Here is a 72089-nt window from a genome sequence, read left to right as displayed (position 1 = left end):
AGCACCACAAGCATAAAGTCACAAATATGAAGCCAGAGTGATGAAAAAAAGGAGAAAAAACACAGTGTAAAACGATTGAGTCTGTAATGACACTGCACACATTTGCACTTTTCAAATCAGTCAAGACAGAAATCATTTACAATACGCATATGAAGATGTGACGGGACAGAACACATGCTTTCACTGTGGGAACTGATAAAAACTTTATAACGCTGAAATGAAAAGACCACAAAAGTCTGGATAATTATACGCTCTCTTAAAGGTTACAAGGTGAAAAAGCGAGAAAATGTACAGCATCTTATTAGACTTCCCATCTCCCTGTGGACAGGCCGCTCTCTATTGTAGCCAAATGTGCCAGTGATGAAGTAATAATTGCTCTTGCCAGAGTGCCACGGTTCACATCGTGTGTGTTCCTGTGTGCATGTGTGTGTGATTAGTGCCGACGTTCCTCTCCTGCAGATCGTCTTAGCACAGCTCCAATTACACCGCAGTCGATTAGATTTTCCCTGAAGCAAAGGCTGTGGGGAATACAGAAGACCCAGAGAAACAAAAAAAATTGTGTCTGAATATCATAACAGCAAATGTGTTAAAAGGTCTCTGTTCAAATCCTCAGACAGGTGCCAGCCACAACACGCTGTTTATAACTGACATTCAGACTTTGTTACATTAATGTACTGCACTATAATGCAAAACTCATCTAAAGTAGAAAAATACTCCTGCCAGCCACTTTATTAACTACACATCAACAAGGCAAATCTCTAATCAATCACATGGCAACATCTCAGTATATTTAGGCATGCAGACATGGTCAACACAACCTGGTCAAGTTAAAAGTTGGAAGGTGATTTAACTGACTTTGAATGTGCCGTCATGGATGTTGATGATGTGCCAGAGTCAAAGTCTTTCTGAAACTGCTGATGTACTGGGATTTTCCACACAACCATCTGTAGGATTTACAAAGAATGATCCAGAAAAGAGAAAATATCCAGCAAGCAGCAGTTTTCTTGGAGAAAACGGTCAGAGGTCAGAGGAGAATGGTCAGAATGCTCCAAGTTGGTAAGAAAGAAACAGTAACAGAAGAGCTGCAGAAGAGCATCTTTGAACATGCAACACATTCAACCTTGAAGCATATTGGCTACAGCAGCATAAAATGGTAAATGGCCTGTGTTTGTATAGGACTTTTACTAGTCCCGCCTAGGGACCCCAAAGCGCTTTACACACCCAGTCATCCACCCATTCACACACACATTCACACACTGGTGGAGGCAAGCTACAGTTGTAGCCACAGCTGCCCTGGGGCAGACTGACAGAAGCGAGGCTGCCATATCGCGCCCCTTCTGGCCAACACCAGTAGGCGGTAGGTGAAGTGTCTTGCCCAAGGACACAACGACCGAGACTGTCCGAGCCGGGGCTCAAACCGGCAACCTTCCGGTTACAAGGCGAACTCCCAACTCTTGAGCCGCGATCGCTCCATAAAACCATACCCAATGCCTCCCCTCTCAGCTAAGAACAGGAAATTGTATCAATATTTCACACAGGCTTACTAAATCTGGACAATGCTGTCTGACTTGACAAGTCTTGATTTCTCCTACAACATTTGGACAGTAGGGTCAGAATTAATGTAAACACATGTAATTATCCTGCCTTGAATCAACATCCAGGCTAATGGTGTAAGGCAGGGGTCGGCAACCCTAGGCCCGCGTACCACCCAGGGTTAACTGATGGCACGACCATAGCTGGACTGGCCATCGGGCATACCGAGCATTTGCTCAGTGGGCGGATGGTGATTTTCCGTTTTTATGGGCCGATGATTTATTTATTTTTTTTGTAACGGTATAAATAATGAAAGGTGGTGGATTGGCCAGATGCTGGCCGGTGTGTAAAAATAGCTCAGTTGTTTGGTGGTGGCTATAGATTCAGTGACATTAGCAAGTGGTGGAGGCCAGTAGGTGGATGAGGGAAAGGGGAGGCAGGAGGAGCATAGATAATAGTAGTTATTCAGTAATAGTAGTAAATCACACAGCAATAGTACATTCATGTAGTTGTAAAAAGCATGAGAATATATCGAGTAATCCAAAGTATTCAGAATACGTACTCACATTAAGTAACTTAAGGGAATACGTTAAAAACTACATTTTGGGCACGATGTATTCTGTAATCTGTAGTGGAATACATTTTAAAAGTAACCTTCCCAACACTGGGGATGCTATCATCTCAATATGGACCAAAATCGCTGAAGAATTTGGCCTTAATTCTTGCATGCCATGAAGAATTAAAAAAGATTTCAAACTGGAAATTCACAAATTAATGAAAGATTTTACAGATTTTTTTTTATATACATTCAATGAAAATATCTGAGGATCACTCAGATTTCTTTTAAGTGAAAACACCCCAACGTTACAGTCACACACCACTTCATCCACACAAACTGTGACACTTAAGGTAAGCGCTTCAGAATGAAGAGCAGTTTGCACCACCCATGAACAGGGAAATCCACCAGAAAAAGAAAACCTCAAGACACCATGATGCAAAGCAACAAAAAGGCATTTTGTGTTTGGAAAACGGGTGTTACTCTCAGCTCTTAACAACTGCAAAATTTCTCACTTTGGAACATTTAATTGCTCTCTCTGCCTGCAGTACACATGCTGACTGCAGCTGAATGAGGCGAGTTCACACCCAGTCACTGGGTGAAAGTGGGTCATAAACGCTAGGGCCTTATACACTTTGTCAAAACATGCATGACACTGTAATCTACTGCTCCATGCCCACTGTGAAGATGATGTAAAAAACAAGTTGATCAATAAGACGTAAACGACTTCTCCAGTGGAGAGAGCAGTCCAAGGGTGACTGTTGGGAAAAGGTTGCATGTCCTGGGATTGTCACCTCTCTGCTGGTGCTCTGCCTCGGAGACTCACTGTAGAGGCCCTGATAATAAGCTAGACTGACAGCAACGTACACTGTTGCTTCTCCTTTGCACCCCTCCTGCCTCTGTTACTTCAAAAAGTGCCTCGCCGTTAGCTCTAAGAGTCTGGAGAAATGTCTTGTTGTAAAAGACAATGGCCTCGAGTTTTTCTTTACACTTTCATTTTGGTGTCAGAAAGGGTCAGCGGTTCATCTGAATATCAAATCAGCTGAGATCAAATGGAAGTGAGAGTACTGTTATAGTTGGAGAAAAGGGGAGGCAGCTATAACAGTTTCTTTCTGCATTTATTGATCTCTGGATCTCTTCCACAGTCTATCTTTAGTCCTTTCTTTCTCCCCTAAAACCCAACAGCAGATGGCTGCCCCTTCATGAGCTTGGTTCTGCTGGAGGTTTCTTCCTGTTAAAAGGGAGTTTTTCCTTCACACTGTTACCAAGTGCTTGATTGTTGGGTTTTCTCTGTATTATTGAGGGGGTTTTACCTTATAATATAAAGTGCCTGGAGGCGACAGTTGTTGCATTTTGGTACACTTTTGGTTTCACTTTCAAATGCCACAACACATGAACAAAATCAGTTATCAGTCCATAAAATAATCAGGTCTGCTCATACAGAAACACTTTGCTATGGGGTTGTTGGGGGTTAAGGGGTGGATATGAAATGCAGACTGGTGAAACACAATCCGAGCGGATAGAGTGGTCCTGGGTGATGAGGCAGCTGAGGTGATGATGCTCAGAGGACAGTGAGAGGCCAGTGATCAGGGTGCCACCACACCCTTTTCCTCACCAACCAATTAAAGTAATTAGAGGACTGTTTCCAGTTACTGAAAGGTTAAATGGTCAATTTTCCAGCTGCCATCACAGTTATTTCTGTATGAGCACAGAGCACCAATATGCAAAAACGTAAACGCTCATACAAAATTTAATATGGAGAAATGACATTAACAAAATAAATAAATATTAAAAGAATAAATAGACATTTTGTGGAAACCAAATGGGGAAATGACATATTAAAAACACATAATTAATAGCATCGTGTTTGTTTTTTATTTCTGATTTGTATTGTTTTGTTTATCCTATGTCCATGTTGCATTGTTCTTCCATTTGACAATCCTATCCTAATAATAATCTATTTTTGTCTTTTGGGTATTTTTAAAGAAAATATTTCATCTAAAGCTCAGTCGCTACGAAATAGACCAGGATATTACTTAAATAGGTTATTATTGATTTAATGTGTCATTCTTTACACGAACCAATAATTTCAGGAAGCACAGGCAAGACGAGTGAGCTCCATCTGTCATGCCTTAATTGCCTAGACACTGAGGTCACTGTACAGAGCCACTTGAGGTATTTTGTGTGCCCAAAAATAAGAGAAGTCCATAAAAATGAAAGCATGAAGCATCATCACTTGTGATCTTCCTGTCCTCTACTTCTGTTGCCTGGTAAAGATGTGATGCAACACAGTGAATAACACTGCAGGTGTAGGACACTTGTGCTGCAGCCAGAGTGAGCGCCCTAACACAAAATTACATTTATTTGTAGGAGGCAGTGTTTGGGCAAAACAATCTCTGTGAGCCTGAATTATTGTCAGGAATAAGGCAGCCTGATCAGTGATTTCGACACTGAACAAGGATAAAGATTATTACATTAACTGGGACTGAATTCTGAAACACACATCTTGTGAAAACAAGTGTAAAGATCAGCGTGACACTTTTGTATCAGGCCAATAGGTCATAGAAACAGCTTTTACTGAATTATAGCAAAGTGTTAACTTTGGTGAAATGTTTAGTAGGAATGAGATGGGGTTACAGGTGTGACAAACCTCAGGGGGTACTCTCAGTCCTAATCTTACTGACATATGTGTTGTCAGGTTAATAAGAAGCTCTCCCCATCAGTGTAATAGAGAAGAGTGCTGAGTGGCAGTTTGCACCTTTTCTTTCACAGTGCTGTGGGTCTGAACCTCATGGTGACAGGAGGGCTCACTCAGGAGGCGTACTGCTGTAATGAGAGCATCCCCTCCCAGTGTCTCCTGAATTGGATAATATTATGAGTGGGCAGCTTTAGGTTTTTAAAGTCACGAGATTAGACGCACTAAAACTGCAAGTGATCTAAAGAAAGCCCAAAAGGTACAACTTTACACCTAAATCCATTTGAGGAATTGTTTATGGCTGTGTGAAATGCCATCCTCCAGGGCTAAATAATGACGCTGTCGTTTAGATTGTATTAGGGCTAAAAATTGGGCTCGATTACACCGCTTTGAGTGAAAAATGGATGCTGACACAAATGACTGCAGTTGGTAGATGTCTGCGAGCTTTCACGTTTGTTTAATCAAGCCACTGAACTCAAACCCTCAACTGTGATTGTGGTGTTTTTATATTTTGGAGCATTTTAATAAGATTACATCACAAATAACATGACCCTCTGTGCAGTTATGCATTGTACTAACAACCTGTCCAAGAGGTCTGTGCTCAGGTTTTGGTCATTAAAATTCTTGTAGCAATTTTTTTTTCACACCAAACGTGTTGCGAAAAAACATCATGAAATCCTGAATTTTCTGCATCCAAACTTATCAGGTAACGCTAAATTATTGCGTTTTCACAGACAATTCGCCCTTTAAAAACACACTGTCAAAAAAGATGAAGTCAATATTCAGCCATGATGAGCTGGTCCTGACTGTTAAGAAGAAAAGTAAGAAACTGAGATTCTGGGTCCATCCAACTGTCATGAGCAGCATGGAACATTTCATGGTTTGATCCAGGAGTTGAAGCTGTATCACGGCCACTTTCGTACATATTTCAAATTGTCAGTGGGACAGTTTGAGCTCTTGTTAGGAGAGTTGGGACCACATCTGAGCAGACAGGAAAATAATTTCAGATTGAGACTACTCAAATTGAGCAGTGCCTGAGGTAAAAGAGTAATATCTTACTATTTTCATATCATTGTGCATTCAGTCCCAGCGGGCGATTTGAGTCACTAGTGCACTTGTTGCCAAATGCAGTGATTTAATTGAACTAATTATATTTTTCTGTTGTGCAAAGGTCTTAAGTAGCAACTATTTAATAGCTCAATTACACTACTGTAAATAAACGGTGGCTGTTGCAGATCAACTGCAAGTAGCAACACAATAATCTCTGGACCACCACTTTTGATTGCAAGTTAACTTTACAGGTCAGTCCGGCTGGGTCAGTCTGCACTGGTGACTGGTTGTTGTATCCTGGTAATACTCCTTTTTAAAACCAAGGCTGTCGAGCAACAATGTAATTTTGCAGTTAAATCACTACTTTGCAGCAACTTTGTCATTATTGTGGAGAAATGTTTTGAATTTCTTTTTCAGATCTATGAGATTCTGGCAGGACTCTGAAACTGACTGGTTAATACAAATTTCTGTTTATGTAGGTGGCAAAAGATTTAGAACAGATTCACGATTTTTGACGATTTATTCCAGTCGATGGCCGTATAGATCGCAGATTGAAGGTAATTGCCAACTTAAACACATTCAAACACAAACTGATACCACAATGATAGCATTGACTCCATTTAATTGCCATCTTGATGCATTCAAGCCACTATGAAGGGCGTAGGGCGACCGTGGCTCAGGGGGTTGGGAATCGCATCTGTAACCGGAAGGTCGCCGGTTCGATCCCCGGGCTCTCTGTCCTGGTCGTTGTGTCCTTGGGCAAGACACTTTACCCTACTTGCCTACTGGTGTTGGCCAGAGGGGCCGATGGTGCAATATGGCAGCCTCGCTTCTGTCAGTCTGCCCCAGGGCAGCTGTGGCTACAACTGTAGCTGCCTCCACCAGTGTATGAATGTGAGAGTGAATGAATAGTGGTATTGTAAAGCGCTTTGGGTGCCTAGAAAAGCGCTATATCAATCCAATCCATTATTATGAAGATGGCAACTGGCTCCACAGATCTGGGCCTCGTTTTTGAAAGAACCATTTCAAAGATAGTAACTTGCACTTGCACATGGTTGCAATATATGTGTATATATGTGTATGTGTATTATTCAGCTCCAAATATTATTCAGCATGCTGTGATTTGCTGAACAACATTAATAATATTTCAAAATGCCAGTTTTGTTTTGTTTTGATTTTTTTGCTTAAGTGCCACATTGAATACTGAGTCAGAAAAATGACATATACTCAACACAGGAACAAAAGTTCCTAAACAGTGAGAATGTTTTCTTATGGGATCAATATTTCATGAGCATAAACCTAGTCTCTAGTAATGTGTGTGTTTGTAGTTCAAAACGAGTGATTGATATGAATCAGTGTACCTGATAAATCTGTATCTCAACATTACGTGATTCCCATAACTAAAATGAGGGCTGGCTTTCACACAGCCTCGGTCTATTTCTCACTTCGATCCACACGCCCACAGTGAGAGCTGTTAAAGAGGGATAGCAACTAAAAAAGACTAATCTCTCACCAAAGCCAAAGTGAATCCCTGTGTCTTATCCCAGGTCAGTGATACGCAAATACACATTCTTATTAGTTACGTACGCTACTCTACCAGATTGTCGCTAAAGATTTAAAAGTGGTGGTGAACTTCATTCACTTCAACAATAGCAATAGCAAAAAAAAAAAAAAAGAAAATTGCTGAATATCATTCCCTTCCCTTGCCAACCCTTTAAATCCAGCCTCTCTCGAGGGAACAAAGGGAGAAATGTTTGGCCTTTGGAGCCAGTGAGCGGGGCCATTGAGCGCCTTGCTGGAGGATCGGATGCAGTGAATTAGCGTAAAGCCTCAGTGGAGAATAAAGCTGACGCAACGACACTGCCGTGGCCTAGCGATCAGCTACTGCCATGCAACGCTGAACCTAACCTGAAAAGCTCCAAAGTTGAGAACAATTGGTATTACCACACCAACCCCAAGGGATATATGGGTGTGAATATTGTTGAACTGTACTCCTGTCCTTATCTACTCTAAAACGGACAATTAGAAAGAGCAAACATTGATTTGCAAAAACAATCTGAATTCACAGAGCTGAGATAATTAAATAGTTGGTGAAAAAGTGAAAGGTGTTAATCTGTTGACTTTTCAATTAACTGAAAAGACATCTTTTGCTTCTCCACACCTGTGCAAAAAACAGCTGACTGAAACACAGCTCTATTGCTATGAGGCAGGCTTGCTAACCACTTTACCAACATGCTGCCCTGGCATGTGGGAACAATAAGCAATGCTAGCATTTAGGATTATTGTTAAATTAATCTTTACTTCAGGAGCTTAGGCTCCAGAGTCACCTGAATTGGGTAAAAGATGAATGGAGGAAACTTTGCTATCACATAATCCTGACTGCCAAACAATTTGGGAAAATAAAAGAAACAAAAGTAAAATTCAATGATCTGCAATGATCTCATATCAAATGTTCAAACTCAGAAACATTCATTATTTCATTAAAATATTGGCTCATTTTGAATTTGATCACAGCAACTCGTCTCAGCAAAGTTGGGTGGAAAAGAGGCTGGGAAGAAAGCGGCAATAAAAAGAAGGAACATTTTTCAACTAATTCATTTAATTGGCAACAGGTCAGTAACAGAGTGGCTATAAAAATGTTTTGGTGACGGGTAGAGTTTCTCCGAAGCAAAGATGGAAAGAGGTTCACAAGAACTGCATCTATTAATTGTGAACCAACTCAGAATAATGTTCCTCAACATAAAATTGCAAAGACTTTGAATACCTCATCATCTACGGTACATAATATCATCAGAAGATTCAGAGAATCCGGAGAAATTTCTGTGAGGGACTACACTAAAAACAGACATGAAAATCACCCCACGTTGTCAGGAAAACATCCGGAAATTACTATTTTTTTTACCGTACCAGTTCACCATGCCATCCACAAATGCAGGTTAAAAATTTGTCGCACAAATAGGAAGCCAGATGTTAAGATTATTTGGAAAACATGGACACTGCATCTCCGGGACTAAAGAGGAAAGGCTCATCTGTTTCCTTTAGAGTTCAAACCTCTAGGGCACAGGATAGCTCAGTAGGTAGAGTGGTGGCCCCATGATCGGAAGGTCGGGGGTTCGATTCCCCTGAACAGCTACCCTGAGGTACCCCTGAGCAAGGTACCGTCCCTACACACTGCTCCCCGGGCGCCCAATGGCTGCCCACTGCTTCACTGAGTGAATGGGTTAAATGCAGAGAGGGATTTTCCCCACGGGGACCAATAAAGTACACTTTCTTTCTTTCTCTGTGGCTGTGTTAGTGACTATGAAATTAACAGCTCTGTCATCTATCAGAACACGAACAGGTAATTGACTGCATTCACCATTTTGAGTCTGTTTGGTGTATTTAAGGACACCATGACTTCCTAATAAATAAACTATGATGGCAGAAAGTCATCCAAGTCTGAAATTCTTGGTGTCTGCACACCAGTATCAGTCAAAATCCCCAAGGTGCAGCTGGACAAACAACATACCCCCCAAAAAAGCCTCTCTAAGTTAATGTTTTTAAAAATTAGCATAGCATAGTACATGGTCCTGGCACATCCTCTTCACTCTCAACTCTAACGTGTAAAGCTGAGCTTATGAATGGTATCTTGCAGTATTCTCCAAAAAGGCCCCGAGCTAGAGGGGCAAATGGCATCTCACCATATGCCTGCAAAAATCTACCATATGCCCCACTGGTTAATTCATTTTTCCAAGGCCACAGGCCTCTATTGCATCACCTCAACATACCAGTCAAACAACACACTTGTATATTTGTTCAACCTCCTGTTCCGCATGACATTTAAGTTGTCCAATTATATCTATAACTTCCAAAAGCTCTTTGTTATTTAGCATTAATCTACTGTCTGGTATGTCTATTCTGATGACATTACAGATGAGTGTGTAGGTGTGAAAGCACATAAGTGCTTAAGGAGCATGGTCCTCCTGAGTGTATGTTGATGGAATGAGGGAGAAAGTAAAGTAGACAGTATGAGCGAGAAGGCAAAGACAAAGTCTGCGATGCTTAGTGATGAGCATCTATGACGCTGGTAGGTCAGCTGCTGGTGAATTTAGGGTAAAATTAGAGCCTCACTGGGCTCCGCTGTGTAGCATCGACAGATGGAGGGTGGGCTCCCAAGGAGCTAGACCTGCTACAAATAGCGGCATGTGCACACAGTCTCTATATGCATGTAAATGCATAAATGCAACCATTAAAGAAGCTGCACACGCAGAACAAGACAGCGGTATAAAGATCTTACCTTCATTCTCCTCTATCTCCATGGACTACATGATAGTATGAGATCTGGTTTTTGGTCTAGTATCACTTGGTTTCATTCAGTTCTGAAACCATGTCTAATTCTTTGGGCCAACTCTTAACTGTCCAGTCACATCGCTGCTCCAAAAACAAGATTGGAGAAGCAAAAAATAAAAAATTGTGTGAACATTCACATTTATCTGCTGACTACTTGTTCTTAATATTAGCTAACCCACAAGAAAATGCAAGGGATTATTTGATTTTACTGTGAAGAAAGCATCTCTAATATATAAACATCACAAAGACAGAACCAAGAGCCCCTGAAGACATAATCAGTTCTGCAAAAGAGAGAGGCTGAACTTGTGTCATGTGTCGTAATGAATTTTGCCATCTCTTATCCAACATTACATCATTAAGTGGGAACACTGCTTTAGCTGCACTAAAGCTAAGGGTGGCTTACATAAAAAACAGTCATTAAGTGTTTTATGTGGATAAATTAAGAGTACCCGAATGGCCTTAATCCTGAAACGAATGAACAAGGAAAAATCTTGCTCTGCACTTATCTAGTTTAACGGGAATCGCATTTTTCCACAAATCAACAAACATTCCCAGCTGTCGTTGTAGATGCTTATTTACCCGAGATGCCAGGTGTTGAATGTGTCACAGCTAAAAATGCTGAATTAGTCTATTTCTTGTTATCGGTGAAGGGAAAGGGGACAACTTAGATTTGATAAAAATCATGTTTTGTGTTCAAAATTTTCAGAATCAAAATTTTCACATCTCCTTCCTCATTGCAAAATCCAGAATCTATGGCAGTGCATTCAATAAGCTGACAGCATGCTGGACACAAGATTTCTCAAAATGTCAATAGAAGATCTTTTACATTGTTCTACAGTACAATTCATTTTCAGCCATGTGATGTGACAAGTCCAATCCTTGAGCCCCCCCTCAAAAAAATCCCAAAACACTACAACATGTAAAAATGTAACTGCAGTGTAAGTCTGTCAATGCTATATCAGTGTCAAATCACTATGTTCATTATGTTCTTGTGGAGAATTCTTGCCTTTACATAACTGCAAGGATGAAATGGTAAAAAACGAAAGTATGTACAGTATTGTGCAAAAATCTTGAACCACCCCTTATTTCTTTATATTTTGTAAATATAAATGTAAATACAGTATAAAATACAGAATTTGTCCAGTTCAATTCAGTATTTGTTCTGACCACCTTTATTCTTCAACACAACCTGAACTCTGGCACTCAATACTCTTCTTTGGATGTTGGCAGCCTCTGTTCTCTGTTAAGTTAAGATGATCCCACTCTGCTTCAATAATGTTGAGGTCCAGGCTCTGAGGAGACCAATCCATGACTGATAGTGTACCAGTGCAAGTTATTAAATTCAGGTATGGCTGGTATTTGGTATGGCTTTTATTGCATTTTTAGTGTGTTTGTAAGGATTAGGATCATTGTTGTGCTGAAAAAAATCCTTGTAAATCAGGTGTTGGCACTGCATAGTGGACCAAACTTTGATAATACTTTTCTGCATTCATTATTTTTGTCAAGCTCCGACAGAACTGTACAGAAATACAGCCCCAAACCATGACAGAGCCTCCACTGTGTTTTACACAGTTTATGATGTAGGCACTCATTAGTCTACTTTTATTCTACATTACCCGACCTTCTCTGGATACACCAACATTTTTAAAAACTGGATTCATCACTTCATCAGACCTGTTGCCACTTTCAGTCCAGTTCTTGTGTAATGTGGCATACCTCAGCCTTTTCTCCTTGTTTCCCTTCCCTAAGAATGGGACATCTTGACATGGGAAGCCCCGCCCTTCCACTGAGACCATTTCTGATGAGGCTTCAGTGAACAGCAGAAAGATCAACTGGAGACTTAGGTACATCTTTCAGGTTCTGTGTCAGGTCTTTGTTGGGAAGTTTTTCTGTTTCTTACTGACATAACTTTCTGAGAGAGTTCATCTGCTGTAGATAGTTTTTCCAATTTAAATATTTTATGCTTGTTAAATTATGTTAGTAACAAAGTGTCTAAAATGTTTAAAACTGATTATTTTCTAAGTTGTCTAATACGCATAGACACAACACTGTTTAATCCCTTGAGTTAGGTACCTTTCTATGCTTGAATGATTCATAGGTCAGTGTTAAGTGGCTTAACAAATGAAAAGCATTCCTCTGAAAATGATCAGCTACAAGGCCTGGGCTGAAAGTGAGTAATAAACAGCCAAAGAAAAACATTCAAAGGCCTTCAAAAGACAACTATTACTGAAGACCACTTTTAAAAAATGCCATAAAGGCTTAGCTCCCTGGAACCAAAATAGGGAGGATTTATAATTCAAATGTGATTGGATTAAAAATGTGGGAGCTAATTAGCTATGGCTACCTACTATCTTATGATCTTGTCATTAATATAATCAAACTCACTTCCAGTGACCCACCCTGGATAATCTTGGTTGCTATAAATATGGGACTACTGTGCTTGTATGATTTTAAATGTGTTGCGGTGCTATATTTCCATCTGATTGAGTCTCTTACTAAAGTTGACATACTAAAGTCTCTTCTGTTAGGAAGGAAATAGTGTAGAAAAGCACATGTACTTCAAAACGATATTAAGAGTGTTTGAGTAAACATACTCGCACCAATGCGAAAGGAGTTGAGAGCTTTCGATCACCACAGGGATGGTGTGTCACTTGGGCTAAAGCTGAGGTCAGGGTCAGCCAAGGGAGGGGTGGCTGTGGGGACACTGGATCCTGAGCTGATTAATTTCTCACCCCCAGGGTATCAGTGGAAAATCAGACAGGTGCTTTTCTTAGGTGAGGACACAGGGAACCATAGACACCCGACTTTCACCCCCAGCACTGCACATTAGATAATGAAAGTCTCGTGAAAAGCAAGCAGACAAGTTCCAGGGCTGTACACGAAGACTTTCAGCCAATCAAAGCATTTTTCTACAAGTAATTTATCAGGAGAATGACTCTGCTGTCAGCTATTAATGATAGCATTTCTAATTTTTAATGCAACATTTCAAACAGCTCAACAAACATCAGCAAATACACACCGCGTACAGTTTGTCACACAGGAAACTGTCTTCTAGCTAAAAGTAAAACTGTTCACAGGGAATTTGGTTCATATTATCATACTATAAGATGCAGTTTTGCAGAACAACTTCTTTTAAAAAAAGTTATCTACAGGGATACTTTTTACTTTTATATTTTAAATACTTTTCAGAATTTGTCCTTTTTCATTTCTATTTGAGCAACAAGGTTAAATCTGTACTTCAACTTTTAAAATCTGTGTTTCTATCAAACTGACTAATCTTGCTTGAGGTCTTTTTGTTGCAGTTACCCATGGGACATTTAAAGACAAAGAGTTATGATTTTTAATAATCTTAACTAAAAGTATTAGGTGCTAATCAGCTGTTAATGGGTTACTTTATTCATACTTTCCTCAATCATATATCTAAATATGCTTACATGTCACAAAAAAATTGTTATTATAAAGTCACAGATTTAAATGAAAGTCAAATAGACTTCTGTAGAAGAAAAACAGAAGAAAATTGTTCAGTGATGAACGATGGCAGGACTCTTTCACCTCCAGCCAAATAAACGCTGAAGAATATTGAAGAGGCAGCCATATCTTTATCGACATCTGCCATAAAGAAAAGAATTTATATGAGAACATAGAGAAGGTTAAAGACTAGGTGAAAAACTACTCATAACAGCAAAAGGAAGAAGGACAGATTAACAGAGCAGTTCTGAAATGTCATTCTTTTAACACATGAAAATAAGATCATAGCTGTACCAAAATAACAGGTAGGAACAAGCATGGGGAATTCTTGAAATGGTTCATGATGAAATATTAATTAAAGGTGAAAGTTTTCACTTCAATCCCATACTGATTGTTTGATTTACAATCAACTGTGGTGGTGTACAGAGGCAGAACTACAGGAGATGTTTCTTTGTCCAAAACATTATGGAGAATGCTCCAAACCCATGGCATCCAAACACGATTAATGTTTAAATGATGAGGATGATTTGTTGTTTTGTTGTGTTTTTTCAAATTCAAAGAATCCAAATGAAAAGAGGGTCAAACCAAAAAACTCCCAAATGAAACAGGATTTTTTTTTGTTTTGTTTTCTTTTTACATAGCTTTAACAGAAAGCTAAGCCAAGAAAATCTAGATAAACAAAACAAAAGAAGCCACACATTCTGAAACCTAGAGGGGTAAACAAAGGAGCCAAAAAAACAGCAACCACTCAGTGTAACACACTTCCTCACTAGCATGAGAACCTTACAGCACTGCCAGAGCCAGCCCACTGAGGCTGCACACCTTTCTCCACAGCCTTTATACTGCAGTGTTGATTGCTGAGTGGAGCCAGCTGTACACTGGCTCCATAGGGGAAAGGGGCGGGACCCAAGTCATCGGAGAGAGTAACGCTACACATGCATATACACACACCACTACTGCGCACAACACCCTGCATAACAATATGTGTAAGTTCTCAACATTCAGTGTATTTTTTTTTTTTACTCAACTCCTTGAAATAAAGCTGAAAATCTCTAATAACATCTTGATGGTTTCTTTTTAAATCAGTTGTAGTGTTCATGTGAAGTGGAAATAAATTCTACAGCTTCAGTGAGTGTACAAACATTTCCAGTCCTAACTGCACAATTTTAATAAACGCATCCTAGACATTCAGAACTGTTGCCTGTTGTTCTTTTGTTACCTAATTACTAAGTCGAAGCAGCAGATACAGTGTATAAGTGGAGGTCAATTCTTAGCGTAGGATAAGAGGCACATTATTGAAGGTGTACTTCAGATTAAATCTCCATCATTGTTCATTTCCTGAGCTTGATGTAACACCTGCCACATGGCATGGAGAGAGAAATGTTAAGTGCAGATGAAGAAATCATTATGTAAAAGCATTAATAGTGTGTGTCCTCACATTAAATCATAGCCCTTGTGACAGTGGAGGTACTGTGGAAGACACTATTGTTGAGTTTTTGTGTCTTGGACATATGTGTGCCATAAGAGAAAAACTTTGCTTAATAGAAACGACAGGAATTTCTAACAAGATTGAATGTAACAGTGGAGATTTTAATGTATGTCATGTTTTACTTTAATTTTTGATGCTCAACTAATCTTTATATCTCAGGCTCTATATGCTCCAAATACTCACTTTTATATAGTTCCTTCTACTCTATGACATCAGTGAGGCAGGATATTCTTAATGTGGGCGTCTTAGGCACAGAGCTCTGACTGTGAGCATGTGCAGCAGCCCCACCTACCTGCTGTTTAACCCTTCTGATTATGAGATACAGCCAATCAGAAGGTCGCCTTACAGGGAAAAGAGGTAAAACAACTTGATTTAGCAGGAGGATGATTTCACCAAAGCTCAGTGTAAGGTATTGTTGGGATTCAGAGATTCTTTTATTGCTACCATATAATCTGCCTTATGAAGAATGTATTAATAACATGTTTTACAGTATCATTTATCAGTAATATTTCCTGCAGGGTTTATAAAATTGCATTGAGTATGTCTGTCATCACATTGACCTTTCTATTTTTATCAGGTTGAGTTCATTCTATACACAATGCATGAATGTGCTTGGTTAGAGTTGATGTTCCATTCTAGAAGGTTTTAAGCTTCACTGGTGAGAGTGTCCAGATGATACATGCTGAGGGGAGATGAGAACATAGCAGGTTAATTGCATGCACGCTTACGATACACATATTAATCTAGTAGCAGGTCTGAGCGAAGGCCTAAGCGTCTTCTGCTTCAGTTTGAGACTGGCTGCAAAGTACTCTACTTAGTGATTAATGACGATAAAATATAGTCTTAACTGTGAATCATGCACAGCTAGGAATGCAACAGTCACTCAAATAATAATTGGTTACAACCAAGGTATGCAGAAGAGCATCTCTGAATGTACAACTTATTCAAACCCTGAAGCAGATGCAGAGGCTACAGCAGTAAGATCACACCAAGGACCACTCCTGTCAGCGAAAATGAGTAAGTTAAGCCTACAGCTTGCATGTGCTCACCAAAATCCATCCAAAAAAAAGTGTTTCCTGATCTGATGAATCTGGATGTGAGGGTCAGAATTTTGTGTAAACATCATAAACACTTGGTTTCATCCTGCCTTGTATCAACAATCAGGTTGGTGGTTGTAGTGGTGAAATGATGTGGGGGATTTTTTTGGGGGGGGGCCCTTAGTATGAGCTGAGTATCATTTAAACACCACATCCTATTTGAGTAGTGTTGCTGATCATGTCCATGCCTTAATAACCACAGTGTACTATCTTCTGATGGCTGCTACCTGCTGGATAACACACCATGTTACAAAGCTCAAATTATCTCACATGCTCTACAGAGTCACTAAATCGCAATCCCATAAAGCACATATAGACCAGATACTCTGAGAAATGTTTCCAGCACCTTAAATTTATACCATGAAGAATTAGGGCAGTTCTCAGGGCAAAATGGGGTCCACCGTTGTAATAGCAGGTTGTAAAGTGGCAGATGTGAGTCTATATGTATAAATAGCATTTTACTTCTTGAAAAACAATCCCTACCTGTAAGTGGACACCAGAAATGATGATCTACGTAAAAGCACCAATTATGTTCTGCAACAATCGCCCCAAAAATGAAAGAACGGCAAAAAGAATGCGTACGTGTAAATGTAAGACGTTATTTCCACACTGTCCAAGAGTGAATCAACCCCCAACAAGTATGCACCATCACCAACCAGCTGGGCCCAAGAACAAGAAGGACTTTTCACAACTACTGCAGCCAGTGTGAGTACAGTAATATCACATTCTTAATCCCTGCTGACAAGAAACGAAGTTGCAAAAATGAAATGAACAGGAATGGCTCCAAAGCCTGAAATAGCTGCAACAGACAGGAGTCTCAGAGAATAATGTAATTGGGCTGCTTAGTGACAAAGCTGTGGAAGAAGGAAGAGAAGGAAGGGGAGAGTTCAGAGCTGTATAAAGAAGCATTAACGATGGAAAAATTTGTTAAGATAAGGGGTAAAGAGGCATAGCAAGGTTGAATTTGTTTACGATTTTTAATAACATGCAGTAAGTGTGACAGAATGCAGGACTTTAATATTTTGTAAAAATGCATAAATAAAGCCTTAAATTATTTTTTTAAAGTAAATCAGACAAAAATAGAATTGATTTCATTAAATCCATGCATTTTACATCAATAACACTATATATTCATCTTTGTGCGTCAAAACCCTTTTGATGATATTCCTTGATTATGATGGAGAGAGATTGAGCTGTCAGCAGCAATAATTCAACAGAGCTCCTGTGCGGTGTCTGCCCTGGGCAAGTGTCATTGGAAAAAAAATGAAAATGCCACAATCACTATCACCAGAATGATTGTGAAAAGTTTATTCTTAGGGCCTGTCTGATTAATGCAAATTACACAGTGCTGCACACGCCTGGAAAAACTAGAGGGACCACGTTACCACGTTACCACATTACCACGAAGTCTTCACTTTCTGTGCTTAGCCATTGTTTTAATAATTAACAACCTCTCGCTTCCAGGTTTTACCGGAAATCAGTGGCACGGTGGAGTTAGACTGTTTTTATAAGGGGGATCCTCACTCTTATTATTTGCTTATGCAGGCATGACTTACATGTAGAAGTGCATTAGATGACGTCATATAAGTCATGAAAATGTTTACCTTTTTCCTGTTTTTTTTTTAATGATTCTCACACCTATGTTTCAGATCAGCAAAGACAAATAAAACAAGGTTTTTGAGTGGCCTAGTCTGGACTTCCTATTGAGCTGCATCGGCATGACCTTAAACAAGCTGTTCATACTGGAAAATCCTCCAACATGACAACTCTGCAAAGAAGAGTTTAAAATTCCTCCATAGTCATTTTAAAGACTCATTAGATTAACTCACTTAAGGGGTGGATGATCAGTTATTGAATGTAGTCGCCAATCACCTTTTCAGATAGGGCCCGATGGGTTTATGTAGCTTTTTTCCTTGTAATAAATGAAATCATCATTTAAAAATGGCATTTTTCATTTACTCAGGTTATCGTAATCACATTTCAGTTACACTACAACTATATTTTCTACTACTGGGGTCACCAAAATTAAGATTACATTTCCTGGTGAATTTCAAAAGAAGTCCCACAAGGTTTAATTTTAGGTCCTCTTTTATTTCTTATTTTTATAGACAATAATTGTAAGAATAAGTTTACAGCTAAAGTGCACCTTTATGTCGACGAGTCAATATTCTACTGGTATTCATATCCTATAACAGAAATGAGAAAAATCACCTTACAAATACTTTGGTATGTGGGTGGATTAAATTTTCCTTTAAGCTAAACTGGAATTTTTTATTATTAAAATAGGGCCTTTTTAAATTAGCAGTCAGAGAAACGCTTGTATAGGCTACATTTGTTTATGTTCTTGTATAAGGTGGCATTATTTACGCACATGCTGGCTCTTGCACATTTCATTTTCTAGACACTGGGTATCACAGTTCTTTATGTTTTATATCATTGTATCATTTTATATCATCATTGTCCAGTACACATGAGTGTGTACTTTATGAGTGTCAGGACACAACAGTATTAGTATATTTTTACACTGGACATATGCCTTTGTTATCTGCTAACTGCTATGATTTTTGCTGTTCTACATGGTTTCTCTTATGAACATGGTGGAGCAGGCTCACTCATTTTGCACCCTGGTGATGGAATAACCTTCAGGCTTTGAAAAAAAGAAGACTCATTTTTCCATAGCCAAAGCTGAAGCTTTTGTTGACTCTGCTCACGCTTCATCTCTCTTTTGCTTCGTTTCAGATCTTTTTGGTCTGATAATATTGAAAGTGTATTACACCTGTAGCCATGGAAGCACGAGTGATCCCACTCAGCGATCTCCCTGGGAGGCAAAACCCTCTCATTTAGACAGAGACATGGATATGTGAGCAGCCACCTGTGATTATGGTGCGGTTACATAACGAGGTTTACAGTCTAGATGTGTGAACTGTGTGATCTACTGTTCTCAAAGCTTGCATCGCCACGGCCTTACATTATGCAGGAACCAGTACAGTACCTGTTGCTGACACAGACTGAGAGGCCCCTTAAAAGGATTCTTTGAGCTCCATTAGTTGACGTCCTCAGCAAAACACAATAGGCTGGTGATGATCACACACAGGCTATTGCAAATCACCCTCAGAAGTCTGAAATCAGAGGCTGCCAGGGAGAAAGAATAAGAGCGTAGAGAGAGAAAGGGAAAAAAAAGAGAGAGAAAGACAGAGAGAGGGAGGGTTCCTGCACTGATGAATCATTAGTGATAAAGCTAGGGCTGAGCCAGTATGGCTGTATTTAGAAACTTCTCACTCTTTCAGCCCCCTCTCTTACTAATTGTCATCTCTTCTAGCATTTGACTGATGACAGGCTCTCTGAGAAGATGTGCGAAAAGGGGAGCAGACACACAGCTCTGAGGGTAATGTCACAGTTTTGAAGCTGTCAAGGGTAACGGTAAAGTACTCCACATTGGTGATGACTGAGAAAAAAGCTACAGCTTGTTCTCCAAAAAAACAACTTAAGGCAAAAACCAGGGACACTGGAGAGTGTTGCAGGCACGGTGACGCACCAAAACAAATAGACTTGTGAGTTAACTGTGTTTTCCTGGAGGAGGTTATTTGTAAAACGCTGTTTCAGTACATGGTGAGAGGAACTGGGCAATAGTGATTGTCATCTCTCTAATATTTAAAAGCTTCACACACACACACACACACACACACACACACACACACACACACACACACACACACACACATCCTGTGGTCAGATGTGTTTGATTAGTTGTTGGTGACAAGTGTGAAAGGCAGCTCCCTTCCCTGAGACACAGCACCCAGCAGCATGATATTTTGAACCCATGGAGCCTTTCATTCGTGGAATTGGCTACCACAGGGTCAAAAAGACACATTATCATTTTGCCCTGGTCACGTCAATATTCTCACCTGAACCTGAAGTACATAACAGAGTAACCTCAATTACTTTTTAAATATAGGATCACATTCATCTACAGAGTAAAAATTGAACAAATGGCCCTCAGAAAGGTGGTGAATTAAGAGCTATTCATCTACTTTTGATTAACTATGTCTGATGGTCTGCGTGTGTTTTCTGAATGATACGTCTGTGCATTAAGTTGCTGTCAACTGGTAGTACCATGATGTGAGAGGGAGGGAGGAAGACAACAAGAGAGAGAGAGAAAAAAAGAGAATAGGGAAGGAGAAGAGAGAGAGAGAGAGAGAGAGGGAGGGAGGGAGGCTGCAAATGGCAGCTTCTGTGACACCACAGGAAGGAGGGAGGGAGAGGGAGAGTGAGAAAGAAACAGTCAGAGGGAGAGAGTGTGTGCGCGAGAGAGGGAACAGCAGTCCAGCCAGATCAGATTGCAAAAGATTGATAGAGAGAGCTGTTCTGTTAATAAGTAGTTTTATGGAAAATATGACAGGCAGACTAATTACAAATAAAAATTAGGGATGAACACCAGTTGAAGACAATGCCTCTGAAGATGGAGATACAAAAACCTGAATTTTCACTTGGATAGTTCTCGTTTTGCACCTGTTCTGCAAGTCCAGCGCTGACTAACGGCGGCTTGGGCCAAGGTTTCTGGTGCGATTCAGCCTCGCTTCACCTGCGCTCGCAAAAGCACCTGAAAACGACAGAGAGAGAAAGAGAGAGAGAAATCAAAGAAGGATGAAGAAATTCAAAAGAAGCCTTATCCTTTTGCTGAAGACGAAGGAGTGGTTTTCTTCAGTATTAGATTAGCAACAAAGAAGGAGGAGTTGTAGTGGCAGATGGAGAGAATGCTTCAGTTTGGTTAACAGGGATACTAGGAGAGAAGATACCATCTTTTAGTTCTGCAACCTGGTGTAGGACAAGTAATCGTAAAGGTAAGATATGGAGAGAAAACTTTAACCTGAACTTGGGGCCTGAATCTATTGTCGTTCTGTGTCAAATATCATTGCTCTGTGGCAGTGGAAACGGCAATTTCTACTTTTAAGAATTCCCAACAGAACCAACCAGTCATTCTGCTGAAATTCAATCAGAATAATCTGAAGTAGCTGTTAAAAATCCTTGAATTAGACTAAACCAAAGTCATGTGCATCTTTTCAAGCAAGGACATGTCCCCACGAACCCAGAACTCTCAATATGCGCAATGCCAAGCAATGATACCTGACCTGATAAGTGTAAGCACCACAAATTGAACTAGCAATTTAATTGTGTCGTGTAAAATCCACAGAGCAGGTACTGTGTTATACAGTATAGCTTAAATTAAGCACAAATTAACATAAATATAGTATTATAGTTTGTGTGGATTTTTCCACCAGAAACCTTTCATGCATGCAGGGTTAATTAATTTAATTATGGCATCAGATTCTGGCCTTCCCTGCTGATATCACAGCAGGATATCGACAAGCTTCCAATTCGCACAGGGTTAAAACAAAAGTGATACAAATAAGCTGGCATTTTCTTTGATCCAAATCACCTATTATTATTCAGTACAATAGGAATGCAGAGCGAGAAAGCATTAAAATGAGGAATAAACATGGTTTAATCACGCACAGCAGAAACTCCGATTTACCAGTTTAGTCTACACACCAAACTGGTAAATGTGTTAACTTTGCGAGTTTCTGATCTAGGTTATTATAAATCATGCTTATATGCTATTTATTATAGCTGTGCATATTTATAAAAATGGGACAAATTAAACAGGCAATTTTCGCTTTTCACTTTCAAATATGGTTTGCATCTGGTAGCATAATTAATGGCATAAATTAAACGAATTTGTTTGTTGTTTCAAAACACAAGAGGTTGTCAATCAACCGAAGCATAAATCCAGTCAACGTAAATAAATAATCTGCCTGCTTTACATTTAAATAACTCAATATTGTGGGAGTTGAGGACAGCAAGTATCAAGGGACCAGTGGGCTGTTTCAGGTGGTGCACTTTTCTGCCTGTGTATAAAGAAATCACTGATGTGCAGGTACAAAGGAGACACAGGATGAAGAGAATGAACATTATGCAATCCTGCCCGAGAGTTCAATGACCTCATCTCGCTTTTTATCTCAGCTTAATTCAGTTTGACATAATGTACGAATAGTTTTGTATTAAAACTAATGTTGTCAGAGTTTTTTACCGTAGACTGCAATTTCAAATATGAAGTGACGAGTCTGGGTTTAATATGGATGATTCAGCTTGTGAAAGTGGGCACAAACAATTAAAATAAATTGCACAAGTAAAGATCAAAAAAGCCCAGAGTGGAGCTCACATGTGGGAACGATCAATCAGTGGGAACCAGGTGTTTGAACAGTGGAATAGCTACAGGTGCAGCTGTAAAAAACCCCACTAATATTGTTCTACTTAATAAAGCAGCTGTTCTAACAATGTGTGAAGGCGACTCAGTAATTTATGTTACGTTTATCAGTCTTATAGTACAATTCAATGCACCGAGCACCTAAGATGGTTTTTCAGCACGGAGGATGACTTACATACAGAGTCCAGCCTCCGGTGTTGGTAACTGTTTATAGTTTTACTATTTCTGTCTAGCAGTTAGTCACTGGTGCACCTGAAAACTCCCAAAAAATAAGATGTAAAGTTGTTTGCATAACATATTTCAGACAGCATCTCTCCATGTCGAGGTGGTGTCACTTTCTATAGTAAAATACTTGCGGGTCACTTGAGATGAGACGGTTCCACATGGTGAGCTATAGGAAAATACAATGACACCTGAGCCTCGGCTCTTCCTTTACAATGGCCTTGGGAGGTGGGCTGGGATCATAGTTCCTCAGCAGCTCAGTTTTCTGCGAGCTTGTCTTGAGATGAGGTGCCCTCTCCAAGTCCACTTCATTGTTACCGCCCAATCCCTTCTTTTATTTTGCACATCCAATTATTCATTCTATTCATCCTAATCAGCAGGCGAGCTTATTATCTCCCCCAGTCGCTCCTCTCAACTCCCTAAGAACAGACACGATGGGCGAGGTCACAAAAAGGTTACACAAGAATTTTATTGAATTTGGTGCAAATCACTTTCTGTGCCCTGCCTTTTAAAGGAAAGATGTGTGTTCTTTGGTCAAAGATGTTTTTCAGACTTGAAGTGCTTTAAATACAGAACAAAACAATATGCAAAAAAATGCACTGCTAATAGCCTTCCTCTGAGATAACGTCACGCTGCATGTTGCGTAAGATTTACATTTTAATGCTGACTTGATATAGGAATTAACAAATAATAATAAAGGTGCAATAAAGATGATCCCAATTAAACAAGCAATATGTAGAACCTGTTGCAACTTCCAGACTGACTGACATGATCCTCAGCTAATGCAATATATATATATGTGTGTGTGTGTGTGTGTGTGTGTGTGTGTGTGTGTGTGTGTGTGTGTGTGTGTGTGTCTGTGTGTCTGTGTGTAAATAACAAACGTAAGGTTGCTATTTTTAGCTGTGCTCTTCTGGGAGTGTAATGCAACATTTGTCGAAAGCAAACATGTAAAAATAGCATATTTGTTTTCCTGACACAGAAGAATTTACCTAATTGGACAATTTAAAGACTGTGCATGATGTAATTGGGCTAGAGATCAAGAGAACTTACACCTGAAAAGAGTGTGAATGAGAGCAGCGCGTAGTGCGAGTGTTAGGCAGACGGCGGGACACCTGGGATTTTACATTGCACATGACTGAACTGTCTAGTCTTCAGGGTCCAAATCATGAAGGCAGACACACAACGGATGTGTCCAGGCAATAAAAGCTGTCTGCACCCAGAGGGACCTCAGTAAACTCCCATGGGTCAAACTTCTTAACCCTCAGGCTCGACATCCAGCTCAGTGGCCAGGTTATCTGCTGCCAAACAGTCATTTTACAGCTCTACTAATTGTGATCCATCTTATCCCACTCTGACATTTCTACACTTGCAAGGTTTAAAATATCAACTTATCATGTGTCTACCTCATCATATTGTTGTAAGCTCAAGTTCTAGCATATAATTAAGAATTATTATGCAATACCGGGCACTGTACCAGGAGAAAATCCTCTACCTACTTGTATGCTGCAGCAAGAGAAGAGAATATGAACCTGCAGCACCCTCACAACATGATTAATAACCCTGGAAATTTTACAGAATGGGGCCAAATAAATAGAGCCCGTCTTTATTAATCTCTTTATATAGCATCTGGAATTGCATGTCCATGGAATCAGTGGCACACATACCCTTAGGAGTTTAAATAAACAAGTACTACCCCATCCAGTCCCCTGGCAGAAGCAGAATGCTAAAAGGACAATGGCCTCAAAAGAAACAATGGAAGAATTATAATAATAGACTGTTTATACGACTTTGTAGGATTCCTTAGTACTTAATGGCCTCTCTTATGAGCTGTGATTCAAAAACCTGATTAAACTTTGGCCAATCTCTTATCTAAAGCATCTTCTTGTGCTACTTATATTTTTAGATCTCTTCCTGGAAGTTCTTTTCGGATCACTTAGACAGGTTTCTATGATTTGACAACAGACCTCAAAATTGTATAGAGCAAACTTAAACTTGTCTTTCATGTCAATGTCTTTCATGACGCTGGTAGTGTGTACCAGCGTCCCATTTCCGGAGTCTCGTGGCTACACTGGCGAAATGTTAGTTCACAACCTGGATCAGTCACTAGATGTGGCTGCACCTTCATCAAGCCTGAAAAATTGCAGTTTTGACACACTTGTGCCGATTGTAGAAGCACCAGTTAATATGGCAACATAATGACACTTTCACTGAGAGAGCTTAAAAAACCCAGCCAACCTCAAAATTGGCTTGAGGGTCTTACGATCCGCAAAATTTAAATCAGGTGAGGCTTTTGATTTTAATGGACCTGTTCTCATAACTTTTTGAACACTGCTCATTCAACAGGCATCCTCATTATATTAAAAAGAACAATTAGGAGCAGTGACTCATACAAGAGTTAATTTGTTCATTAAGTAATAATAAACATCTGGCAGGGTAAGGCCTCCACTGTGAACCTTCTTTATAATTTGCAAGAGAAAAGCAGGGGAAATGCTAGTTGACAGAAGTGGCTGTGCTGTGAGGCCAGCTCCTCACTTACCCAGTCAACATCAAAAGACACGAGGGCCCTTGAGTGAGGACCAATTGGATTTTGAGTCGTGAGGTTTAGAGAAAGGAAGATGGATACTACTACTACAGCTTGTACTAGTAAGTACAACAGAAACAATATTGCTACAATACTGAAAGTCTTAGTTTTTTATTTATTCAGCATAGATTTGGGAGTCTACAAACTTAAAAGAAGATGGACTCTAGCAAGACTGACTGCACTGATTAAGACACGTGTGGACATAGAAACTAGTGATAACTTGAAATTTTACAGAAGGTCAGTGTTTTTTTGTGTGTGTGTGTTTTTAATAAAAAATATGTATAATGCTGTGAAAGGTAATGATATGATGTCCTGAAAAAACATTGTCATTCAGATAAATATATGCAAAGAACCAAGTCGTTGTAGGCTTAAATACACATTTCACTGTCATTTTCTGGACAGAAAAGTGGTTATACATGTATCATTTAAAAGCTTTAATAATGAATATCTAATTTCAAATACACAAACAAATAAACAGAAAGATTTTCAGGCATATTCTCCTCTTCTGATTTTTTTCTGCAGGGATTGGATTAAGACACAAGGCTACCAACCATCCACCTAAATGACTCACTGACATGCAACTGAGCCAGTGATCAAGCTGTGAAGGGGCCTTGATCCCACACTGGGACTCCAGGTCTGCCCTTCTACTCTAACCCTGCAGCTGGAGGTGCCGTCAGGAACATGAGCGTGGGAAGAATCAACCGCTACAGCATTGTGTCATCTGAAGAAGAGGGTCTGCGCCTCACTACCATGCATGGTATGAATGGATTTGGCAATGGCAAGATCCACACACGCCGCAAGTGCCGCAACCGCTTTGTGAAAAAGAATGGCCAGTGTAATGTGCAGTTTGCCAATATGGACGACAAGTCGCAGCGCTACATGGCCGACATCTTCACAACGTGTGTTGATATCCGCTGGCGATGGATGCTCATAGTCTTTACTCTTGTGTTTGTTGTCTCTTGGCTGGCCTTTGGCTTAGCTTTTTGGGTTATAGCTTTGCTGCATGGAGATCTGGACAACCCAGCTGGAGATGACAACTTCACTCCATGCGTTCTACAGGTCAATGGATTTGTGGCTGCCTTTCTATTCTCCATTGAAACACAGTCTACCATAGGTTATGGCTACCGCTGTGTGACTGAAGAGTGCCCAGTAGCTGTCTTTATGGTGGTCTTTCAGTCTATAGTTGGCTGCATCATTGACTGCTTCATGATTGGCGCCATCATGGCCAAGATGGCAAGGCCTAAGAAGCGAGCACAAACGCTCTTGTTTAGCCACAATGCCGTCATTGCCATGCGGGATGGAAAGCTGTGTCTAATGTGGAGGGTAGGGAATCTGCGCAAGAGCCACATTGTTGAGGCCCACGTCAGAGCACAGCTCATCAAACCTCGGATAACTGACGAGGGGGAATACATCCCTCTAGACCAGATAGACATTAATGTGGGCTTTGACAAAGGCCTGGATAGGATTTTCTTGGTTTCACCTATCACTATTCTACATGAGATAGATGAGGAGAGCCCTCTTTTTGGGATCAGCAAACAGGACTTGGAGACCGCAGACTTTGAGATTGTTGTCATCTTGGAGGGAATGGTTGAAGCAACCGCCATGACCACCCAGGCTCGCAGCTCCTACTTGGCCTCAGAGATCCTTTGGGGACACCGGTTTGAGCCTGTGTTGTTTGAGGAGAAGAACCTGTACAAGGTGGATTACTCTCACTTTCACAAAACTTATGAGGTGCCGTCCACCCCCCGCTGCAGTGCCAAGGACATGGTGGAAAACAAGTACCTAGTCCCCAGCTCTAATTCTTTCTGCTATGAAAACGAGCTGGCCTTCCTTAATCGCGATGATGAGGAAGAGGATGTAGGTGGTGGAAGCAGAGCACTGGCGAACCTCAGTCCAGATCGAAATAGCCGACCTGAATTTGAACGCATACAGACCACCAGGGTCCTGGATCAAAGGTCATATCGTAGAGAATCGGAAATATGACCTCTACACTTTGACCTGAGGGTCAAATTTCAATAACTTTATTAAGGGTAAAAATGCAGAACAATGCAAAGTGCCATAGGAAAAGCTGACTACTGTGAAAGAGTGTAAAGGTGACAGGACAACAGTAAAAGGGACTTAATTGGAAGAAATGGGTAAAAGTGGGTGTATGCAGCTTGGCAAATTGTGGTAAAGAATGTCTACAAACAAGGAAAAAGCTAGAGGGATACCTTCTTCCTTTATGGAAACTTGAATCTTTTTTCACACGGTCATTTTGAGTTTAGAGTGTTAACTGATAGAGCATCAAAAAACCTTTATGACAAAACCTTATAATCGAACCTTAGGTGTAAATACATTTATTAGATAAGTTATGTTTTGTGTGCAGTATCAGTTTCCAAAAACACTTTTAAAATTAAGAGTTGCTATTTCAAATTGTTCTTGAGATCAAAGATAATGTTGGAAGGCTTCGCTTAAGCTCTCTTCGAATTGCTGCGATTTGCTGGAATTGCATTCAGTGACACATTGAAAATTTGTGCACCGCAGCATTCAGATGCAATGAGCCACGATCAAACATCTGACCATGAGCCGCTAAGAACAACACAAGTCTACAACTTCATTCGAAACTCAAGCTAGGGACCCAGACAAGAATATAAAGGAAGGTGTTAAACAGAAATGAAACTGAATTTACTCCCTATTTATAATGACCTAATTCCTCTTACAAGCTAACAAACCATGATTTGGCTGCCTACAGATATGATGACATTTGCAAATACGGTTCAACTAAGAAGTCAAGTAAAACAAAACTTAATCACTGATTTTAGACAATCGTGCTACAGGTGGCAATATCAAAGTTTGTACTGATCAAATTAATAAATAAACAACCCTTAAAAATGCACACTGAAGTGCTCTTTTACTTTTTCCACTTATGTGACAAGCAAAGATCAATTAAAACCTTTATGTTATCACTCTTCACTACTTTATCCTGAATTCTATCAAGACAAAACTGGTATAAACTGACTACACTTAATGTTTTTTTAAAAAAATGGATCTATGCATATTAACCTATCAGGGGACAAGCATCCTATAGAGCTAAGTGTGTGAGATAAAATTATCTAAAGGGATTAATTCAACGAATGCCCAATGCTTAAAAAAACAAACTGAAATTAAAAGGTATGGTGTCAATTTCCTGCTACTAACTGCTAATGAAGTTTATTTCACCAGAGTTAAATTAAATTTACAGTAAACTGACTGTCAAAAATTGATAAAGGAAGACTGCTTGATAGATTTATTTTGTCTGAGAGTGGGTCTATGATTAGGTTAAATCACAAATCTAAGATTTAGTTGTTTGTATCCTAAATGAACGAGCACCATAAAGTCTCCAGCATGGTTGCTTCGCTCACTGCTGCAACCTCGTCTCACAGTCTCTTGTATTTAAACCTGCTAGTATGGCGCAGGAAGCTGCTGCATTATTCTCTTGAATGATATTTGCTGCCACTGATACTATATCACCACATAAGTGCTGATATAGGAGGAGAAGAAGTCAAAACCAGAAGCCAAGACTTTGTTGAGTGTTTTTCCACAGACTCTCAAACCTTTCCTCCCTCTGTATATCTGTATGTCTCTGAGCTTCTGTGGCGGAGTATCATTAAGATGGCAGTAAAAGCCGACACGCTCATACACTCGTGTCTTCACCCAAGCTGCGAGCAGCCACGGCGTCACACGTCAGGTTACAAAAATTGAGAGGTACACAACCAGCACATGGTACATAACAGATGATGTGACATCTAAATCAGCGTGCGACACCAGCGACACAGCGAGCATAATGACCCCATTAGGCAGATGAGTGTGTGTTCAACACTTTAATGCTTTTAGATTAAGTTTAAAATACTCAAAATGTATAAACCAACTTTATAACTGCTCTGACATTTCTATTCAGTTTACATCAACAGTGGTTATATTTGACTACTGTTGTTATAATGTTACTAAGAGAGCTTATTTCAAACTATACTTGGATTGAAGATTTACATGACAACATTTTATTGATGATACAACAAACAGATCCTTCATTTAGCTGAAAAGTCAGACGTCCAACAGTAACACACACAAAAAAAGATAGTGTTCCCTTTTTTAATACTTGACTTTTGCTTTTAAAACAGTACATACTGTAGACAGCTAAATGCAGTTTAGCAATATGCTAATAAATGAGTTAAGACACTGGAGGGAGTTCAGAATAGAAGCAATAAACACTGAAGCACACTTTTTTAAAAATGCGCTTATTCATGTTCATTCACAGATAACAAGTAAAAGGTTTTGTGCAAGGATAATGACCATAGAGGTTTTTTTGTTTGTTTTTGGAGGTTTTTTGTATTTTACTTATAATAAAACTTGTAATAAAAATAATTTCTCATGATTGATACCAAAGTAGTGGAGTGTAGCCTGGACTTAACTTGTTAAGTAATTGCTCCCATCTTAATCTTCCAAAACCAGTTCAGACAGAATGGGTAAATAGGCTCTAAGAAGGAGTTTGAGTCTCCAGTTTGCATATTTAAATCATTTCTAAAACTACATCAAAACATACAGTATATATCTGTCAAATAAAAATCTAAAACCAAATCAAGTAATCTTTTATTTGTAGTTTGCTATATAGAGAGTAGGTTAAAGTAACTATATAGAATTATTAAGCATGATAGCTTTTCTCTATGGCATGGACAATAAGATTTAAAAAAGAGCCCTTATTCTATACCATGCCAATTTATCATCCAAACCTCAACATGTTCAGCATAAAGTTCAGCTTAATTATTACCTCAGTAAAATGTGTATTTCATGGTCCTATACAAAAAATTATGGCAAACAAAAGATTCTATATGTGCAAAGAAGGAGATTTAGGTCTCATTCACACAGGCCTAGAGACCAGTCGGTGGCCACTGAGCAGCCACTGGTATCTAGGAAGAAATTTGTATTTTCTAACCAGTTATTGGTAGGTGGTGAGGCTGTTGGCTGTCGTTGGGTGAAATTGGTCACAAAGACGTATACGGACGGGTAGAGCACCCTCTTTATGACCGATTTCACCTGGCAATAGCTAGGAACTTCCTGCAACCCCTCAATAACTGGTTAGGAAACACCAGTTTCTCTAGCAACCAGTGGTTGCCAAGGGTCACCAGCTACTGTCTGTGCCTGTTTGGCTGAGGCCTTAACCGATTTAAAGAAATAGGAAATAGAAAAAAGGAACCATAAAATGGTTATTATGCTGGTCACAATGACTAATGTTTTCAGTTAAGTTGTCATACGTGTGAGTCTAAGATACTTCTTGGCTATATGTTGCTTTTTTTGTAGGATGTAGTGAAACATAAATAGATTTTTTGGGGCTTATAAATGAAGCATCCTTTACCTACCCTGAACATTCATATGTTCATTACCTTCTGGGAAGGTTTTGCACACTGATGTGTGAAGCCTCTGCACCTACTCACGAAACTTTAGTGATAAAAAACAGGTGAAGGGTCTACAGCTTCCACGCTGCATTAAAGAGATTCATTAAATTCAATTTCTACTGAATATTTTTTTTCAAAGATTGTTTTTCATTTTCATGTTGCCCACCTGAGCCCTTAAAAAAGAAGCACACACTAAAGTTTTAGCTAAATAAAATATTTATAGTGTAAAAATGATTATAAAAATGATAATAAGGAGCAGCCAGGATGAACAACCTGCTTATTTTTATACAAAGTTGTTGGGTTGGGTTTTTTTTTCACAGAATACAACAATCAAAATTTATCTGTTTTTACCAGAGCACTACGATAAAAATCACACTGAGAGGCTAAAATGTAATTCTTGTCTTAGTTTTCAAATTTTCACTTTCTGTTGTTTCCTTTCTGCACAGAAGTTAATGATTAAACAAGTATTTCTCTTAAAGGGATGATTGGAAAAACCTTTGACCTCTGTAGAAGTCTTCCTATGTCCAGCAAAATGTCTACTGGGCTTTAATTCAAAGTCATTAAAATATTCAATTAAAAACAATGTGAATTTTTTTTCATCTCTTTTGTTTCTTCATCCCTACCAAGTGTGGTCTGTGATGTATTGAAATGTACAGTCCAATTCAAACCTAGAGTTTCCTCAAGCATGCCCTCACGTGAGGTAATACATCACCACGAGGGGCGTGTGAAGAAGAGAGATCGAGCTTCGTGTCACCACAGTCAGATAACTTCCTGGGCTTGGGCCAATTATTCAAGAAGGCTCATCAATTAACCACTGTGACACACAAACAACTATTGGGGCCAGAGGCCTTTTGGCCCTGGGGAATTGAGCAGGAGGCCTGCAGCTGACTTTTTCATATCAATATGGCAACAACACATGACTTTGCTACAAGAGAGTAAAAAGAAACCTTACGGTTTTTCACAGAAGACAAATTGATATAACACAGTAGACAAAGTACACATGTTAATAAGAAGATGGATGATAGTTTCAGCATCTTAGTTTTGTGCATGCTGACTTGTTGTCATGACTTACAGTGTGGCCTGAATAGTGCTATAAGTAATAACTCTCATTCTCTTTCTAAAATACGTTGAAGTTTTTCTTTTAAGTTTAAGGACTTCCACTGCTGATTAAAGCCCAAACAACACTGAATAAGTTTTTCGCTGCTATTTGAAAGGGAAAACTCTGAATTATCTAAAGCGATTTATTTTGTTGGGGTCCTTAAATTTTTTCCATCCATCTTCTTCCATATGCAATTCAAAGTTGGGGGCTGGAGCCATCGCAGCTGTCATTGGGTTAAAGGAAGGTACAGCCTTGACATACAAAATAACTAGGCTAAGTAACAAAGTCATTATAAGATAATATCAGCCAATGTTGTATTTTATTGTTTGTATAAAACATTTGAAATTGGGAATACAGGTTTCATAAACAATATTGTGCAACTGTTAACAGTTGCACTGCTGGTGGTTAGTGGGTTGACATAATTCTTCAGAGCTATCACAAAGATCGCCTCCTAACAAGACACACAGAGTGTGCAAAGCAGAAGTTACAAATACAATAGTGGCATACTGACAACAGCAGCTACACTGAAAGGAAACATGTATTTATCTGTAATTTGGATGAGATCTGTGGCCATAAGTTGGGGTGACTAAGTCACACACATTGAGGTCCAGTTATAGGGTTAACGTTGCTGACCGCTGGTTGTGCTGAGATCAGGCATTGGGCCTCAGCACTAACTGACACCGGGATCACAGAGGCTGTACTGAAAGCTTTTGCCAACTTTGATTATATAACATGGACTAGGGAGTGTATGCTGTGCTTTGCATTGCTTAGTATCAGAAATACATAGAAAATGTGAAACTTTACTTAAAGTGATCAACTGTAACAGGGGTCGTGGAAGCCAGTTAAACTTAACACTGAAAATGAGCCGTCTTTAGAGGACTGAGATGTCAAACTGGTGTACTTCCTCAGTAGGATTAGACATCAAGAGGTCCTGGATAATTAAGGGCATGTCAGGATAAAATGTAGCCTACTGGGACAGGGAGACTCTGACTTCAGTTTTAATTATCCCGAGCAACTGAAATCCCATTGAATTCTTGCTATGCTAAGTATTTTGTGGCCTCCGTTTATCCACCCTAACAAATTGCTCAAATTTCTCAAGTAAATTTTGCTCTCACTTATTTATATGTGTTTATATATAAACACATATGACAATGTATCATGGGACCAAAATTATTAGCTAAAAGTAATTTTCCAAATCAGTATATTAATTACAGGCAAGTCAGTCATGCTCGGTCAGTGCTGGGATGTGAGGTTTTATTTCTTCTAAGTTTGGTAAATTATGATGAAATAAAAATTGTTTTTATAGCTTTAACTGTAGAATATGCCACTATTAACCTAAAATCGTGGTAAAATAAAAATGCACTATCTGTTAATTCTAAAATATTCACGTAGTAGGTGTTAGCGCAGTGGTTAGCACTGATGCCTCGCAGCAAGAATGTCCCGGGTCTGACTCGACCACCCGGACAGGGCTTTTCTGTGTGGAGTTTGCATGTTCTCCCAGTGGGTTTAGGTATTGCTGCTCTCTACCACAGTCCAAAGACATGCAGTCAGTGGGGATAGGTTTATTTAACAAAAACTGAACCAAAATGCAAAAGCTATGTGTGGACAATTAAATAAACCCCATGATTCAGTAGCTTATGGAATCATCTTTAGCAGCAGTGACTTGAAGTATTTACTTTCTGCATGACTTCATCAGTCTCTCACATTATAGTGGAAGAATTTTGACCCACTCTTCTTCACAATGTTGCTTTACTTCATTGCAGCTTGTGGATATTTATCCACACACAGCTGTCTCAAATCGGGCTGACAACAGACTTTGACTGGGTCATTACAACAACCTTGTTTTTATTTTCTTTTTCAGTCACTCTGTTATAGTATTCTGCTGAGCTTGAGATCACTGTCCTGTGGCATGACTCAGTTTCTGCCTCATATTTGACTCTAGATTACTTTGGTATACAGAGGAGTACATGGTTGACTCCTGTTGAGTCCTGTGGCTGCAAAACAAACCCAAACCATCAACTGTCCACCACCGTGCTTGACAGTTGATGTGAGGTGTTCATGTTTTTATACTGTGTTTGGTTTTGGGAACCTTAATGTTGTGCATTATGACGAAACAGGGCACTTTTTTAAAACTCTTGTGGTTTGTTCATGCAATTTTGCAAACTCAAGTTATGCTGCAGTGTTCTTGTAAGATAGATAAGGTTTTCTCTTGTCAACCACTACAAAAAAAAAATCACATTTACAGTGTAATGAATGTTAACATTCCTGGGAGTATTAGCAACTGTCTCAACTGTTTTCCACGACAAATAATAAATCCCACTCTAGAATGAAAAACTTCAAATGGCCATACAGTTCTTCTCAGATTGATTGGAAACAGCAGTTGCTTCTTTAAGTTCATTAATGATGTATTTCCTAGTTGGCATTTTGCTAACACAGACCTGCATGCTCCAGACCTGCAAACTGCCAAATCGTCTGCTTTTATGGAGGTGCTCACACTTCCCCATGATCAGTTAATCAAGTGCATTTGATTCTCCTCTGGAAGCAGTAAGGGTGTATTTACAAGTCCAGACTTCACTTTTGATGAAATGCTGTGGCGGGACCATAAGACAGCTGTGCATGAACAAATGCCCACGTGCGTCAATGAAATTAAACAATGTTGTAAAGAAGAGTGGGCCAAAATTCCTCCACAATGATGCAAGAGACTGATAAAGTCATTCAGAAAACAGTTACTTCAAGTTATTGCTGCTGAAGGTCTTTCTAGAAGCTATTGAAGCATATGCTGTATACTGTGCCCACATTTTGGATTAGGGTTTGTTAGACAAATAACGACACAGTGTAATATTTCATGCTTTGTAGCTCATCTTTGATTGTAATACCATCATTTTAAAACCTGCTATGGACCAGATGATTTTTTATGGAGTCCTGATGTATAAAACAATTTATTTCAAACACATCTCAACATGCATAACTTAAAAATGTAAAAAACAAAAAATACTGTAAACAGCCTATGCTTTTGTTACTATTACAATACACCGCCATTAATTGTTGTATTTTGTAGTGCAGTGGTTAGCTGTTATCAGGTCGGTACCTGCTGCCATTCTGTGTGGAGTTTATAGTCCAAAGGCATGCATGAAGGTTAGCTGTTGAGTCTAAACTGGCCGTAAGTGTTTATGTTGTCAGTGTCTGCGTGTTAGCCCTGTGGCTGTCAATCGGTTCAGGGTGAATCCCACCTCTCACCCAGTGATAGCACAGATAGGCTTCAGCCTACAATAGATAGCCAGATAGCTAGATAGATAGAATGACTTGAATTATGCAACAGACTTGACAACCTGGATCCCATGGGAATGTCCCCTCTGTGACTCCCAGGGAATAGACGAAGAAGCCAGCTGGGGTCTGGACAGAAACATTTACTGATATGATCTAAAAAAAATAAACTCTTACACCTACTAAAATGTAATTAAACTATATGAAAGGATGCAAGACATAGCCTGGCTAGGATCTCTGCCACCTAGCCCATATAGACTAGTTATAAATAATGCTGGAACACATTCCCTGTAGGCTGAATTGCTGATGACAGTAAAATGGGGGAAAACTGTGTTGAAGCAGCTATATAAAGCTCTTTGGTGTCAAACCACATGTGGCTCTAATCCCTCGCCAGCATTTCAATATTCAAAGTACTCTTGATTAGCTGCTGTGGTAGTATCACTCAATGAAAGATACTTCTGAAATCTGTGTTACTATGACTGAGAATATTACTAGATGGAAAGTAGTTCAAAGCTCATTGAATGCTGCAAAAAATGGTTAATATAATGTTATATAAAAACAGACAACGATTTAATATGATAGCAGCAACATAATCTAGAGACAGATATTACTATATTGAAGTGAGGTATAAATAAATATATCCTATAAAGACACGCAATGTATTTTTTACAAGCAGACACTTCACAACAGTTTGTATGCCAGAGCAGTCTCTAGTCAGACAAATGAAAATAAAACCAGTTGAAAGCGCTGCTGAGTGACAGTACAAACTGATCCTGAAGTGTGATGGGACTTTATCCAATTACTGAGATGTGTTTTGTAGTAGCCCAAATGGAAGAGACACAACAGCCTTATCCTACAACCCATCCTTGTCATCCTGTGTAAAAAGCCCACGGCTGTAAGCCGTGCCCCAGTAGACGTTAAAAGACTGCATATATTAAAAATAATAATAATAATAAAAAATTTTTGCTAGCTACAGGTATTTTGTTAGTGCTACAGTCCTCAGTTGTATGTTGTAGTTCCAAGTGTGTGTGTGTGTTTTTTCTTAAAGCGTGGGCTATTATTCCTGATATTTTGGGCTCTTTGTCTGTTCTATAAATGCGCTGTAATACAAACACTAGAAATGGCAAAATTTTGAAATTCTCTATTATATCAAATGACAAGTTTATTGTTTTATTTTAGCAAAATTATTATCCTCAACTTCACTATACACATCAGTAAGACAGATATAATATGGGTAAAAACAACTCAACACATTTAGTCTTTTCGACATTGTCAAGGCAACCTGATGAAGTCTAAACCGAGGATCAGAATGGAGAGGAAAGGTGATTTTGGAGGTGGCATGGTTGTTAGTGCCAGACGGGCTTGTTTCAAAAACTGCTCATTTGCTTGGATTTTCCCACACAACCATCTGTAGGGCTCACAGAAAATGGTATGAAAAAGAGAACATATCCAGAGAGTAAATTTCTCTGGTTGAAAATGTCTTATTTATGTTAGAGATCAGAGGATGGGCAGACTAGATGGCAACAGCAACTCAAACAATCACTTGTTAAATCCAAGGTATGCAGAACAGTACCTCTTGTACAGCAAACTGAATCTTGAAGCAGATGGGCTACAGCAGCATAAAATGATACCTGGTGCTACTCCTGTCAGCTAACTGAGGCTAAAAAAAACTGGACAATAGAGGATTGGAAAAACGTTGCAAGGAGTTTCCGTTTCTGCAGCAACATTCAAATTCTAGACTCAGAATTTGGCATAAACAGCATGAAAGCGTGAAGCCCTCCTGCCTTGTGTCAATGATTTAGTCTGGAGGTAATATAATGATGTAAGGAATACTTTTACTTTTACCAACAGAGCATCATTTAACACACCACCAGAATGTTGTTCCTGTTTGTCCATTTATGACCACAGTGTACCCATCTTCTGATGGCTGCTTGCTTCCAGCAGGATAGCACGCCACGTCACAAAGCTCAGATAATCTCAAACTGCTTTCTTGAGCATCACAATGAGTTCACTGTCCTCAAATGGACTCCACAGTCACCAGATCTCAGTATAACATAACATGAAGCTCTCATGTCAGTATGGACCAAAATCCCTGAGGAATGTTCACCTTGTTAAATCTATGCCATGAAGAATTAAGGCAGTTCTGAAGGCAAACCCACAACTAACAAGGTGTAACTAATGAAGTGGAAGGTGAATGTTTAGTGCATATAAATTTGTTATAATGTTATTTACTGCAACTGTGCTTTTCCTATGTACATTGTTTGTATTACAAGAGTGGGTCATCATATTTAGAAAGCCTCCCCATACACATGTTATTCCCAAAGTCGGTTGCCATGACTTTAACAGCTTTAACCAGATGTTCATGTCTCTCACTTTATTGTTCACCTATGTTAAAGCTGCTGTTTCTACATCACCCTCCAGAAAGACTTTCATTTTGAGTTCAAACCTGAGAGAAAGAAGCTGTATGCAACATTAAACGTACTGACACATCATGTGCTTAGCTTCTCTTGGTTACAGTAGTTGCCTCTAGTCTATCCTGATTCATGAAGCAACATCACTGGACGACCTGGGGGGACAGGAGAGGGCCACTCTCATTTCCTGCTTCTGAACCCTTGGTAATTATCTCGGTGTGCCCAGAGGCCCCAGGAGAGAATGAATGACAGTAATGTTGTGTTTAAAAAAAACAGAATAGAGAAGTATAACAGATATAAAGATCTAATAGAAACACATGCTATGAAATATCACATTTATTTAGTTCTGCTCTTTCATAGGGATCATTATCTTCTGCTTCTCTGTGCATCCCGTACAGGTGGATGATTATGGTTTATTAAGCAATGGGCCCTAATGGATTTGATAAATTGATTACACAAAACACAACGCAACACATAATCCACATTGTTTCACTGTTAATTGCTGGTGTTTGGAGATAGTAGCTTATGTTTATCTCATTATTATGTAGCTGAAAGGTATTGGTGGTGTTGAGAGAATTTTAAAAAATTTAGTTTTAAAAAATAATAAGCATCTGAAAATAATACTTTAAAAACTATGTGCCATTTTCAAAATTAGATAAGTTGTCAATACAGGGTTCTTTCATAGTGAAAGTATCTACATCCAGGTAATCCTGGGAGACTTTGAGCACCACAAACTAAACACTAGTGAGTCCCATTATAATGGGATTACTCAATAGGTTACATAGAAGAAAAATAAGAGTCAGCAAAACTGGGTCTGTCCCGACAGTGAAGTCATGAGAACAGACACAGAGCTGTGACTTCAGTCTCTCTGGTCTCCCCAGGGGTAGACTCAAATCTCTCAGTACCCTCCACTAATGCAGCTCTCCACTATGTAGAAGGCAGAGGGGATAAGATCACTCTGCCCAAATTCACCGCTGCACACACACACCTCACAGCTTCATAATCTCTCCAACCCTCACCTACCAAGACAACGCCAGGACGCATGGATCATCTCTTGCTGGCTGGCACAGGGCCGTCCCAGGACACAGACTTCGCTCTATCAGGACACCGTCTCCAGTGTCAGGCAGAATAAGGGTCTTTGTAGTCATAAACTCAATACAGGATATTCCCTAGCAGAAGTAGTTGGGTGGTTTTGATATAGAGAACAGTATCCCTTTTAGCATGAAATACAACTGAGTTCAAAAGTTAAAAGGAGATAGAGAAACCCCTGCCTGAGTAGAATTTTTTTAAATACCAGTGACACTTTCAGCATTGTTCTGAATATATTTTCTTCTTGAGCATGTGCTTTGTGAGTAACCAGATTGTTTATTTATTTAAATCTAAATAAAGGAGCCATTTCCACATGTGCTCATAGTTTATTCCAGCCTTGTTTCTTTCTGGCTTTCTAAGAGTGTGAACTGTTGTAAAGACACATGTCCTGTTTTGCTTCTTTTTTTTCACCTCAACATTCTGACATAATAAACAAAATCCTGCTGAAAGGGACTGGACTGGCACACACAAAAGAGGTACACCGAGGTAGTGAATCACACAGCTGAATGAGGTGGTTATGTAAGACAACAATGCATTTCACTGTATGCATGGATGAAATAATCAAACAAAATAAATGAAACTTAGTTATATCAGGTATAACTTATGTCATCATTTTACAGCTAAAAGTACAAGAAAAAATCAGTTAACGTGGAAACAAACACTAGTTGTTACTAAGTTAAGTTTGGGTTTATTTTAGGTTTGTTATGTCATAAAAAAGCAATAATAATAACACCTACACACATGGGGCTGCTGAAATTTATAAGTAAATACATCATTGGCCTGGAAAACTGCAAGTATATCAGAAAAATTTGTTCTAAAAAATACCTAAAGCAAAAGCACTTATTAGCCATAAGGATTCATTTCAGAATATCACCAAATCAATATTGTGTAAACAAGTTTAATATGGTAGTTGTAGCTAGTTTTACTTGGTCTTCATACTGCTGAGTAAACTAAACCTAGCTATAATCTCCAATAAATGAGGTGGTGTATAAAGTCCTGTATTTGCCTCCAAAATTTAAAGGAGTAGAAACAAAAAGTTGCATAACACAAAAAATACTAAGTCATGCCTCTGCAAGAACTATACTTTCCTTCATTTTCACTAACAAACAAAACGACACTGCAAACGGCTAACAAGACATCACAGGGGTCAGGCTAAAATAGCTGTTTATATTAGAAAATGATTCAGTTCTTTGGTTTCATGTTTTACCTTTAGCTGGAAGGCACAACAACATTTTTGCTGCCTTCATTTCCTTATGTATAGAAAGGGGTATAAATACAGTGGCCGAGCCATGATTCTTACCTTTGTAAACAGCGTCATCTGCTGCTAGTCGAGCGGAGCTCTGCCGGTATTCCCCTTCAACCAATCCGCGCGAAGAATACTGAAACGTCAGGAGATTAACCAATGAACGGGGACGTCTTTCAAAACAAAAACGTCGCTTCTTGCGTCGTGAAGCTGGGGTCCTATATAAACAAATATATTTTAGCGTAAGCTTCTAAAAACTCAAAGCGTCAGGTAGGTATCAGATTTAGCACCGCTTTAAGACTCGTTTTGGTGTTAATTTGTTGTGAAAACTGTTTGTTTTCTGTATTCGACAGGAGAAGTTTTCTTTAACTATTTCATTAGCAAATAGCATGAGCTAACGTAGCTAGGAAATAGTGTAAAATAAGCTTGAGTGTTACAGCGAAAAAACGAACAGTGACTGAATGGTGGCCATTATTATTGATCTTTTCCCCCGCCAGGATGAAAATGGTCAATTTGAAGCAAGCCATTCTGCAGGCTTGGAAAGATCGTTGGAGTGACTACCAGTGGGCCATCAACATCAAGAAAAACTTCCCAAAGGGAGTAACATGGGACTATCTCAACCTTGCAGGTTGGTAGTAGTCTGTTTAAGTATACCGGTTCTTGTGTTTTCTAAAGTTGCTCTAACTGTTCCTTGTATATAATTCAGAGGCTTTGATGGAGCAGGCGATGATTGGACCATCCCCTAACCCACTCATCTTGTCTTATCTCAAATATGCCATAAGTTCACAGGTGAGATAAAGCACTTGTATTTATTTATTTTTTTAAAAAAGCAAATGAAAACGTGTGAAACTGAGAAGATTATCTAACCTTGTTGGTTGTTTCGCATGTTGTTATTTGTCTCCTCTCTTGCCATAGATGGTGTCTTATTCCAGTGTGCTTATGGCTATCAGCAAGGTAGTTTTCTGCATGACAATACTCAATGCAAAATTATTTTTACTATAAGAAAATGTGAATGATCTTAATACTTGTCTTTTCTGTGACAGTTTGATGATTTTTCCCGGGAGCTCTGTGTCAAGTCACTGTTAGAAATAATGGACATGTTCTGCCATCGCCTTAGGTATGTTAAGTGTTTCTAATGCATCTGCATGAATCTAATTCACGTCTTTTAAAATTCTGATGGATGCAGAAATGTTTTTTAGAACCAAGGTTTGCAGAAGAGCATCTCTAAATGCACAACACATCAAACAACACGACAAACCATGAAGCCGATGAGATCCAGCCCTGTACTAGCAAGGTGTACCTAATAAAGGGACCAGTGAGTGTGTATCTTGTTTAAAATGTCACTGCTTCTTGTCTCTTATTGATCCAGCTGTCACGGAAAAACAGAGGAATGCATCGGGCTTTGTCGGGCTCTGCTGGCAGTGGTAGTGTGGCTGCTGCAGGGCTGCGCGTGGTACTGTGAGAAGCTCAGAGAACTGGGTCCATCAGCCAGCACAGAGACCAGTCTTGGAGCCTGCCAGGAAAGGCTCCAGAGTCTGATGAACAGCACCAAGAACAGAGCTTTGGTCCACATTGCCAGATTGGAGGACCAAGGTATAGAAGTGTGTGTGGGTATTTGTTTACACACAGGGTTGTGCTCAGTGAAGTCTGGCTGTAATCTGCTGATGTATCAGTACAATAGTGTATAAATTACCCGAGGCTCTATTAACATGCTCTCAAAAGTTTATTGGCAGTTTATTTACCTTTTAATATTAAGTAATTCTAAGGCAAACACCTGCATATGTGTGGAATCTGGCAATTGGCAAAATTATTGGCAGTCAGCCATAGTGATTCAAAAATTTCACTTAAGCTAAAACTGTCATTTTTGGCCAAATCTTGAATGTGTGTTTTTGTGCCGAGCATGGCATCTAAACACTGTTTCTGCTGCTGCTTTTCCTCCACAGGTTCCTGGAGCAATGTAGAGCAAGCTGTGCTTAATTTGACAGATGGTCTTAGTAGTGTGACTAACTCAAAACTGCATACTAAATTAGAGGAGAGCTTGTCACTAGTAAAAAGGTGAGGCTGACATGTTAATAATGAGCAAATGATCCTAATTTGACAATAGTTTCAAGCGTCCCATCTGACTTCTTTGTGCCGATTTCTTCACTCTCTTCTTCAGTATTCCCCTGATGCTGTCTGAGCAGAGTGACCCTCCAGTTTATGCCTCTTTTCCATCAGTTCATGCCTTCATCATGCTGGAAGGCACTATGAATTTGACAGGAGAGATACAGCCACTGGTGGAGCAGTTAATGATGATCAAAAGAATGCAGGTGAATACTAAGCTGTGGAAAAAAAAAACTGTAAAAATTTAGACTGTCAGATTTTATAAGACAAAGGAATTTCATTACACACAAAAAAGAAAATGTTCAGCTTTTGGCCAAAGTATTACGCAGCCTTTCCTGGTGAGGTTTTGTGTGATGCAAATGGAATCTTTCTATTCCCATCAGAGAATCCCTGCTCCCCTTTTTGTCCTGGAGATATGGAAAGCTTGCTTCACTGGCCTCATTGAGTCACCAGAGGGCACAGAGGAGCTTAAATGGACTGCTTTTACTTTCCTTAAGGTTAGATCCACTTCAACGAGGAAAACTTGGTCTTCTGTTGTCTTTTTGTCTGTCTTTTGCTGATTTTACTTGTTGTTTATATCATTGCCTGCTTCCTTGACTCTGTTTGTTGTGGATTTTTATTGTAGTTTAGAGAAGGAATAGTGTGCAAAATTTTGTGCGGTGATTTTTAAATCTCCCCTCTGAGCTGTCTGCATGAAACTGATTTGGTAGTAACATTACTGTCTACCCTTCACAGAAATCAGATGAAATTAACTTGTGATTTCTTAATCTCAGATCCCACAAGTTCTACTCCGACTAAAGAAATATCCTCAGAGTGACAGAGGACAGGTAAAGTAAATGCCTGACTGATCTTTGTATTGGAAGTTAACACCTAGATATTGAGCGCTGGGTGTGTAATGTCATAAACTGTCTTTGTCACTTTCAATCGTTGCAAACGTTTTTCCCAGGATTTCATGGAGGATGTGAACATAGCATTTCAGTACTTACTTAAGCTTACGCCACTCCTGGACAAAGCAGATCAGAGATGCAAGTAAGTGTTCGTAAATGTCACTGGAGATGCCCCTGATCTCATAATAAGATTATATAGATAACACAAGCAGCTATAGCTACTAAGCCTGGTTCTGCCGTAGGCTTCTTCCTGTTAAATGGGAGTTTTTCCTTCCCAGTGTCGCCAAGTGCTTGCCCATAGGAGGTCATCTGATTGTTAGGGTTTCTCTGTATTACTGCAGGGGTCTTTACCTTATAATATAAAGCACCGTGAGGTGACTGTTTTTGTGATTTGACATTATATAATTGAGTTGAACTGAAATGGCAGTAATTAAATATCTTTTATATTCAGGTGCTGCCGTCTGTGACATTGTTAAAGCGGCTATTATTAGAATTATTACCCATCTTCCATTTACCATCTTGTATTCTAATAGTATAGCTGTTTATGTTTACCTGTATATACCAAGTTCAATGATGTTCCAATTTTTTTAATTTTTTTCCCTTTTGCTTCTTTACGTAGCTGTGATTGCCTTGGAATGCTCCTGACAGAGTGTAATAAACTCGGGCTGCTGTCGGATTCAAATACAGTTAACCTCACATCAAAGCGGTATGGGTTTCTCTGCTATCAGAAAACATGCGATTATGGATATTTTAGGACAAAGATTACCTATATTTCTTTTTAAAAATTTTAATTATATTGATGAGAAATGAGAATGGAATTTTATCCACTATATTCATGTCATTTCCCCCAACACCTCCATCCTATCCCCATCCTCTTCCCCGTCCCTTTTTATCCTTCTCCCCCTGCAAATTTGATTCAGGACCGAGGACAGGGAGTTCGCCCCCAGGCTAAAGACTGCAGAAAATGCTAACATCCAGCCTAACCCAGGTCTCATCCTGAGGGCGGAGCCCACTGTTACCAATATTCTCAAGGTAGCACCCCATAACCATGTTTGAATTGTGCATGTTTTTAATTAAATTATATCAAAATGCAGATGTAGTGTTGGCCATTGACAGAAGTGCCAAAGAAGGTTCAGAGAATCATGTATATGATTGTAAAAGTGATCCACAACCAATGAGACCTAATGTCTGAAAATATCAGAATCAATGTGTTTTAAAGGTCACAACATTACAACAGCTTAGTGTTTGTTTGTTTTTTAAAAATACGAGTATAAGTTTTCAATCTTTGTTCATTAGACAGTAGATGCAGACCACTCTAAGTCTCCTGAGGGTCTGCTCGGTGTTCTTGGCCACATGTTGTCTGGGAAGAGCCTAGATCTGCTCCTGGCTGCAGCAGCAGCCACTGGGAAACTCAAATCCTTTGCCCGGAAGTTCATTAAGTGAGTAAATTACGCTTTTGAACTTTTAGTAACAAGAACTTTGTAAGACCGGCAATGTTCAAGTGTTGGGAGATTATGTGCAACGTCATCTTGAACGTGAAGTTTTCGTGTGTTACTGTGTAATGTTTCATCCCCCTGTTTTGTTCCAGGCTTAATGAGTTTCCCAAGCACATCAGCGGGGAAGGATGTGAGTTCAAATACAAGAGTGGCATGTTCCGAATAGGGAATTTCTTCTTTCATTCACACGATCTTTCAGTGGGATACTAACACTGTGGATGTTCTCCTCCTTTCCGTTAGCCAAATCTGCGTCTGTACGGGCTCTGCTCTTCGACATCTCCTTCCTCATGCTCTGCCACGTGGTGCAGACATATGGATCTGAGGTTAGTTCAGTTTGACAAAGTTCAAGTGCACAAAAACAGCCCAGGAATGGCTTTATTGCAGCTCGCTGGACGGCTTTGGAAAATGTAACAGAAGACTTTCTGTTTTCACAAGTTTTAAAACTTTTGCTACTGATAAAGACATTGCCCATCGTCATTCATACTGCACTGTTATAATTAGGTAATAGATGTGTATGAAATGTTTTTTTTCACTGCATACTATAGAAATTACTTTATTTATATATAATTTTACAGTGAATCCACTGTTTAAAAAAACAGTTTTTGTGAATTAACGAAAGCTTTTATACTTACAGGGCAATAATTACACAGAGCTGCCAACAATTCCAATGTCATTTTACACATCTCTTACAATTTAAGCCCAAAGAGTTTTAAATTTAATTTAATTTTAGAATTTCTTTAATTTACAACTGCAACATTTCTTTATCTTGACAAAATATTTTTTTTAAAAAGAGAATTTTTCCTTTTTCTTTTATTAAGAGATCTCAGGAGTTAAATGTGTAGTTAAACTTCTTTATGCTGACAGAAAGGGGATTTCTCTGGTAGGCTGTATGTGGCCCTGCGATGTAAAAATTAGTTTTATGTCGTTGAAAATTCAAGTCTTAACTATGTTAATTGTGGACAGACTTACTTTGCATCTGTATTAAGCAACAAGGCTTTTTTGCATATTAAAATATTCTATAAAGGTCTTCGCTAGCGTTAAAAAGGGAGAAAAATGTGGTGGTCACCTCAAAATAATAAACAGTAGAGATACTGTCTTTTTGAGCAGATTGTGATCAGCTGACTTTTGTCCAGGTGATCCTATCAGACCCCAGTCCTTCAGGAGAGACGCCCTTCTTCGAAACGTGGCTGCAGACATGTATGCCTGAAGAGGGCAAGACTCTGAACCCAGAAAACCCCTGCTTCAGACCCGAGCCTGGGAAAGTGGAAAGCCTAGTGACCCTGCTGAACAACTCATCAGAGATGAAACTAGTGTGAGTGAAATCTGTAAATGAATCATTTACAGTCAGTGCAGATTTTGCCTGGCATTGCTGCGGTAATTAACTTTAGATCTTTTCTTTAGATGGTGGCATACTCAACCCCGTCATGAAGTTGCTTAACACCCTGAACTTCATTTACATGCCTGAATAACAATTACGATAGACGTAAAAGAGCACAGTTTTTTACTGTACTGTATTTTTGTTTGACATAAATGTTTCTGATTTTAACTTGCACTTATTTAGTGTTTAGAAATGTCTTAAACGTGGCCAGCAATGCTCTGAATGTGGGTTTTTTTTCCTAACCTTGTGACAGGCAGGTGAAATGGCATGAGATCTGCCTTAGCATTCCAGCGGCCATACTGGAAGTCTTGAATGCATGGGAGAATGGTGTGCTTTCTGTAGAGGCGGTCCAGGTTTGTCTAGCTTCACTATTTTTCCTTCCTGTGGGTAATAAAGATTTCTTGTGGTTTCCTAAGTATCTCATGTCTGTGAAGGTTCTCAGTCATCCAGGTGATCGCAGTCAAAGGTGCTAGCAAAGAAAAGCGTCTTAAAGAAGTCCAGATGCTTTTCTTTGCAAGCTCCTTTGACTAAGTATCTCATATGATTTTCAGGTTTCAACCCTTCCCACCCTTGTATTTCGTTGAGTCATGACTTGACATTTTCCACTGAATATGTCGAGACTACTTGAGTAAAAAAAAAAAAAAAGCTGTGAAAACGCGCATCATTAGTGACGTCTAATAGGTGTAGCCAACTTGTCGCTTCTTCCCTATTCCTTTCAACTTTGTTTTCTAATGCAAAGTGGGAGGATGCCCATTTTAGTCAGAATTCGACCGTCTCTAACCCTTCCTTCTCTTCATTCTGCTAATCACATCCTTCCTCTTTCCTGGGTGCTGCCATTGCAAGCGTAGAAGATTACTGACAATATCAAGGGCAAAGTGTGCAGCATGGCCATCTGTGCGGTTGCATGGTTGGTAGCCCATGTCCGGATGCTTGGAAGAGATGAGAGGGAGAAGCCCCAGACTATGATCCGGCAGCTTGTAACGCCACTTTATGGGGAGAACACTCTGCAGTTTTACAATGAACGGTACAAACGCATAAAGAGCACATCCACACCAGCACCCACCGACTTTATATTTTACAAATTCTGAGAAATTTCCTTGTTCTGGATTCAGTTTGATTCTCCGTCTCTCATCACCCGAGTTAAAAGTAACATCATTTTCTTCCACAATCTCACCAGCGTGATCATAATGAGCTCCATCATGGAGCACATGTGCGCCGATGTCTTCCAACAGACGGGTGCCACCCTGCGGTCCCCAGTGGAGGGCCAGGAGCCGATCCCCTACCGCAACCTGCTGCCACCCAAAGAACCCATCCATACGGCCCTCAGCAAACAGTTCCAGGCAGTGCTGCGTAAAGGCTGGGTGGACAGCCGAGCTCTGCATCTGTTCGAGAGTCTTCTCAACATGGGAGGTGTCTTCTGGTTCACTAACAATCTGGTCAAGGTACGCGGATAAAAGGTCTGATGGTTTATGCAGTGACCATCGGCAACACTATCGATCTTTAAAGGCGAATGATTTTTATTTATTTATTTTTTAACTTGAAGATTTTCTTTATTGGCTTCCTTGATGTGTTACAATTTTACTTGAGCAACCGTTAGCCAGAAACGTAGTTAAATTTTGAAATTTAAGCAGAAAAAGTGAGAACATCGAGCCAGAGCAAAGACGTTAGTGAAACCAATGTGGTTACATTAGATAAAGAAAAGCTTTGCATGCATTAATTTCCTCATAAAATGTTGATGAATATGTGATGTATTTATGTACTTGTTTTTTACCCAAGCCTGTAGCGGTTTCTTTGCACGTCATTGACCTTAAATAGTGTTCGTAGGAGTCCGTGTTGTCGGTTGTGCAAACATTTGTGCATAAAACACTGTTGACATTATTCCGTTGCACTAATGGTCACTAATCTCATTTTATTCAAATCAATGTCCAGTTTTTGAAAACATGAAACTGTTTCTTAACACAGGAACTGTTAAAGGAGACACGGCAGGAGTGGGCCAATCGAGTGGTAGAGTTACTCTACAGCATCTTCTGCTTGGACACCCAGCAGATCACCCTCACGCTGCTAGGTACCATACTGCCCAATCTACTCACAGACTCCGCCCACTGGCGCAGCCTGGCAGACCCACCTGGAAAGGCACTGGCCAAGTAAGAGAAGCTTAATACCCTAAGGGCAGCAGTCGCTGTGGCGTTTTTGACTTCCGGTTTTGACTTTTGTCTCTGGATGTCCCCTCAGGCTGTCTGTGTGGTGCGCACTCAGCTCTTACTCCTCTCACCACAAAGGTTCTTTCTCAGCTCGCCAGCGCAAAAGGCAGAGAGAAGATATTGAGGTAAAGAAGCTCTTTAAAAATAAAAATTTTAAAACTTGGTAAAATTAGGAGAACGTGTTTTCTGTAAGAGGACGTGTTTGAGTGTAAAAATACTGACATGATTCCTTTATTATTCCCTGCAGGACTACAACAGCCTCTTTCCCTTGGATGACACTCAACCATCTAAACTCATGCGGCTGCTCAGCTCCAACGAGGATGAACCTGTAGCCCTTTCCAGTCCAGGTTAGGCCCCTTTGTGCCTGGATTTGAATACACCGTCAAATGATAAAGCCTGTGGTTTACAGATGTCTGAGCTGGGGATGATAATGGTGGTAATACCAGAGAGTTTCAGAACTGTAACAGCAAGTTACTTCTAGTAAGCACTTAAAATGCTTTGTGAACTGGTCTTCCTCCTCATTAATTATCCTTCAAGTGCATTGGCTGCCAGCAGGTTCTAACTTGAACGCTGCCATCCAGTGCTTCTTGCTTTGAGCGATTGTGCAGTTAGCATACCCCTTTCACCCTGCTATTCACATGACTTAAAGTAATGAGCATTTATATTAACTGCTATGGAAATTTTCCCTTGTTTAGTTTTACACAGAAACCCCCACACAGGATGTCAAACTTCAGTGTTGCATGACTTAGGAAAAAAGTGCTTTGATGTTAAGACTGAAAGTGACACTGGTTTTCTTGCTACGTAAAGTCAATCATTTAGAAACCGTTCATCAACGCCGGATGCCTCACTTTATAGACTTTTTAAAATTTTATTATGAATAAAATACATCTTTTAGCGCAAGGAGAAAGAAACATTTATTTTCCATGTTAAGAAAAAAAATCAGAATTAATTTATTTTGTTAAAAAAAATCATCTTTTCATTTTTAGTATCATTGAAATGTCTTATTCCAGGAATTATGATTATGATGTAAGATTGCAGTGGAAACCAACCGTCAACGGATCCTTAACTTCCTTTTTCACATCCTCTAGATTTTTAAATGGGTTTTTTTGTTTGTTTTTTGGGGGGGGAGCATAAAATTTCCTCGAATGACTAAATTAGTAGAACGAAAATGAAACTTGTCAACTCATCCATCACATCTTCCTTGTCTTCCTGCAGGAGACCGGTCTATGAGCAGCTCTCTATCTGCCTCACAGCTCCACACTGTCAACATGAGGGACCCCCTCAACCGAGTCCTGGGTGAGAATCTTGCCAGCATCTCTTTTCTCTCATCCCCATTTCTTTCATAGAAATGTCTAAATTACGATGAACAAATTCAAGAAAAATCCTGAATTAACTAATCAGGGAAACGATTTGATGTGAAACTGGAGAGGCTGGTATGTTGCTGTGATTAAAGCCACAAGATCTCCAATTCTGAAGGCCCAATGGGACCTCATCCAGCCCTTGAATATGTTTGCAAGGCCAAACACAGAGCTAAGACACTCATTATTTTCATGTAAAGTGAATTTTAGTGTGATGTTTGTTTGTTTTTTTTTTTCAATCAAAGTCACGCTAAAAGAAATGTCTGACATTACTGAGAATTATATTTTGCATGTTTAAAGTTAGCAAGAATGCTATATGTTATATGAATGTGACTTTTTAAAATTTGCATGATTTAAAAAAATATATATATTAGAAAGAACCTTTTTTTTTGCCTCTGCAAAACAACACAATAGATTTTAGACCAAAACGTTGTAATTAAAGTGCAAAAGCTTTAAGCTTTCATTTAAGTTTAACAAAAGTATTACATCAACTGCTTAGGAATTGCAACCATTTTTATTCATAATGCCCATTTTCTGAGGCTTGGAAATAATTGGATATTTACTGAAAAGCAGATTCATGACTAGGTGAGGCCTGTTTCCTCTTTATATCATGACACACTAACAGTTTATAATATCTGTAGTTGATTCCATGCGTTGAACTTGTATTTGTCTTATCACTGGAGCTTTCACAATGAAGTCCAAAGAGATGCAAGCAGAGAAGACTTTCATTAGACTAACGGAAATCAAAATAAAACTTAGAGAGATGGTGAAAAAAAAAAAAAAAAGCATGAAGTGGTCAACTCAGCAAAACCAAACAGTGTTAAAGACCACAGAAGAAAACAAAAGTGCGTGATCACAGAATTATTTCCTTTAAGCATATAACCACATCAAAAACACATTGAGGATGTAGGCGTAGCATTTAAAGGTCTACCATCAAGAGACACCTTCGTCAATGGAAAATTTGTTGATGGTGTGACTGCTGATGGAAGTAGCAGGATGAAGTGTTAAATGCATGGGGCTGTGCTGTCTCTCAGAATCAGCCAAAGTCTGCAAAACTGATTAGTCAGCATTTCACGATGCAAATGGATAATGACCCAAAGCATGCTGAAAAAAACAGCCCAAGAGTTTCTCGAGGCAAAGAAGCGGGATATTCTTCAGCGGCCAAGTCAGTCAACCCAAGTGAGCACTGCAGAGAGACCCACTAATAAGCGGCAATTGAAGGCGCTTGCGGCAATCAGTATAGTTAACTTTATGTTAGTTTGTCCAATTACTTTTGAGCACCTGAAAATGGGGCACCATATATTAAAATGGATGTCATTCCTAAATGTTTAATGCACTACTTGTGTTAAGCTCTTTAAATTCAAAGTGAAAGTCTTCTTTCCAGTCAAGTATTTCAGATTATTTGGCTGAAAATCCACTGTGGTGTTATTAAAAAGGCACAAAAAAGGGTTATCATCCAAACTTTCACGGGCCAAACGATAAACACGACAATGTCTGGGTTTCTGGGGTGGGACCACCTTGGGTCAACCACCTTCCGTGTATGCTCATTTAAATTAAGATCTGGGGTTCTTAGGCTTTTTGTTATTTACTCGAACCTTTGTCGAGCAGTTTCTGCAGTGTGGCAGAGTGCAGTGTGCTGCTTTGGGAAACTGCTGTCATCAGGGAGTGCCATTACAACAAATGAAAGCGCTTGATCAGCAATAACATTTAGAAAGTTGATTGGGTTAATCTGGACGTAGCCTTTTTTGTTAGATCCTCTCCTGATGAACAGATTTGCTTACCTGGATGATTAAACATGCATCAAAACATTTAGATGGGTGGTTCATGCCAAAGAATGCTAACACCCAGCCCAACAGTGCACTGCAGCTACTACTCATCTTGTCAGTGGTGTTGATATTGGGGATGATTTGATTTGGGATATAAAATAATTCAGCAGGATAGTACTTACCATCTGTTCTCTTTCTTTTAGCCAACCTTTTTCTCCTCATTTCCTCCATCCTTGGCTCAAAGATGGCTGGACCTCACACCCAGTTTGTGCAGAGCTTCATGGAGGAGTGTGTTGAGTGTCTGGAGCAGGGAAGCCGTGGGAGCATCCTGCAGTTCATGCCTTTTACAATGGTGAGTTATGAGCTGTGAGGGGAGAGGCCAGACAGGTGGAGATAAAGGAGGGAGAAGGATGACTGCTTCTTTAGATATTATCGGGAAGGGTTCAGGAATCCTGCTTACAAGTGTTCTACTGCCTTTAAAGACTGAGTGTTCTGATAAGATCAAGAGGGAGTCTGAAGGTCATAGCACAGATGCTTCTTGCATTTGCAAGAGATATTAATCACTCCTACAAGCTTCGAAATGTTAGGGTTGCCACATTTTCAAAACGTGCAGAGTTTGAAATGGAATAAAATGCCAAGAACAAACCAGAATTGATAACAGAAAGGAGAAAAAAAAGAGTAATGGACAAAAAATGGTAAATGGCCTGTATTTGTATAGCGCTTTACTAGTCCCTAAGGACCCCAAAGCGCTTTACACATTCAGTCATCCACCCATTCACACACTGGTGATGGCAAGCTACATTGTAGCCACAGCCATCCTGGGGCGCACTGACAGGCAAGACAGAGGCAACTTAGCTGATTTAGTGGAACATCTTTTTCTAGTTCTGAGAAAAAGTATTTCTTAATTCTTTTCTTTTGTTCTAGTTACATTTTACAATAAGTGTCCCATGAAAACCAGATCAAGGGTCAGGAACACACCCACTCAAAAAAGAATGACAATTAGCCTTGAGCAACACAATAAAATTCTTACTGTTTCTTGGGAAATACCGCCTCTCAGAATAACAGTTACTTTTCTTTTTTCTTCTGCACATTTAGGTTTACGAGTTGGTGAAGCTGCCCGCTCTGGCCAAACCTAAAGTTGTGCTTGCAATCACTGACCTGACTCTGCCGCTGGGGAGACGTGTAGCTGCCAAAGCCATCTCTGCTCTGTGAGGCTCGGGTTTAAATTTACCTCCGAAATAAATCGAGGCATCGACGGATTTATCTTCTGTTGGTGGGCAACAAAAGCCCAGCGGCGGGCTGAAAACAGTTTGCAAGAGCTCTGGACTCACATTGTTTTGATATTCTTTTATATATTTTTTTCACACTTGTAAATAATTTTGGAATAAATAAAGAAATCAGACAGAAAATCTTTTTTGCTTGCCTGTGTTTATTGGTTGCATTTGTTTTGTGAGTTTTTGTGACACGTCATGGTGAAATGGCACCTCTGTGTTTTTTGAGTTTCAGTAACATGATGTGTGGCCGCTGTCGTTGTTGTCCCTTGAGTCAGAATGATCACATGCTAGCCAGCCCAACACATGACACCATACACAAGGCACTGTGGGTCATCTCTTGTCACAGTCATACACCGCTTGCAACACTTCTTAAAGGACATCCGTCTGGTTCAGTAGCGGAAATAATGACAGCAAAGTCCTTATTTCACCCTTTGTTGCACTTCTCTATTAGAGTAGTAACTTCACTGGAAGTTCAGGTTTCATTTTATTGTTTTGTATAATTATGCATGTTTTTTCACAAAGAGGTACAAATGTTTTTCAGAAAATGTTTTTTTTATTAAAAAATAAGAAAATGCAGACATTATTATTATTATTATAATTTAAATAAAAATAATACAAAAATATACAATTTTACTCATGTTCTGCTGTTGGTATCGATTAACGTGCCACCAACACCTTAAATCAACTGTCAAATACCTTAATGTACTGCTTTACAGAGCATTAGTCAATTGTGTTAACATTTCCTTAGTTTTAACCTGTGAAAATAAATAGTCCAGTCCAGTTCTGTTAATAAATATATAAATATGAAATGCAAATACAAAAATAAATAATGCTTTCACAGATCAATAAATACCATAACGTACATTTTGGACATGAGCCAAAAGCAAAGTGTGACACTTTTTGGTCAGGACTCTGTCTCCACCTCTGTGCTGCGGTCCAGAGTCCTGAGGAAGCGGACCAGGTCCTGAATGTAAGACTGGAGGTCCACCAGAGTCAGGTGTGCTGCCACCTGAAATTCATAATCTGCTGGTAGATTTAAGGGCGCGGAGGGTTTGGTGGGGTGTGGTGAACCTTGTGGATGGACAATTTTTAACATCTAAAAAAGCAAAACAAAGAAAATGATTTTAAGCATTAAGAAGATGCAACATGCAAAAACAATTTGTCAGACTGGCTGCAAATTTAGAAAAATTCTACCTCTTTGATCTGAATGGCGAGGTCTCGTACATCAGCCATTAGCTCGGTGACTCTATCTTTGTTTGCCAGCCTGGGGTAGTTTTTGAGGGAGCTCAGCAAGGCCCGGTACGTCTGCAGACCCTCATAGAGCTGTCTCAAACCGTCCTCCTTATGGAAGAGAGAGAGAGAAAAACAAACTGGTCATCGTGTCTGCTTTTAGACCTCAAAGCATGATGACAGTTCACTCTCAAAGAATGCTTACCAAAGTGACGTTTTCTGACAGGGCTTTGATATGAGGAGCAGAGGGGATGCCAAGCCTGGACCTCATGATCTCAAACTGCGCATTATCTGTGGAGTTCAGCTGCAGAGTCTACGATAAAAGAAATAACATCAAATGGTTAAGGATGTATAGCAGCGAGGAATTCCAAAGCAAACACCAGTTGGAGGGTGGGGGGCAGTGAAGGCAACAGCAGATCGTTAAATTAATGCACTAAAATGTCACATCCTAAAAACTAGACCAGAAATATTTGTCCTGTGTTCTTACAAGATGCTGAGTCATTAAGAGACTTTTATTTGTGGTTTCAGAAATACTCAAGTAAAATCCAGCTGTGTAAAAACAACGAAAAACATGCCAGATGTTGATAACTCAGTTGCCTGTCATCTAAAAACAAAAAAACATTGACAGACATGTGCTGTTTCTTTTCCAGAGACTGTTCATATCAGTCATTACAGCTACATAAACGCATTTCAGATACAAACGCCGCTGACTGCAGGCTCGACCGCGCAGGCTCCTTACGCTGACAGCACATTATCAAACACAAGTCATGACGCAGAAGCTTTAAAGAAATCAGGAAAAACTGCATTAGTGTGTCTCACCTCCGTCTTAATGCAGGATTTGTGTGTTTCGGGGATCGAGAGAAGGATCTTCTCTGTCAACTGCTTGCAGTTCTGTACAATCTTTTGAAATTCCGGACCTTCAACAAGTGCGCTTCTTTCCGGCAGAGGTGCGCTGAGGGCGAACGTGGCCATGTAGCAAGAAATAGCGAAAACTGCAAAAAGGAGAAGCAAACAAAACAAAAATTAAAAAACAAACAAACAAGGCATCAGCGGCGTAACATAGAAACAACCCCGATATTCATCCAGTATGCTGTGTGGAGGCAGAGAACAAAAGGCAGAACAAAGCCTCCTCTCAACCGGTCCTCTCTGCTGCAGATTTGGGCATGTCCCCCCTTGGGGCTAAATATGTGCAGCAGTTGAGAACAGCCCGTGTAATGTGAAGCTTGAGCCAAAAGTAACTGCAGTAGATCAGCATGGTGGAAAAGAAAGCCCGAGCAGATGTTTTAAAAAGCACCAGATGTTAACACAGAATAAAAGCCCTATTAATGAATCAAAACATCTGGTGCTTCTAAAACAAACCTGCCTTTCTATCAGTCAGAGATGTCTGCTTGTCCAAAGGCTGATCCTTTGAATTTTTCTTGTAGCTTCCTCTACAGACTCTACAGAGTGTTTTCGCTCTCTGGGGACGATCAGCAGAGAGGAGAAATCAGTATTCTGTAAGGATTGCCTCACTACTCACCAGTCAGAATGTGCATGGCCTCTGCTAGGAAATGCCTTAAAGTATTGACCTCTAGTGAACACCATCAATGATTTATGGTACGCTTATATAAAGCTGGACCGTGTGGAGGAAATTCCCCCAATTACTCATCCGATGGTGTTTCCATTAAAAATGTAAACGTTTGCACTTTAAAAAAAAAAAAAAAATTAAATACAAATTGTTGGTCCCAATAAGTGAGTAGTAATTTAATCAAGTTCACACTAAAAAAAATGTTTTTTTGTTTTTTTTAAGCATTTTTAGCATTTTAGCAATAACAATAATAACAATAATAATAACAATAATAATAATAATAAGTATTATTATTACTATTATTAATATTATTAACAATAATAATAATAATACATTTAGGAACAAAATAAAACAAAAAATAAATAAATAAAACACTTGTTTTAAAAAATATGAAAAATGTTTGAGTCACATTCAAATATAAAATAACTAAATTGAAAAACGGACACAATATGAAATAAATCTAAATAAATAAATAAATAAATAAATAAATAATAATAACAGTAATAATTAAAAAGTAAATTCAAAAAGTCGTAATGAAATTTGTTAAATGGATGGACCTGATTTTTATTTATTTATTTATTCATTTACTTATTTATTGTAACAAAATATTTTTTTAAAAGAAAGAAAGAAGAAAGAAATTTGACAGTTAAGTCATACAATTCCAGAATTACGTTTTAATTACTTTAATTACTTAATTACTGTCGTCCTACAGATTGTGCAAAACTGTCATATAGTAAAATATAAAGGACAGAAAGAAGGAAACGGAAATGAAAAAGAAGTCAGTGAATTATTGCCTTTTGAAACACTGGATTTTTGGGCTGAAAGTGTTCTTTAGTTTTCTAATGTTGTCAGTCGTCATTTTGCCTGTTAGTCCATTGAGTCATCTGATGACGTACCTTTTAAAAAAAAAAATCTTTAATAGACTGAAACATGTGACAAAAGTAGCTGCCTAATCTGTCAAGAGATGAAGTCACACGTAGCTGCACCCCCACACTGTAAACGTTGTTTTTAGATTTTTATTTATTTATTTACTGTGGTTGCTGTTGCGGTATTTAGGATGATCAAAGTTTTTCCTCTTGTCATTCACACAGCTGCCCACTGATTTGGCGTTAGTGACATCACCGGATTTTGCCTCGTCTGCAGAGAAGAAGCGAAAAGGCTTACAACAGATACAACAGTCCCCCCTGGTGGGCTCGTCTTAGTATATGTATTGAACACTTGCCATGCATCGGTAATATATTAAAAGAAAATATCACGATTCAATACGTTCTCCACATTAAAGGCTACAGTTATGGAATTTAATGCACTTAATTCCAGTGTGTGATCTATCTAATTATAATAATCATATATATCTCATCGTTTTTTCTTCTTTTTTATTATTTATTTATTTATTTTACAAGCTATTTCAACTGTACATGTCCCTAAGTAGTGATATTTACATGATGGGGTGTGGAGGAGGAGAAGGTCCAGTAAGTGCTGGGGGTCATGTAGCATCTGGGAGTTGCAGGTGAAGAGAAGGATTTTATAGGAGACACTGGAGTTGACTGGGAGCCAGTGGAGGTGTACATGGGTGGGTTGCAGAAGTTACCAGGACTGAGAGAGGGTAAGAAGTCTGTCAGCTGAGTTCTGAACACACTACAGTCTCTCTGGGGCTTTATTAAGCAGACCTAACAACACACCAGTGCAGGAGTCGAGCCAGAAAGTGATGAAGAAAGGACTGAGGGTTTCATCTGCATAGTCTGATGGGTGTCTGGAAATGTTCCTCAGGTGGTAGAAGGCTTTTATGTGAGTGTTAATTGTATCATGTATTATTTTAGGGTTTTTTGTTTGTTTGTTTGTTTGTTTGTTTTATTGCCAACCTGTTCCGTAAATACATGTTGTTTATCCTTTATTTAAGAGTGCTAAAGGTGGATCTGGTCACCACTTCCTCTGAAGTCATCATGGCATGATGATGAAGTTCTTCTGAATTAATCATGATTACAGCATTAGGAATTCATTTCAAGTCATTACTGGCTTGGGTTTTAGTCTATTACATGTTCTGCAGACCTGACCACAAAAAAGGCGGGAACATTATTACAACTCATGAATCATTAAGATTTGATGTAGCAAGGCATGTGTGAGATAGTTCCCTCATGTACATTTCAGCTCTATCACAAGATTTTATGTTAAGTCATGTTTAAAGTCATACTTCCTGTATCCTTACTGCAGACTGTTGTTTGCACAATCAGACAATAAAACGTAAAATTATTGGTCAGTTTCATTGCCTTGGTTATCAGGTGTGACTTGGAAACATGTCTAAACATCATAATCAGAGTGTAATCACCTCGCAGGTCAGTCCTGTGTCTCCTTTGTAGCCGTCGATAGGATCGGTTCTCTTCCCGCTCTAACATGAGGCACTTGATCAGTCGGTGTAGCTCTGATATGTGGCCATGCTTGATGGGTTGTGAAATAAAGCTGTCAAATCTGATCCCTGAAATCTACACTGCTCTGATCTCCAATCATTCCTCTCCGTGAAAAGAGGCATTCATTCACTGCTGTAATCTCTCTCTACGGCCCAGCAGCGACCTTGTTGGAAACATGATTTGGTTGTAACAGAGGAACAATGTGCTGGCCCTGCACTGGGCTAAGCAGAGAAGGGTTGAACAGTCGTGCCCTGCGTAGTGGAAGAGGATAGATACCTGATGCATGAGTTGATTACACTTTGTATAATATGTCAGTTGTGCCTGAAAGCCTTGTGGTATGGTGAACTTTGAATTATGTTGACAAATGCTCAGCTCTTAATGTAAACGCTGGATCCACGGATGAATCTGGACATACTGTGGCGGTTAAGATGGAATTTTAATTGGCATGTGAAGACATGAAACAGATAGTTCTACCTTAAATGCCTTGAAACCCCTCCAGAAAATGATTAAAGGGCACGATTACCATAAAATGTACAAATAGTTAAAGGAATTAAAGGAAAGGGGTTTTCTTAATATTTTAGTCTTATTCCTGGGTTCAGAAAGCTCTTCTGAATGTAATGATCCTTAAAACAGAATCATTTGCCACTGTGCTGAAAATCCTCATCTGTTTCTGTATTTGTTTTTCCACTAAAGCTAAGGCCTGTGCACTGATTTTCTATAAAGACGGTTGTGTTTAATCAGTTGTTACCGGTAACTGCTTACAAAAGCCAGTTTTAAAGATTTTCATTTCATGTGGATTGAGAAAGATGGTTTGTGGAATCTCAGCCCGTCTGGGTAGATATGCGTTGAAACTAACGAGGTAGGTTCCTCAGAAAAAAGATGTCTGAAGAGGAAAAAAATCATGTTGGAATCATCATCACCATGTCTGTGACGTGACTGACACTAAAACACTTCCCCAACATGAGTAATTCTGACTTTGTCATGACAAAATGTGTAGCTGTCTGTACACACGAACTATGAGGATTTGGTCTATGACTTCCTGTTATTGCATAGACCACAAGTCATTTGTTAATCTCCATCCTGCAAATGAACCATTAGCTTTTCATTATGTTTTGTTGGGCAAAAAAGAGAAATAAATGTGTTACATCTAATTTGCATTTACATGTCAAACAAGAGCATTCAGAGAGCCCAACTCTCCCTGAAGGACCCGATTTCACCTCTTTAAATCAGTTCGAGCTGATAACCAACGGGATGATAAACAACAATTTATATTCGACAATTGTAACCAAAACCTGTATGAACTTCATCACTAGGACCAAGTTTGTGTCATCAACACAGATAAACCTAGTTTTTTCCATTTGGTTGTGGTTGGCCCAATCTACAAAAGGTTTTAATGAGCTAGTTTATATAGGCTAAAGTTGAAATAAAGAACATAATCCAAGGCTCTGGTAGTGGGAGAGGGGGTCATCTGCAAATCAGAAGGTTGCTGGTTTGATCCCTGGCTGTTCTAGTCTGCAGGCTAAATATCCCTGGTCAAGAAACTAACCACTGCTTGCTCTCCGATGCATCCATCAGAGTATGAATGTGTGTGAATGTTAGATAGAAAGCACTTACATAGAAAAGGCGTGTGTGAATTGGTGAATAAGGCAAGCTGTAAAAACCACTTTGAGTGCTCAGAGTGGAAAAACGCTATACAGCAGGGGTAGGCAACCTTTCAGATGGCGAGTGCCATTTAAAATTTCCTCAGAAGTCAGTGTGCCATACGATTGCATTAGCAATAAATTTAATAACGCTCTATATGAACAGTTACACAATATATAGAACCACTTTATAGAATTATATTTGTTTGCAGATGTTGGCAGCTATCAGCGAATAGCTATCAGCTATTTTGAAACAAAAAAAGACATCTTTTATTCATAACAAGAACTCCATAACAGCAAATGAACTGTACAACAGAAAATACAAATGCTATTTATGGTCTCCTCGCAACAATGATAAGAAAAATAAACTAAGCTAATATGGCATGCTTGTTAATACAGAGATACACATGTTAATGTGATCTCTGGTCTCCCACTTAGAGACACAGGTCTCCGAGTGTCCAGCATTCAGACGGCTACCTGAGGACACTCTTCATGTGAGAGAAAATCTGCTCACACAGACATGTAGAGCCAGATACTGTCAATAAGGCCTCTGCAATGTTCTGAAGACAGTTAAACTTGTCAGGTAGTGATGTCCAGCAGGTGAAAATGCAAGCTCCATGAACACACACCTCTATGGATTCCAACTGCTTCGATGTCGCATTAACTGGCATTAACTCAGCCAGACAAATCTAGCTGCTCATTAAAGATTTCTGGTTTGTTCAGAAAATAAAACATTGGTCCATACACCTGAAAGTCCCAAAAATGCATTGTGTCTCGAGTCTATGGATGTATCCGTGTATTTCCATGGTGCTGATGCTGTGCTGAGCAGAAAGCTCCTGAAGCTTTTGAAGTGTTGGAATGTGGAAAGCTAACAATGTCCCTCTCACCAGTTACAAGTTATTTTTAGCCAATTACAAGTTCAATCTGGTAGTTGGGGTTGTTGGCTAAGATACTCTCATTAAGAAGAGGCACAACTAATGTGTCTATGCGAGCTGATTTGCGACATGCACGGCTGGCGCAGCCATTTATTTTTCGATGCACCTTCTCAGATTAATTCACTGCGTGTCGTGCCCAGGGCTGGACTGGGACAAAAAAAATCGTCCCGGGCATTTTGACTAGAAACCAGCCCACCAGGTATTAAAGCCATAAAGCCTTTGAATGAAAACAAACGCTGTTGTGACAGTGATGTACAGTCTTGTTGGTATATGTATGATTTCTATACATTTTATGTCAGATAAAAACTTTGGTTGTAAGCTTCAGATAATTATTTAATAACAGCCAGACATTTTAAATGAGAATAAGAAAGTATTTCTTTGTGCCCCCCTTTCCCTGTTAATGCCCTACATGGCCCCCCTGGCAAAACTTTGCTAGACCCGCCCCTGCACAGTTACCAGCTGTCAGCTACGTAGAAAAAGGATGCTGGTGTTATTTGTCTCTCAGAAACAGTTCATAACTTCCCTTCAACTCATTCATGTCACCTAAAAGTTAAACCTGTTTCTCCATCACCTGTTCAGCTCTGATGATTCAGTAAGGACATCTCCTGGTTTCATCTTCATGTTTCCCTCTCACCTGATATACAAACCGATATCATGACCAGCAGGTTTTACAGCTGTGGCTCCAGCAAACATCAGCTGATAGTAGAAATTAATATTAAATAAATTCTAACAACAGCTGATCAAGCTTAAACGTGCTGCTGTTGTTTAGCGCGACATCCGGCGGTTTCTTCTTTCTGGTGCAAAGTGGTTGATAAACAAACAAGAGAGAAAAGCCGATCAGCTGATCATTGATCAGTTTCATGATTAAAGTAGCAACAGGAGAGGGAGGGGGAGAGAATGAGAGAAGAAGAAGCAGCTGTGCAGCAAAGACACAGAATAAATCCAGCTTTGTGTCTTTTTCCATCCTAGACAAACTGCGTCCCTTCTCAGCTCAACACGAAACGCGTAATAATTTCTCTGAATGCGGGAGGATTCGTCTTTTTACGGGAGTGTTGGCAACTCTACTAACTAATCTTATGAATAAAATAAAGTTCACTATCAGTAACATCATAGCACCGATCCAGCTGTATAGAAACTCTGTCATGCTAGCTAGTACGCAGTACGAGTTATTGTAACTGACTGTAAAAAGTCAGCACAACGAAAATAAACTCCAACTAAACTTGGTTTATATCTGACCCAGAGAGACTGCAGGTCATAACTTCTTACCTGAAGTTCAGTTCACCTGACACTGGGACCAGCAGCCGCCTTGGGTCTCTGCTCCTCCTGCCTCCCCTTTCCCTCATCCACCTGCTGGCCTCCACCACTTGTTAATTTTACTGAATCTGTGGAAGCTCTGCCATAGCCACCACCAAACAACTGAGTTATTTTTACACACCGGCCAGCATCTGGCCAATCCACCACCTTTCATTGTTTATACCGTTACAAAAAAAAATTAAAAAAATCATCGGGCCACCGAGCAAATGCCCGGTATGCCCGATGGCCGGTCCAGCTATGGTCGTGCCATCAGTTAACCCTTCGTGCCTAGGGTTGCTGAACCCTGGTCTACACTGTATATAGTGAAGTCTGCAAGTTTTCAAACAGCAAAATTTGTTTTGTGCCCAAATCATTTTGCAGATCATTAGAATGAAAGTTATTGGCCATGTTTGCATAGCCCTTTTTAAAATGATGCTTTCATGACATTATTGTGTGTCGGGTGGTGGTCAAGGCTATCCAGACTGACAAGTGGGACATTGAATGTCACCTCTCCGGTGGGGAGGGAGCCTGAGATTGTCTAAATTGGAGTCTGTTTTATACCAAATGTAGAAAAGAAATGTTTTAAGAAAGCAATTAAGTTTGTGTTCTAAAACATATGATCGTTTGCTTGCAGGACACCAGGAGAGATGAGTCCTCCGTCACAGATGGTGTGGTCAGTGAAGATGGTCGCCTGCAGGTTCAAGCTCATTGCATCTCCAACCCACATCCACTGCCACTGTACTTAAGGGAAGTTAAAGACTTTCTTCTGCACTTACATTTGGATCACCTCGATCCATGATAGTCATTCAGGCACTAATGCCTGGACTGGAAAGAAGCCATCCTTAAAATATTACAACATTCCAGCTCATGTGTTAGAATGAAAAACAAATGTGTTGTTTAAATTAAAGACTGCATTTGTGACAGAACAACAAATATTTTATTTTGATTATATAAGTAATATAAGTACAAAACAAACTTGTGGTAGGCCTAAACTTAGTTTCAGAATAATTACATCTGAGCCTTTGTTTCATTGTAAGATTATAATAGTGATGGCAATATAATTGTTTGTTGTTCAGCAGAACAGTGCCCAGCATGTTGGCCGTTATACTTTGTTGCATTTGAAAATAAAAGTTGGGCTGATTTTAAAATCATTACAAAAAGTGTTGTTAATTGTTTTTAATCATATTCAGGTTACCACTGAGAATTGTCATTCTTATTTTCAAATTTATTCTCATTTTGAATATTAATCCAGCAAAAAAATATTTTGAGCATTCTTCTAAGACTAGAATCTGTATATCTGTATAGATGCCCGTACATGCATGCAAAATGTAGTTTTTACTTTCCCTGAACAACACAGCCTGCAGATGGCACAACCTGTATATCTCTGCCTTAACAGAGACGCTTGGATGGTTCCCCTATACCGTCCACTGATGGACACCAGTGCCATCACAGATGTTGACTTTTAATCTGTCAACATCTGTGACAGGTTGAAAGACATTTCTTCTCTTTAGCCCAAAGAGTTTCCACGATTTCTAAAAAGAATTTCAGATTCTAATTGATCAGAAGGCAGATGTTGTATTTCTCAGAAGCACTGCCAAGCCCATGCAGTGATTTCCACCACAGAACCATCTGTTTTTAATGCAGTACTACCCAGTAGTTGTAGTTAATGGTGGTTTCTCCAGGTCCTGAAATTTTGTAGATATAACTTTGTAATTTTTTAAAGATATTTTCTTTTTTGCCCTTTTTAGCACTGCTCAGCTACATTATTTTCTTTAAAAAAAAACATAACCTGATCTCTAGCAGTCACTGATAAGGTTAAAAAATGACAGTATAGGAAAATGGGTCAGGGGGAACTCGTGCAAGCCAATTTGGGTCCCGCAGGTCATTTTGCTCCCAGTATACTCTAAATAAAATGAATTTTTAGTTAGAGTATGCTATCTACTTTTGCCCTTGTTATTGTCTTTTAAATGCAATCTTCTTTGACTAATAAATTCTATTTGTAATGTATAGACATGGACATTTATTTTCCTCGTACTTACACACTTTCCACCGCAGGGGGAGCTGTGTAACACAAAATAAAGCTGGGACCTTGAAACAATGTCTCCTGAAAGTCTCTTCAGATCAGCCTCAAAGAATATTGACACTTACCCAGAGGATGTCCTTGACGGTCTCCTCAGATAAAGCCTTGAAGGTGTCACTTACCTTTTTGGCTAAAAAAGCAAATTGACAGGTGCCCACTCAGGTCCTCACTCGGGGACTATGTGATCTCAGAACCTGGAAACATTTTCACCTGCAACCCAATCCCAAACAGCGCTGTGCTCTGTGGGATTGGATGAGTCACCTTATCCCCTAGTTTGTGTCCCATTACCTAGCAGTTGTAATGCTCACACCAGTGTAACGTGTCCAAGGTAGCAGGCGGGGCAAGCTGAGCTGGCCTGAAATTTAAATTAACCTCAGCAACATTTATGTGTGCATGGGGAACAGGTGTTGCATTACCGGCACCCTCAAAACCCGCCATGCACCCGCGCCTCTGATACGAACGAATGTACACACTCACTTATATTAGCTGGAAGAGCTACTGAGACACATGTCTGCTACTAGTTTAATGCTTATCTCCCCCTGCAGTTAGGCTCCCTTTACGGTGGCTGGTTTCAAAGCCACCGTGAGAGTGTGTTATTGGAGGAAAGAGGGTAGGAGAGATCACTATTTGTGTGTGTGTGTGTGAGTGACTGTGACAGGAAATGTCACAGGGAGGTACACCATCTATTTTTCAGTGCAGCTGAAGCTCCTGCTCATCGTGGGAGGCTGTACCTGGGTTTCTTTAAGATTAAATCCAAAGAGATGATTGTTTTCTGTAACAAATTCCTGAAACTCAGGAGCACGAAGCCTCTTCATCAGATATTGCTAACAGAAAAAGTTACTCAAGCATGTAACACCAACAACCACCTTTAAATTTGTATTTTTCCCCCAGAAACTTTCAATCTTTTCTAAGCTTTTCTTAAAGAACCGCTTCATAACTTGGGTATGAAGCGATTTTTTCCTCGCCCCTGACGTTAGCTTAGCATAGCTTAGCTTAGCATAGCATAGCCCCAGCATGACTGTCTAAAAATACATTTAGTAGCACATGTTCATTTAACCCTAGATCTTAGCCAAGAAATAATCTGGTACTTTAGCTTTTGTACAGGTAATTAATAAATCAATCGATATATAAAAGTGAAACTTATTTATTTAAGCTGTTTTTTTGGAGTATACCCCAGTTTTTGATCTCAATCCCCCATCAAGAAAGAGTATTTCCTAAATTGTCAGACTATTCCTTACAGGCACAGGTACGGTGTACATTTTAGGACATCGTCAGGTATCAGACAAAAAATTGTCAGGTGTCAGTTGTCAAAAAAAAAGTTGTCAGGTATCAGAACAGGGTTGCCTTTGGGAAAGTGAGTTTGAGAATGAGATGGAACTGGCTCAGAGTTTACTGCAACTTCTGTGGACCATCAATGAGCAGCCGAAGGACATTTGGAAAGTGCTTTACCCAAGCAAGAGTAAGCTGGGCTGTAGAGATGGGGGCAGATGATCCCCTGTGGCATTCTCCCTCAATTTCTCCTCAAGAACTGGGTCATAGAAGATGAAGGGTGCAGTCCCAGTCTTTCTGCTCAAGTGTTTTTATGGCCACCATAAATCATTCATTGGTCTTGCTCTGCTCTAGAGGCAATTTGTGTGTCCGACACAGGGAAGCCCTTGTTGACAAACCATTCCCCTCATCTTCAACATCAAATTTCATTATTCAGCACTGCACTGGGCTATTCTTACCTTTCTATACCAGGAAAAACAAAAAACAAAAACATGATTTCATCAAAGGAGATACAAATGCATCCTCCTATTTTCCATCCTCTGGTGAAATCGGAGATTCACTTCCCCGCCAGCTCTTTAAATGGACCCAGCAGGTCATGGCCTCATAAATGTTATTTTGAAAACCCATGCCAGTGACCGCATCAGACAATATGGTTCCCACAGGCACCATGGGAGCCTTTTAAAGGCTTGAGAGAATATGAAAAACAGTACAAAAGCAGACACTAGATAACCAGGTATCATAAAGGATTCCTCTGTGTAAAAGGATAAAAGCAATGTATGTTTGGGCTTTTCCGACCAGCTAAGAAAAAAGAAGCTTGGATATGAAATAACAAATAATTGCAAATTCTTACCTCCTGAAATCTTTTTTTTCCTGAGAATGATATATGATTAGCACATTTTCCAGAGCTTCAATGTGTTTGTGATATCATGTAGGCTATAATTGTCATGACTTTGCAAAGGTTGCTTGTTAAGAAGTAGATAAACCACCAAATCTCTCAAATCTATCCTCTTAAATCTTTAACAACCAGAAAAAGGCACGTCTTTTTATATGCAGTTATAGCCAGAGGACATTCCTACACACACACACACGCGCGCGCACACACACGTGTTGAATGCACATGTTGTTTAAGGCATAAGGTAGCAGGAGTTTTCTGTGAAGTACTCCCTACATGTAGAGCCAGGTGGACGTCGACTGTTCTCATCGATATGGTGCTCTGGTACTGTAGCTGCTATCAAACTCATCACAGAATAACTGAGTATTGCTTCATTGTGCATACATCTGCAGGGAGACATGAGAAGTGATGCATCTGCAAAAGAGTGACTTTTCCAAATGCTGTATATATTTTCAGCTCAGTTCAATATAAGAAACCCCCCAAAACAACACTTCACTTATATTATAGTGGTGAATACTGTAAGGACTTTAATGGGAAACAGATGTACAGAGTTCCATACTGTAGTGTTGCCTTGTCCTACAGTTTACATTGCTGTTTGATGCTTCCTCCTCACTTGTCTGTTTGTGAGAGAGGTACATCAATGTGCATGCACCACTGGATAAATTCTATTTGTATCCCCATGTTTGGAGTTCAAGAAAAAAGATGCCACAGCTTTTACTTCTTTAGCGCGCAGACTAAACCATCAACTCACCCAACGAAAACTCCTAATGGACTGCTGAAACATGAATTATTCATCTGGGCTAGGTTGCCTGGTTTTCTTGTGCAGGCACATGTTTTATTGCCCAACTTGGCTCCGTGACAACAGCTGGGCAGTACCTCAGTCCTATTTGTTGTGGGATACCATTTCAGTTCCCACGCAAAGCTCCATCATCAGTCCTACACCACAGTACTAATGGTGGAAGATTCCTCTGACTTGCCCTGTCTGCTGGGCAGTGACTTGAGATACTCCAGATGTCGACGTGCGTCCTCCTGATTAGCCCTGACATAGTAGACAAGGTAGGAGATGACCATGGTGAACCAGCCAAACATAACAACCAGCATGGCCACATCTGTAGTCCTCTTCATCTCCACACAGAGGTCTATGTCCGGTGCCAACAGGAAGGCAAGTCCTTCAACTCCTATTTTCTCAGGTTCTGAAGTGTGGCACACAACGCCTGTCAGTGATGCAGGCTCCAGGTCCACACGAGGCATGGCCATCTGCAAATTGCAATTACAGTGCCACGGATTGTTTGTTAGGTTGGCGCGAGCTCGCAGCCCCTCAAAGGCATCAGGGGTCAAGTTTCCTAACTTGTTAGAAGAAAGGTCCAGGAACTGTAGCGTGGAGCCGAGGCCTCTGAACGCACCTGGTTCTAACTCACTTAGTTCATTGTGTGAAAGGTCTAATTCAACCAGTTGGGTTAAACCGGCAAAAGCATTTGTTGGAACTGTGGTGAGGAGGTTAAAATCCAGGTAGACACGTCGTGTGTCATTGGGGATATCCTGCGGGATCTCTGTGAGCTGCAGGTTGCTGCAGCGCACCGTCTTGCCGCCACTCTCGCTCTCGGTGCAGTAGCAGTTCTTGGAGCAACTCGTGGCAGCATGATGAAAGCAGAAGGTCATTAGCACCAAACTATGCAGCAGCAAACACATGACCACCGAGTGGCGTAGCAGCCAGTCTGCAAGAAGGGACATTGTGGGATACGGTGGGCATGCTCCAGGGAGGACCACCTCAGCTGAGGGCTGAAGTCCACGTCAACCTCCCCAGTAACTGTTGAACCTGTTGCATAAAAAAACAACAGAAAGTGACACAGGCTGTGGGAAGTTTACCTTCTGAAAGCAAGAAATGAAGAGCACCTTGTACAGTGAAAAACGTTTCTTTTGTAAAACACTGATGATTGTAAATGTTCTTCAGAAGCGGTGATGTTATTTAAGGGAGCAACAGGAGCTTATCTAATTGCACTGTGGAGGCAGCGGGAATACTGTACGCTCATTTCAGCGTGTTGCCAAATGGCATCAACTGGTGTTTCCAAGAAACTCAAAGGATCAAAGATTCCCTTCATCCCAGCACAATAAACAAGCTAAGAAAATACTTTGCTGTCACTGTGCCTCTTTTATAATTGACATCCCTGCAGTGCAGGGCTATTTCAGTACACATAGACGGGCATTAACATAGTAGTGTGACACTAAGAGGGAAAAAAATGTTCTAAACAAAACATAACTCCACCTACATTTTAACTTTTTTTCTTTAACGTCTTTTGTCACATTTCCAGATTTTTTATTTAACATGTTCTAGTTTTACTGGGAAGTGCAAGTAACACAGAGATAAGAGCTTGTCTTTGTGTCCTGTAAATGATAAAACTTTTATATTTTGTAGGCAAGTCTTTGAAAATTGCAGGTCAACCCACCTTAACACACTTCATTAATAGCTGATAAGGGCTTACTCCTATCCTGTTACTAATCCTCTTCAGGAAAAACTCCTTAAGTCAGTGTAACGTTAGCGCTGGCCACCCAATCCTTATGCTGAGGTAAATGCTAATGCCCCCAAAACAACTAAACAGACAATGTGATGATCTGCCTTGTTTGAAGAGAAAGAAGAATTCACCAGGCTGCTTAATTTCTCCAAAATGGTCAGGGACTGAGCAAGATCCACTTACCAAGATTAAAAATGAAATCGATCTCTAAGTACCTCAAAGTATCACATGACTGGGGGGGTTGGGAGTAGTGGCACTGGTGGTGTGTACATGAGATGCAGCTAAAACCCTCAGTGCACACTAGTTAACAAATGAGTGTCAGACAACCTCAGTAATGAGCCATTTGGGGAGACTGATGCAAAGCACAGACGAAGCTTGTGCTATTAAGCACTGACTGCTGCGGTTTGCCTCCTTCAGATATGCCATTTATCCGTCTTCATCAAGGCCAGGCAAAGCAACTTTCAAAGGATTTCCCTCTGCACTCTGTGGCAGCAGGGTGTACGAGAACGTAAAACAGCACGACAGAAAAGCTTAAAACCCAAGGAAATTAAGGGTCTTGTACGGCTAGTGTAATGCTTCTGTAAAGGCAGTACTTTTCCCATCACATAGCATGCCAGCCTGGTATTTGGCTGAGAGATAATGGGGGAGCAGAAGTAAAAGGGCTGGTGACAGAGATGGGGAAAGCATGTGGGTGAGACGGGGAAATTGGACACACAAGCACAGGGTTGTGAGAGAAAGAATGATATCACAACGATTTAAGGAGAGGGGTAACATTGCAGTGACAGCACAGAGAACATTGCGTGACACTAATGAGAGATCGAGGAAAAGGGCAGATGTTAGTAAGCCAAAGAGGCAGCTGACAAAGACAGCTGGAAGAGAAAGGATAGGCAGGAGAGGGAAAAGGCAAGGGACACTTGTAAATAAGATCAAGACAGTAGACATGGTGTAAGCTGGATGAGTAGCAGGGTGGGGCACAGGTCTGCAAAAATAAAAAAAAATTAAGAAAAATCTGTAATGCATTTGCAAAAGATTGCATGCATGCAAATATTCTAGGAACAGTTAGTCTTCTTAACGTAATGTGATAAATAACGATGCAGCTGGCACTGCAAATGCATTGCTTTTGCAGCCACAGGTCAATCTCTCACTTCCTAAATTCACTGCTGTCAGGCCTGCGCACACTCTGGGACCATTTTAATATGGAGCAATGACGTGGACACACACACCCAGACATCCGAGTCATTAAGATCTCATATATGTTAGTGTCTGTTGTGTGTAGTCTCACAACAGTAGACTATTGCGGCAGCTGCGAACACCACGTGAATTTTAAATAGGGGAAAGTGGGGTGATTTGTGCCAGTGGGGAAGTTGTGCCACCCCCTGTTTCTAGGGAACCATAGAAGAAATTGGTCATGTGACCACACATTTTTGAACAGTCAGCCATTTCACTTATCCTGCAAAGAAGGGAACGACACTGCATGAGAATTAAGCACATTTAAGTTAAGAAAACAACAGTTTTTCGGTTTTCAAAGTAAAATTTCTAGGCTCAAGGTTTTTCGGTTGATTTGTCTGAGCAGTTATAGACAAGTTTGAAAACATTGCACAAATGTTTTAATGCTTTGACAAGCTACACTGTGTCCACACAGCTAGCATGATGTTAGTTCAAAACTGCTGGATGATGCATTTTTTCCAAAATAGTAGGGTTGGAGTGATTTGTGCCAAGGGGCCTGGGTTAAGCTGTGTCAGTGGCACAACTCACCCCCAATTATGAATATTTTAAATATATTATTTTATTGTAATTGTAGCTTTTATTTCTACAGTTTACCACTAAAACTATACTACAATCTTAATTTCAGACCAACAATTAATACTAGACTATCATGCCAAGGAGTTATAATGAGGAGGACAGGCAGGGTTTCCACTCCTTTAGAGGACATGGAGAAGGGGGAGTCCATTCGTCAGGTGGCAAGGAGGATGAACATATGCAGGATGACATTAAAACAATACAGTGAGAAGAGAAGAACTGGACTTGCCAATCAAGTCTTTGATGAGCATAGGAGAAAGAACTGGCAGAATATATAAAGGCACTAGAAGCAATGTTTTATGGTCTAAGTCCCATGAAATGCCTTGAACTGGCTTTTGAGTATGCACAAAGAATCTTTTATAATCAGTTGCACAATTTACCACAAGGTATTCTTTCCAAAGGCACAACTTACCCCACACCAGGGGCATGCTGTGCCACTTTTTTTTTCCAGAAAGATGTATTTCTTAAATACTATATTTCCGATTCAAAGTGATTGTGCCCAAGGATGCACCACATCCTAAAATATATGTACATATTTTATTTGAAAGCATTACTGTCACGGCCTCGCTTTAAAGTCACGTTAACTAAAAACTGGCACAATTCACCCCACTCTCCCCTGAGCTGACAGTTATTTGTGGCGGCCTGGGTAAACAGCAACAAGGAAAGGACAAATAAACATCCTCGATATAGCCTGTTTAACTTGGATTGGTCCTTTTAATGCAGGCCAAATATTATTTCACTGATTTCAGCTCATGAAGCCCTATTCTGGATACACTTTTCTGGCTCCGTGCAGCAAAACACTGCACTCGGTAGATTTCCATTTCCAAATAAAAATCTTTTTGACTTGACTTAGAGAGCAGTACAGTAAACAGTAATACTGCCGAGCAGCCAGCTCTTCTGATGCAATGGCTTTCACTCCGTGCTGGAGATTAGAAAACTGTGTCACTGACTCATCAGTGTATCCTCAAGATTGACTTGAATCTTCAAATCCTCAACGTAAAGTTTTACAGCCTGGTGATGCCATTAGTTTTAAACTTTAATTTATGATAATGACAACACCAGCTGACATCACAGGAGCTAAAATGAGTGGCTTAAACCGGCTACCGGGTCCTGCAGAAATACCAGTTTTCCTCACGTACAAGCATCTGGTTAAAATGAACTGAAAGCAGATAAAGGTGATACCTCGTGGAACCGATACCTTTGTTAAGTTTGTCTTTCATCCTGCTTATAGTCAGCATTAAGCGCCTTTTCCCAACAGCAGCTACGTTTTTAAAATCTTTGTTTAAACGGCGATTTTTTGGGGGGGGGGGGGATTAGCTGCATAAATTATCACAAAGAACAAAAAACACATGCATCGTGGCCAGTATCACAAACACAAACACTCACGTCTTTGCCGCTTTCCCTCTTCCTTCCATGGCGCGTTTCTAGGCAAGTGTCCAAAAATAATATCTTCCACCAGATCAGTGCGCTTTCCAACAAGCGACTTGTTCGATATTTTGGTTCGCCTCCAGTAAGTCCTCCTGCAGCTCGTCAAACTTGCGGCGAAAGCCGCTCTGGAAACTACGACGCGCCAGTGGAAATGCCCCTTCACTCCAGGGCTCTCACTCAGAGCACCCTTTTAGTTTCCACGCAACGAGAAAACTAGGCAACATTGCCCAAGCCTCAGCGAACTGGCAAGCAAACAGAGCGAGGGCATGACTTTCAGTGACGGCGGTGTCTCACTGACTTTGATCCAAATACATGGCAAAATTGATATTAATGCACAGTCTCACGGCGCATTTACGCACTGGTCGGATATTTTCTGCCACTGCTTGGAGCTGAGTGCTGGACATATATACAGAGGAAAAGTCCATGTGATGGCATGACTTAATCCATTCATTCGTTTGAATCTACTAATTGCTGGGATTGACGTGAGTTCAGTGTGCATGCATCAGGTGCCAGGAAAGTAAAAGAGTGTCCCTCCCACACCATCACACACAAACGCAGAAATGAGCACATGCACAATGCAGTGCACAAACATGGCTCGGTTGTGCTGGCAGCCTACACTGATCATGTTTGATCTGAAGCTTGTTGTTTCAAACATGCAGCCTGGCTGCCAGCGCTGTGGATCTTTGCCGGTCTCCAGTCCCCTTTCCTGCCTGCTGCCACCCGATAAGGATGTCCAATCAAATCCACTATAAAAACAGACGTGCATGGCCACTAGCCT

General features: G+C 39.9%; 4 protein-coding genes across 5 annotated transcripts; 2 read left to right on the top strand and 2 right to left on the bottom strand.

Moving 5' to 3' along the window:
• The first annotated feature begins 20809 nt into the window (after positions 1-20809).
• On the top strand, positions 20810-31271 carry kcnj12a (potassium inwardly rectifying channel subfamily J member 12a). The gene is made up of 2 exons (XM_085465874.1): positions 20810-21058; positions 25811-31271. Exon 2 carries the CDS (start codon positions 25970-25972, stop codon positions 27269-27271), a length of 1302 nt encoding a protein of 433 aa, XP_085322000.1. The 5' UTR covers positions 20810-21058; positions 25811-25969; the 3' UTR covers positions 27272-31271.
• An 8721-nt stretch (positions 31272-39992) lies between these two features.
• On the top strand, positions 39993-52399 carry med24 (mediator complex subunit 24). Of its 2 annotated transcripts, none has more exons than XM_085465873.1 (26): positions 39993-40072; positions 40300-40430; positions 40509-40591; positions 40718-40756; positions 40846-40919; positions 41172-41395; positions 41746-41857; positions 41961-42111; positions 42289-42402; positions 42679-42732; positions 42852-42934; positions 43412-43498; positions 43725-43824; positions 44089-44231; positions 44381-44418; positions 44529-44611; positions 45422-45600; positions 45920-46019; positions 46515-46690; positions 46844-47108; positions 47629-47810; positions 47899-47992; positions 48115-48214; positions 49083-49163; positions 51195-51343; positions 52087-52399. In XM_085465873.1, the coding sequence occupies exons 2-26, from the start codon at positions 40301-40303 to the stop codon at positions 52201-52203; spliced, it is 2958 nt and encodes a 985-aa protein (XP_085321999.1). In that variant the 5' UTR covers positions 39993-40072; position 40300; the 3' UTR covers positions 52204-52399. The 2 variants fall into 2 exon arrangements, with proteins under 2 accessions (XP_085321999.1, XP_085321998.1); XM_085465872.1 differs by having other exon boundaries at positions 43713-43824.
• A 455-nt stretch (positions 52400-52854) lies between these two features.
• On the bottom strand, positions 52855-55063 carry csf3a (colony stimulating factor 3 (granulocyte) a). The gene is made up of 5 exons (XM_085467217.1): positions 55015-55063; positions 54315-54487; positions 53701-53808; positions 53460-53606; positions 52855-53361 (listed from the first exon to the last, which is right to left on the bottom strand). Exons 1-5 carry the CDS (start codon positions 55028-55030, stop codon positions 53170-53172), a joined length of 636 nt encoding a protein of 211 aa, XP_085323343.1. The 5' UTR covers positions 55031-55063; the 3' UTR covers positions 52855-53169.
• Positions 55064-66059: 10996 nt separating this feature from the next.
• Positions 66060-71750, bottom strand: lrrc3ca (leucine rich repeat containing 3Ca). The gene is made up of 2 exons (XM_085467216.1): positions 71270-71750; positions 66060-67389 (listed from the first exon to the last, which is right to left on the bottom strand). Exon 2 carries the CDS (start codon positions 67302-67304, stop codon positions 66510-66512), a length of 795 nt encoding a protein of 264 aa, XP_085323342.1. The 5' UTR covers positions 67305-67389; positions 71270-71750; the 3' UTR covers positions 66060-66509.
• Positions 71751-72089: the final 339 nt, after the last annotated feature.

The sequence above is a fragment of the Copadichromis virginalis genome, linkage group LG8 (assembly GCF_057382275.1).
Source record: "Copadichromis virginalis isolate Kocher_CV1m ecotype Utaka linkage group LG8, C_Virginalis_male_GT1.1, whole genome shotgun sequence".
NCBI lineage: Eukaryota > Metazoa > Chordata > Actinopteri > Cichliformes > Cichlidae > Copadichromis > Copadichromis virginalis.
This window is presented reverse-complemented; position numbering and strand designations above follow the sequence as displayed.

Excerpts from the sequence above, each read along its gene's own strand:
- lrrc3ca (XM_085467216.1), bottom strand. The coding sequence starts at position 67,304 with ATGTCCCTTCTTGCAGACTGGCTGCTACGCCACTCGGTGGTCATGTGT.
- csf3a (XM_085467217.1), bottom strand. Across the intron at positions 53,809-54,314 it reads AATCCTGCATTAAGACGGAG|ACTCTGCAGCTGAACTCCAC; the intron begins GTGAGACACACT and ends CTTTTATCGTAG. Across the intron at positions 53,362-53,459 it reads TCGCCATTCAGATCAAAGAG|ATGTTAAAAATTGTCCATCC; the intron begins GTAGAATTTTTC and ends TTGCTTTTTTAG.
- med24 (XM_085465872.1), top strand. The coding sequence starts at position 40,301 with ATGAAAATGGTCAATTTGAAGCAAGCCATTCTGCAGGCTTGGAAAGAT. Across the intron at positions 40,592-40,717 it reads AATATGCCATAAGTTCACAG|ATGGTGTCTTATTCCAGTGT; the intron begins GTGAGATAAAGC and ends CTCTTGCCATAG. Across the intron at positions 47,109-47,628 it reads TCACTAACAATCTGGTCAAG|GAACTGTTAAAGGAGACACG; the intron begins GTACGCGGATAA and ends TTCTTAACACAG.
- kcnj12a (XM_085465874.1), top strand. The coding sequence starts at position 25,970 with ATGAGCGTGGGAAGAATCAACCGCTACAGCATTGTGTCATCTGAAGAA.